Genomic DNA, 69,759 nt, shown 5'->3' with positions numbered 1-69,759 from the left:
TAACACTGAATTACTTGACATGTCTCTAATTAAAACTACCAGAGCAGCATTGTCAGTCAAAAGCAACCACACTGCGTTCAGTGCACAAGCACTCTGGCCAAGTTTCTCTGTATTGTATGGCAACACAAACCCAGCTGGCGCTGGGTCCTTTCCATCTGATCCCCTGAGTTGGGAATGTCACATGTTTCTTTTCAAAAATCACTCATGCCTGACTAGCTATCCACTGCAGCTAGATGGGCAATTTCCTGATTTTTGAAAACTTGTATATTCTGAGCCACCTACCAAAAAATAATTTTTGTAAGAAAGACAATTCCTTTTGATGTGTATAACTGCGTAGTCTCCAAGTCCATTTATCCACAAATCTCATTCTGTTGTTTTCTGTGCAGAATCTCTGATTATTTGTGAGTTCAAGATGCTTTATAATGGAATAGGTAGGCCTACAGTGTGGCTAAGCATACAAACACCGCAGTTCGAGTTGTAATCAGTACACATTAAATAAGGCTTGACTGCTTGATGGAGACGGATATTATTTCACTTCCACTTTCAGTACTTCCTGCTATCTGTTCGTATAATTTATGTCCCTCAGTGATTATTTCTAAAAAGCCCAAGCTTAGGGAATGTTCTGCAGGAATCTCTTGTCAGGTCACTTCTCCTTCCTCCATGCAGACATGAGACAGCTCATCTGATCACTTTACTTACCAGGCACTGTAGCTCCACGTGCAATGCTAACTCTGGAATCCCACAATCCAGCTGGAGTTCCTCCCAGGTGCTCTGTGGCCTCAGATGAATAGAAATCTTATTTGTTCTTCTTTAAACTGAAGATAGCATTAACATACCTCACAAGAGTGTGAGATTTAAATCTAACGATGAAATTTTCAGTGTTTGTAGATGCATTTGACTTTTGTTTTCTTTATTAACTGCTTTTATTTTTCTGATTCCACCTAAACAGTCTACTATTGAGTACTCAGGGTCTTATCCCTTTTAAGTGCAAATAGAGGCATTTCTTAAGTAAAGCTGTTCACAATGCCTCACTCTGATGGCAAGCTGGTCCCACTACTGTCCTGAGGAGCCTCACGGGAGGTGGGCATCCCAGCAGCAGGTTGTAGTGGTAAACCCGCCATTTAAGACACTGACATCACATACTGGAGTGTCAGGGTTCGAATCCTGCTTCTGCTTCCAATCCAGCTTCCTGTTAGTGCACCCTGGAAGTCAGAGATGATGGCTAAGTACTTGGGTCCCATGTTGCAGACCCAGAGGGAGTTCCCAGCTCTTTCTCTCTCTCCATAATTATGCCTTTCATATAAATAAAAATACATAAATAAAATTAATTAGACACATACAATGTCTTTTGAAAACACCACACAACCTTAAAAAATCATACTATATCTTCAAATCACAGTAGGCCAGGGTTTGGTCTTCATATTTCTTTTTTTCTTTCTTTTTTTTTTTTGACAGGCAGAGTGGACAGTGAGAGAGAGACAGACAGAAAGGTCTTCGTTTTGCTGTTGGTTCACCCTCCAATGGCCGCCATGGCCGGCACGCTGCGGCCTGCGCACCGCGGTGTTCCGATGGCAGGAGCCAGGTGCTTCTCCTGGTCTCCCATGGGGTGCAGGGCCCAAGAACTTGGGCCATCCTCCACTGCACTCCCTGGCCACAGCAGAGAGCTGGGCTGGAAGAGGGGCAACCGGGACAGGATCGGTGCCCCGACCGGGACTAGAACCCAGTGTGCCGGCGCCGCAAGGCGGAGGATTAGCCTGTTAAGCCACGGCACCGGCCCTGGTCTTCATATTTCTAACTCAAAATTTTGTTTTTTCTGTCTCAGACCAATCAGACTGGAAGACGTTTATTCACAATAACAAAGCTTACATGGGAGCAATGAATAACATTAGGGCATTGACCTCATTTATCCTGAGAAAACTTAGTCAAGTGGCACGGACACTCTTTCCCTAGACCATCACAGTCTTTCTCTGTAGGACGCTGCCTAGGATGTCAAATTCCGAGCAGAAGACTTTTTGGCCACCCCAGAATCAGAGCAGGGCTGCTGGTGCTTCCACTGCTATCCTCAGCGGCCTCCTGCTTTGACAGGTGCACCTGCTACATGGCCACAGATGGACCTGTCTCCCAAACAGGACGAGCTGTGACAAGTCTGCTAGGCAGCACGATTTTAGCAGACACTGTTCATGTGACAGTCTATGTAAATCAGGCCCATGGGGTTACACAGCATGTCATGGTGGAAACGCTTTTCCCCGAGTGGTAGTTCAGTGTACACGGTCAGCGTATGTGTCCTTGACACCTTTGCTTCTTTGTGTTTTACTTTTAATGATGCCCAATTCTCTTTATGATTGGGCTTTTCCTTTCTCAAGTTTTGCATTACACTATTTTAGTTTATTAATTCTATCTTGTTGCTGTCAGAAACTCTACTTTTGAAAACCCTTATAAATGTCCTTACAGTACAAGCATTCTATTAATATGACATTTGGTTACATTTTAAACTTTTAATAAGATTTGGAATGAAGCTTCCAAAAGAATCTACGTCCAATGCTATACAGGTCTTAAAGTATCCTTGCAGCCCCAAATCCTAAACCTCACTTACCCAAAGCCACTGAAATGAACTGCTTACCTGCAGAAAGGAAGTAGGTACTTTTTGTTTCATGGGAAATAGATGGTGAGTTGCTAAATTCTGCAGAACCAATGTGTTCTCCCTAACTCTGCTACTGATTTTATATTCCACTAAATATGAAAGTGACATGGGCAGACAGGCGTTATTACAGAAAGGAGCTGAGGTTTGACAGCCCAAGCCAACCTGCATGGCAGCCTGGGCCACCATTTGACAGGGCTGGTGTGACTTGCCATGGGACAGCTCTGGCAGCACTACCCGCCATGCGACAGCTGCAGCCAGCCCAGGCCAAAGCCCTGCTGGGTGGCACAGCAGGTGCAGCCAGCCCCTGTGACAGCCTGGTCTGCCCCACTCAAGCCTCCCTTTCTGTTTCCCTCCCCACACCCATGTTCCATGCACCAACAAGCCCTGCCCATGCCCCCTCCTTTCCATGCAGTCAAACTTCAAGTTCCATGATGTTGCATACTTAGAACCCCAGTTGGAAACATCCATTATGGTTACAGGACGTGGCCTCTCTCGGACCTTGGGTTCCTTATCACGCCATTATTCTAAAGATACCGTGGCCAGCTCTCTCTTCCATTCCCATTATGTACCTGACATCGTAACACTCGAACTCTGCCCCAAACTCTGCTCCTTTTTGAACACTCAATTAAGCCCCACCCCAGACATCACCCCTGTGCCTCCTGGTGTTATAAAAGGTGTCCTGGAACAAAGCCCGAGCTTATGTTAACTCCCTGGTGACTCAGCCATCCATCCAGTCCTGTGGGAGGTGTGGCAGTCCCACTAGTACACCACAGCTAGAATTGCCAGAGAGGTCATAGACATTTATAGCACCAAGACCACACAGTTACCTGTCTAGTGGCTGGGACGATAAAATGTATAACTGAGCCTATAAATTATGACAGAATCAGGAGGAAAGGTAACACAGCGCAAGGAAGACAATGCTGCTTTACTGCAGGCCTAAGGAAAAACATTAACACAGACCCTAGTACTCAAGCAGGGCTGATCCTACTTGGTACCTACTTCATCGATGAATCCCAGTTACTCAGAGGAAACTTCATAGAGTCCACATGGGCTCCCAGATTCACAAGAACCAGCTGCTCAACACAGCATCCCAGGTGTTTAATGATGGAGACCAGGCTGAAGAGGCAGTAGTGGAACCAGCAACAGCAACCCGGATGACCAGCTCAGAGTCTACACGGGTGCATCAGCCAGGAGTTATACCTCTATGCCCATAGTCTTCACAGGCACTCCCAGAGGATGATTCTGTCTACTGGGGATCTCAAATTTGTATTATAAAAAGGAGGGAGGAGACTAAAATTTCTGCTTTCCCACACACTTCTCCCTAAAAAGAAAGACTTTAAGTCTATTGTACCTTTCAGCTGACATGGTGTTCCTACCTCTCCTATTTTTCTTGGGGGACAGCTAATGGCCGGAAAAGCCTCCAGTAAGCTTTCATACCTTAACTGGAGGAAATCTTACTACATCCCATGGAGGTTCTTTAAGGGACCTGTCTATTGCCTTGGGCAACTTAGCCCAGACCACTGGCCAGGCTCTACAGTAACCATGCAATTCTACAGATTTCTTGGCTGTAGTGTTTACAGACAACTAACTGTCCCTAGAATACCTACTGGCAGGACAAAGAAGTATACATGAGACCTGTCCCATTTATGTTAACAGTGCACTCAAGCAAAAAGATATCAAAAGGATCTATAAATAAGCCAAGTGGTTCTGTGACTTGGTAAGTGAAGTTCATCAGCTCCCAGCATCTGGGAGGCAAGAAGAAGTCCCTTCCCTTCTCTGACTTGGTTTTTACCCTTGTTTCTTCACCAGATTGTGTTCTTCCTAAATGCTAAATCTTTTTCAGAATTTACAGTTTCATGACAAAATCAGAGTGAAACAGGGACTCTGGTCACTGCCAACAGCTGGTGGCAGACCTGTGGCTCCTCCAACAACATCTCTACATGAGTCAGGTAGGGATTTTCCATGACAGCTTAGGCAGGGACGATGCCCTGACACAGCATGAAGAAGTTACAGAACATGAACTCTTCCTTTGACCTTCCATTAGGGTTGAGGGATGAAAACATCAGAGGTGAGACATGATATGGGCAGGTAGAAGGTGTTGGAGGAAAGAGCTAAACTTGACTGCCACATCCAGTCCACAGAGCAGGGCGTGCCACTATTTGACCTGCTGTGTGAGCACTCTGCTATGGCCCACAGTGCGGTGGCTCCAGTGGCAGGACCTTCCACAGCACAGCTGCAGTCAGCCCAGGAAGCAGCCCTGGCCACCTGGCATAGCAGCTGTGGTCTGCCCATGCCTGACACCCTCATAGGCACCACTCAAGCCTCATTTTAGGTGCATTGCCCAGAACTATATTCCAGGTACCAGTAAGCCCCACTCCCTTTCATGAACCAGAAACTGCAAGTTCCACCGTGCTGCAAACTTAGATCCAGCACTAGGTGGAAATACCCAGCATCTATGATGTCCTCATAATGATCTTGAGGGCATTATCATAAAATTACCATAGCTGGCACTCCCCCTCCCATCACACACCTGATGCCATGGCATTCCCAATATTTCCAAAACAGGGCACAAAAGTGGATGGTGCTCAAGCCTAGCCCAAACTCTGCCCTTGTTTGGATTTCCAATCTTGAACCTTGTTGGGCTTTTCCCTAATTTTCTGTCTCTTTCTTTGTCTCTCAAGCTTGGCTTCATCCTTTGCTTAAAACACATCCTGCTCCCCTGCACACCAGTATGCCTCAATCTTGAATTCTCTCTCACATGGAGGGAAGAGACTTAAACAAGCCTAGCCAGAGACCCGGCTACCCACGGCAAAAGCACTGTTCCCTTTCCTGCCGTCTCACAGTCTGATGATACATATAAATAGTGTAGAAAATTCCTGCACTAGATAAATTTGCCTGGCTTTGTTTCACATAGGAGTTCATGAATTTTTTTATGATCTTCATAATACTGATTAAACGCCTTCACCACACATTTTTAAAATAGGGATCTATTTTTCACTCATTTCTCCAGTGAACATTATTAACATCACATCTGAGGAAGTGCAAAGTAATAGCTTTGGGAGACAAATCATTTTATCTGATGTTTATGTGTGTTGTGAGGTCTCAATTTCTGGGAAGAATGGGCCCAGGGCTTTACGTGGCACTTAGTCCTGACCAGGCTTAACTCGGGTCGCCCTGGGCACTCGATGAAGCCTGAAGAGCCAGAGATACCAGAAGTTGAAAACTCAAGGCTGAATCCCTTATCAGTTCACAGCAACTATCAACCACGAATGAAACAACTCTGGCGGTGGCATCTCCGACTGACCTCCCTCACGGAGGTGCTCTCAGGTTGACACGCATTACCAAGAACTGAGGGATCTCTGCTTGCCCAGCCACCTTTCTGCATGCGCGTGCGCGCACACACACACACACACACTCATATGCACAAGGATGGCAGTTTATTATAAAAAATTGTACTGAAAAGTATTATGGGAAGAAAAGCTGAATATATTCCTGTCATACACGTTCACAGATTTTTTCTATTATGAGAGACTCATCTCCTTAGGAATATTAAATATGTCACTTTAAATAAAAATATCTCCAGAATATTTTAGGACAGGGTTATTCTACTTGAATACATCCTCTCAAATGCTTCATTAAGTTGTTTATCAAGACATATTGTATGACTGTTACATTTCCAGTTTAACAAGCCCAAGTATCTCACATTATTAACTTGTCTAATTAAGCAGCCCAAATACTTTCTTCTTTCTGAAAATGCAGTGCAGTGCCTACCTCCTTCAGTCCGTGCCAGGAAAAAGCTAATTTCTTATACATCAGTCCCTTCTTTTTCAAAATGGGGAAGACTGAGTGCAAAGAAGAAAATCTGAGAGATATATTGCTTCAGAACAGAGGAGTTTTTTTTTTTTTTTTAAAAAAGATTTGTTTATTTGTTTGAGAGGCAGAGTTACAGAGAGAGGGGAAGAGAAAGAGACAGAGAGAGATCTTCCCTTGGTTCACTCCTCAATGGCCATAATGTTCAGGGCCGGGCCAGGCCAAGGGCAGGAGCCTGGAACTCAATGAGGGTCTCTCATAAGGGTGGCAAGGGCCCAAGCATTTGGGCTGTCTTCTGCAGCTTCCCCAGGCAAAGCAATGGGGAGCCTGATCAGAAGTGGGGCATCCACGACTCGAACCAGTGCTCACATGGGATGCCAGCGCTGCTGACAGTGGCCTAACTGCCTGTGCCCCAGCATCGGCCCCCCAAACAGAGTGTCCAGGTGTCACAACCTTCAGAGAAAGAACCACGCTCTCCCATGCTTTACATGACTGTCAGTACCCAGACCCGGAAGAAGTTCGTGGCTCCTGGCTTCGGATTGGCCCAGCTCCAGCTGTTGCAGCCAATTATGGAGTGAACCCCGCCGCCTCCTGCCTCTCTGTAATTCTGCCTTTCAAATAAATAAATCTTTAAAAAAAGGAGAGAGAAGCTTAAGTGAGTAACACTAGCATCCTTGAATTTGAACCAAATTTAATTTCAAATATTTTCCCCCCGATTATGATTTTCATAAGACCAATTAAAAGCCTTTATCACACATTTTGAAAACAGGGATCTATTTCTCATTCATTTCTCCAGTGAACATTATTAACATCACATCAGAGGAAGTGAAAGGTGATAGTTTTGGGAGACAAATCATTGTATCTGATGTTAACGCCTGTTGTGAGGTCCGCTAAATATCCTGTCCAGTATTCTTTGGAAAGAACATCTCATTTAATAGATCAGAGAATTGAGAGACATATGTAATGATATCTAAAGCAAGATGACTGACAAAAGATCATTACTCAACGACTTCCAGATTGACAGTTCAATGGGATCTTCACTGGAAGTAACACAAGAATGAGGTTTTCCAGTGTGTGTGCGTGCTCTCTCATATGCTGGCATGGTGTGTTATAGTCAGGTCTGAAGACTGGAACTACAAAAGTGCTACCTGCTATCTTTATGCTGAAGTAGGTGGTGATGGCTGTGATGAGGGAGCGATGGCAGAAGCAATTGTTCTTGTTCATTCTTCCTACGCGGCCCTGCTTTCTTAGGGTCACACACTTGCTCTGGTCCTCAACTAAGACTACACAGCTCCCAACAGAGCTTTGGCATCGGTGGTCATGTCCAAGACGTACTGCTCAATATGTCTGTGAGTGCATTTACATGTCCCATAGGAATACGTAATGATACAGGAAATGTTAAGGACAGAGTTTTTATAGAAAGAGACATGATATATGTAAGGAAAAAAGAAAAGCTTAAGCATGGGAACCACTATTCTAAGTTCTGTTTGTTCTACAATGCCTTTCAGTACTTTTTTTTTTTTGAAAAAGGTAACTTTTAATAACTGTCTTTTACCACAGATTAAGTCATAAGTTACAAAGCAGTTAGAAATTTCTGAAAGAGTATTATATTGTTTAAGAAAAAAAACCCAGCTCATTCTTACATAAATATCTAGTACTTCAGGGCTGATGCTGTGGCACAGTAGGTTAATCCTCTGCCTGTGGCGCCAGCACCCCATAAGGGCCCAGGTTCGAGTCCCGGCTGCTCCACTTCTGATCCAGCTCTCTGCTATGGCCTGGGAAAGCAGTAGACGACAGCCCAGACCTTGGACCCCTGCAGCCACGTGGGAGACCCAGAAGAAGCTCCTGGCTTTGTATAGGCTCAGGTCCAGCTGTTGCGGGCATTGGGGGAAAAACTAGAGGTTGGAAGACCTTTTCTCTTGTCTCTCCCTCTCACTGTCTGTAACTCTATTTCTCAAATAATAGAAATCCTTAATAATAATAATAATAATAATAATATCTAGTACTTCATTGGGACACAAGTGGCTCTCAAACAAAATACTGAATCCTGGCTGTTTCCAGGCCACCGTTAAGGAGCTGGGTGCAGAAGGCAAAGCCCTTGTAAAGGGAGGGCAGAGGCAGGCTGAGCAGCAGCCACTGGCAACGTTCAGGCTCCGCCAACCTCCAAACGAGGAGTTGAAGTGGTTTATTCCCTGGGACACTCCACTCGAGTTATTGTCCAGTTAATCAATGCAGTCGAGCTCCAAAGGGAAAGACAATCATTTAACGTGATGGGGCACTTACTGCATTCTTTGTCCCTAATGTAATAATTACAGTTAGTAAATTCCAAGAGCCTTAACAGAAATAGCCTCCATCATGTACAGGGATGGAGAGTTCTCCGTTGGACCTTTTGTTTTCTGGACAACAATACAAGACTGTTAAGCTATCAATGGTATTGTTTTATATTATAAAAATACTAGCTTTTTCATTCATTATGTGTATAGGTATTCACTGCTTAAGTTGAAGTTATACTTGTTAAGTGATTAAAGGCAATGTTGTTACAGCAGCATATATTTATTTTATTCTTAGAGAATAAAATGCATCAAGACAAACAGCTGTTATTTTTGTTTGCAGGTTGCAAAATTGAATTATTTTGTTGATGTACACTACCAGTAACTCATTGAGGACCATGACACCTTCTGAAAACGCCACATACCCACGTAATGTGTCCAAGTCACAGCCCATCCCAGATTTGTCCAGAGCAAAAGAAGCAAGCAATGACTGCTCAATGATGTGGTCTTCCCTGGCAAGAGACCGATGGGGTCAGGTGTTGGGAAGAGCCATTGGAGCAAGGCAGCTCACAGCAGATGGAAGAAGCTCTCAGCTTAAAGAAAAATGCCTAAGTGACGCTCTGGCACTGCTGATGGCTACTTCCATGCTCGTCAGCTGGGACATGATCCCCTAACCTTAATTTCTGTCTTCTTAAGGGGCTGATTTGGAGTGACTTGCTGACAAGGGTGTCATTACCAAACGGGTCATGAGAGAAAGGGATTTCTGTGTTTACATGTGACCTCCTGATAGGTCTGCAGAAGTTACAGGTGAGGAGGGTGGTGAGAAGTTAACCATGATCTCTCTCGGAGAAGGCCACACTGGCTTCATGGTACATTTCAAAGACTTTCTCAATGGCATTGACATAGGCAGCTGTTCTGAGGTCCAATCCCAAGTTGTACTTCATGGCTTTGTGTGGAACGCTCCATCGTGTATACCAAACCAGAGTGCACAATGTCTTTCTTGGATGCACCTGCTATACTGGAATTCCATTGCGGGGATGATCGGAATACTTCCACCATGCTTCCTGCATTTCCTTTTTCAACTCTCTTGAACAGACATGAGCAACTGGTAGTTGGAATCTCTTTCATACTTGAAGGTAAAACAGCCATGGGAACATGATTAAGGTTCTTCAGCCACTCAAAGTAAGACACTGTCACTCCACCAGGATTTAAAAAGAGATCTGGAAAGACCATGATGTTCCTCTCCAGGAGGATCTTATCGGCTTCAGGAGTTGTTGGTCCATTGGCACCTTCAACAATGATTCTGGCTTTGATCCCGGGTGTGTTGGATTTGGCCAACTGCTTCTTGGTGGCAGCAGGGAACAGTATGTCACCATCGGCCTCCAGGATGCTTCCTTCATACACCTCTGCCTTAGGGAAGCTCAGAGCTGAGCCATGCTGCAATCCGAAGTCTTCCAGTTCCTTTGGGTCAATACCATCTGGGCTCCATATCCTCCCATAAAGCTCACCAACACCGACACATTAGTGCCACAATGACGTATCTCATGGCGTGCAGGCCCACCTCACCAAACCCCTGAACAATAAGTGTTCTACCCCCCATCGCTGGTGCCATTCCCAGAACGCTCGTGGAAGACGTCTCCTTGATCGAGTTTTCAATTCCATGGCAAACCCCGTGGCCAGTGGCAGAGAGGCGTCTGTGGACGCCTCCTAGCTGCGAGGTTCGCCCCTGGCGCAGGCTTGGGCGTTGGTATCGTAGTGCCCTGAGGTGCTGGCATTGGCTCCAGCCATCCAGGACACTTCCCTCTGGCCCCTGCTCATGTCCGCGCCAGGCACACCCAGGCCGGGACCGAGGAAGCCCTTCTTGGCTAGCCCCACAGTCAACCTCCGTGGGATCTTTACTAACTCATCTGTGTAGTTCTTGGTACCGATCTTAATGCCGCTTTTCCTCCCCGAAGGGCGCATCGACCCCAGCACACCTGGAGGACGTCAGACGGTGCTCCGAGTTCGTCCACGCTCACGCAGTCTGTGTCGGATACACCCCTGCAGGGCCTGCGGTGAGGACGGCAGACGCCACTCCGAGTTCGTCCACGCTCACACAGGCTGTGTCGGATACACCCCTGCAGGGCCTGCGGTGAGGACGTCAGACGCCGCTCCAAGTTCGTGCACGCTCACGCAGGCTGTGTCGGATACACCCCTGCAGGGCCTGCAGTGAGGACGTCAGACGCCGCTCCGAGTTCGTCCACGCTCACAAAGGCTGTGTCGGATACACCCCTGCAGGCCTGGAGGACGTCAGATGGTGCTCCGAGTTCATCCACGCTCACGCAGGCTGTGTCGGATACACCGCTGCAGGCCTGCGGTGAGGACGTCAGACGCTGCTCCGAGTTCGTCCACGCTCACGCAGGCTGTGTCGGATACACCCCTGCAGGCCTGCGGTGAGGATATCAGACGCCGCTCCGAGTTCGTCCACGCTCACACAGGCTGTGTCGGATACACCCCTGCAGGCCTGCGGTGAGGATATCAGACGCCGCTCCGAGTTCGTCCACGCTCACGCAGGCTGTGTCGGATACACCCCTGCAGGCCTGCGGTGAGGATATCAGACGCCGCTCCGAGTTCGGCCACGCTCACGCAGGCTGTGTCGGATACACCCCTGCAGGCCTGGAGGACGTCAGACGCCGCTCCGAGTTTGTCCACGCTCACGCAGGCTGTGTCGGATACACCCCTGCAGGCCTGCAGCGCTGGCTGTGCTGGGCCCGGTGGCCCTCGACGGCCTCCCAGGAGCAGCTCAGCACACGCCTGCAACGCCTGATGCCCCGCAGGACGCCCCGCACCCGGTTCCGGTTCTGCTCCCGGCTCTGGGGGGCGCGCAGCTCCTCCACCAGCCTGCCCTGGGCGTCGGAGAAGCCCTCCACCACGTGGAGAAGTTGGGGCCATCGCCATCGTCGCAGTGGGCACGGTGGGTGGCCGCGTCGCGCTGCGGGGCCCACGGCGAGGCTGACTCCGCGGCCGCAGACCCAGGCGCGGTACCCGGCGGCAGGAGAGTGGCGCACTGGCCCTGCGCACCGTGGGCAGCCGGGCAGAGGGCTGCGGCCGTCGTCCTTGGAAGCAGTGGTGGCTTCCTGCCTGTCTGGCTGTCCCGTCCCCTGTGATGGGCGCCCCTCAACGGGGAGGACACTGGGAGCCGGCCCACGGCTCATCCAGAATCCCATATTTTTAAAATATTTTTATTTTAAAGTATTATTTTAAAGTATTTTTAAAATATTTATTTAGTTACTTACGTACTGATTTACTGATTTATTTATTTACTTAGGTATTTATAACGCAGAGAGAGAGCAACAGAGACAAAGATCTTCCATCTGCGGGTTCACTCCCTAAATGGCTGGACCAGGACTGGGCAGGCCAAAGCCAGGAGCCAGGAGCTCCATCCTGGTCTCCCCCAAGCCCTGGGACCACCACCACCTGCTGTCTTTCCTGGTGCATGAGCAGGGAGCCAGGTGGGAGGCAGAGCAGCCAGGACTCGAACCTGTTCTCCCAAACGGGATGCCAGGCTCACAAGCTGTGGCTTAGCCTTCTGTGCTACACAGCTGACCCGAGGGAGTCAGGTTTTGAAGTTAAATTGAGCCAACTCCAGTGACATAGAGTTTCACCCTTTGCAGGGTTTCAACAAAAATCACCAGATGCAGAGAAGTTTCGCTGAATCTAGTATTTTAAACGCTAACGATTTTAATCTTCACTGTTCAGAAGGGCATCCTTTACCAGTGAAGAGTTAGTTCTATTCCCCGTGTAGTTGGTACAACGCTTGTCTCAGGTCCTCTTAGCACACAAAGATAAACTGAACTCACTGTTTATCTGAGAGGTCTGTCACTTCTTTTTTCTGTCTTCAGTCTCCCAGCTGTAAAACAAAGGGTGAACGATCCTTGTGGCTCAGTTTTGCTTTGCAAGTTTTATAGCTGTAAGTACAATGCTATTAAAGTGTGAGGATACAGTACCAGAGGTTGAGATTATAGCTTTGGATTCAAAGCAACATGGAGTCAAGCTCCACTTTCTAACCTATGTAAAGCTCAAGTTAGGGTGCAATAATAGTAACAGTGCTTAGCTGATTGCTTGGACTAGAAAATTTATTCTTCGTATATTTCCATTAAGCCCAGCTCTCCTTAACCTCCAGTCCAAACCCAGATGCTAGCAATTCCATATTTCAACGACATCTTTAATTCACCCTGTCATAACAGGACCACAGAGTGAGTGGCTTAAACAATGGAAATTTACCCTGAGATGAAGGGACAAGACATGTGGATGTCATGGGCTGAACCGTATTCCTCCAGGATTTGAGCTGCCCATTACAGGTATCTGGGGAGTGAACCAGCAGATGGGAGAATCCGTGTGTGTGTGTGTGTGTGTTTCAGGGCAAAGAACTGAGGAAAGATCACATCCAGTGGGCAAGCCAAGGAGAGAGACCTCAGTGAAACCAGCCATGTGAGACCTTCCTCACAGACACAACCTCCAAAACTGTGCCTACTATTTAAAGGCCCCACCCCAAACACAACCACATTCTGAAGAGCAGGGGTTAGCACTTCCGCACCTGAGCTTGGAAGGATACAACATCCGTCTCTCTGAGGCCATCTCAGACCAGCTGCCATCAGCTGTCCCCTGCTCCGTTACAACACCATTTCACACAGCATCTCCTAGCAATCCCGTGCATTTTCCACATAGCAGACAGAGGAATATGTTTCAAAAATATGTATCACCTAACAGCAATTTCCAGCTTGAAGCCCTCTGATGTTCTGTCCTATGTAAAATAAAATAAAAATGCCGAAGGAGGTACTGAAGGCAGTTTATACAAAGGCCATTCTTAGAATTTTCCGTTCTCAACTTTCCATCTGGAAGGCTTTTCACCTAACTTGCGACTAAATCCTTTCTCAGCAGTCAGTTCCAATTTCACTGAAAACAAGAGCATCACATTGGCAGACTCTGACACACCCAGGATCCTGACTCCACAAATTGATTTCAAATCAAAACAATTTCAGTTTTGCATCAGATACAATCTTTCAAGCCCCCAAAGTTCTGAATTTAGTAATTTTTCTCTGTTATGAAATTATTTGGGATCCTAATAAAACAATTATTTTATTTAAAAGCTCTTAAAAATACTTATTAAAAGGTCTCAATATTTGGGCCAGCGCCGTGGCTCACTAGGCTAATCCTCTGCCTGCAGCGCCGGTACACCAGGTTCTAGCCCTGGTCGGGGTGCCGGATTCTGTCCCGGTTGCTATTCTTCTAGTCCAGCTCTCTGCTGCAGCCCGGGAGGGCAGTGGAGGATGGCCCAAGTGCTTGGGCCCTGCACCCCCATGGGTGACCAGGAGGAAGCACCTGACTCCTGGCTTCAGATTGGTGCAGCGCGCTGGCCATAATGGCCATTTGGGGGGGTGTCTCACTGTCTAACTCTGCCTGTCCAAAAAAAAAAAAAAAAAAAGTCTCAATATTTAAAATAATTTCAGGTGAAAATGTAAAATTAGGGGCTTGAAAAACGAGGGTCCTCACTTTTAGTGTCAATGATCATTTATAAAAAGCCTTTCACGATGAAATAATGACTTCATTTCAAAAAATCTGTAGGAAATTATGCACCTTACTATCATTTGCCTTCTCTTTTTCTATCTATTCTCTTTCTGCTGTCATTGGTGAACTGAGTGACTTTCAAATCTCCCTTGGTCATCCTCCTATCTCTTCAACAGGGTCCCAGATGCATGTACTTGGTCCAAAAAACAAAACAAACAAAAACAGACAAAAATCCCTCAGGTCTAACAACAAACCCACCATCATCTTTGCCTCCAATTGGAATTCTTCCTGCAGGTTGCGCAGTGCTGCCTCCTGGAAGGGGGTTCTGATGCCTTCTTCCCACACGCCCGACAGCTCATTACCAAACCCTGCTGCACACTCATGTTCCTTATTGCTCCTCTCACACCACTGTCTTTCTTCTCATCGTGACCACTGTCACCCGACTTCAAGTCTTTTAACACTCCTTACCCAGTCTTACTCTATCTGGACTTCTCATGTCAATACCTAGGCAACAGTCACGTAAAGCACATTCCACTTCTTTTTTTAGACTTAAATCCTGTGGTGAAACGAAAGTGAAGTGTGAATCATAAATAAATAATAAAAACACACAGGGCGAGCCCACGCTCCTTAACTGCTCTAATGGACAACAGCTCCTGAGTGGTTTCAGAGTTTACTTAGAAGATATTCCTCAGGAATGGGGCCAAGCTTACAATTGATTCTTCTCTTTAATTTCTTCTTCTTTTTTTTTCCAATCTCCCACAATATCTAGATGGTGTTATGCCCATACAAAGGTCTTTCAAAACATTCGTGGCAAACAGAATTAAAGGTAAGTTCATCTCTGAGTGTAAAGAATTTGAAATATATGTGTAGTTTATTTATCAGAAGCATTTCTATAAACTTTGGAAGGCTGCTTATAGTGTTATACCAAAGAAAAAGGAGTTAATCTGTTAGGACTGAGTGATTGGTCCAGCAGCTAAGACACTGGTTAAGATGCTTACATCTTGTATCAGAGGACCTGGGTTTGGTACCCAGCTCTGGCTCCTGACGCCAGCTCCCGGCTAATGCAGACCTTGTGCAGCAGCAGCAATGGCTCAAGTCACTGGGTTTGTGCTACCCATGGGAGCAACCTGGATTGAGTGCCCTGCTCCCAGCTGAGGCTCCAGGCCAGCCCTGGTCATTGTGGGCACTTGGACAGTGAACCAGCACAGGGAAGCTCTGTCTGTTTTTCAAATAAATCAATAAAATATTTGCAAAAATAAATTAATCCATTGATGTCCATCACTCTTTGCTGCTATGTACTCATCGAGAAGAGCCTGCTGTGGCTACTAAGCTGTCCTTTAAGTTCTGAATAAGAGAGAAGTGAGGCACCTGTAGAGTCGACTGGCATTCAGCTGGACAGAAGTCAACAGCTAATCACCAAAGAAAGCGATGAGGACTGATGCGAAAGGGGGAAATAGCACGCACTGTGGAGGATAAAGAACATTGTGGACTGATGCTGAGATGGTTTTCAAAACTTAAAGCTGAGAAAAAGAGTATCTGTCCTTTGTCAACATGTCTATGAGAACCTGAGGATCAACAGTGAGGAGAGGTAAGAGGAGAAATCCACGAAGTTTACTGTGTGCCATGGATGTAACCTCTGGGATCTTTTAGGACAAAACAAGATATGCAAGAGTTTGCTGTCAGTTATTGACGTTAGATTGACATTTTTTGGATGTGACACTGGAACAAGCAAGGACGATAATATTTCACAGAAGTCATGTGGTTTCTGTATCAAGAGTAACTAGTCAGAAGCATGAATCTTAACCTTCTCATTACTTTTACAGATGTTAAATCCACTCCATTTTCAATTCTGTTCCCTAAAAATGCCAATGTCTGAACCATGTAACTTTAATAGTCTACATTATTTGATGTTTGTAGGTTACAGAAATAGTGTACATTCATTCCATTCATCCTGAAAATAACTAGGTAAACTGTGCAGGCAGATTTTGTCCACATCCAAGATAAGCTCATAAAACCAAGATGCTTTACTCAAGTTCAGGAAAATTTGAGGAAGGTACCTGGAAAGTGGAAGAGAACTAAAAATATCTCTGAATTCCTGTTTCAGAAATTAAGGGATGATGGAGTAATTTTTGTACAAATAGAGAGAAATGAATACTTCTGGGAGCTTTTTTTTAGTATTTAGCTCATTTTTTTTTTTCTTTTCCCGTCTCTCTCCCTTTTAAAGTGCTCCAATTTGACAGAGGAGTCATTAATAAAATACAGGATTTGAAAGACAATTCTTATTGGCAATCTCCTGTTGCCCACTGTTTTCCTGAAATGAAACCATTTTTTTTTAAAGATGTATTTATTTACACAGAGAGAGAGAATCTTCCACCTACTGATTTACTCCCCAAATGGCCTTAACAGCAGGACTAGGCCAGGCCAAAGCCAGGAGCCTAGAATTCCACCAGGGTCTCCCACATGGGTGCAGGGGCCCAAGCACTTGGGCCATCTTCCATTGTTTTCGCAGATACATTAGCAGGGAGCTAAATCAGGAGTGGAGCCACTGGGACTTGAACCAGTGCCCATGCAGGATGCTGGCTCTGCAGGCAGTGGCCTCACCCACGGCACCACAAGGCTGACCCCTCAACTGCTTCTTTCTTAAACGTTCTTATCTGAATCACAGCTCGTCAGTCGTAAGCTCTGTGGCCTTGAGCAGGTCATGTGTGGGATAACAGTATCTTGCCAGGTATCTGGAAGGACAGAATGTGACAACGCACACTGCTGGCTGTCAGCACGTCTTCATTTCCTTCTCTTCTGCCTCCAGCCCCCGGCCAAACCTGCCCATCTGAAGCATCCCTACACTTCAACCTCAGAAACACACACTACACTGAAACAGGAACTTTCCCTTTCTCATCTTCCTCTTTGAGTTAAGTGAATTAAATTGGATTCATTTTTCAAGAACAAATTTCACACGGAGAAAATTCATCAAAAATACCAATATGGGGTGGGTGTCTGGCCTAGTGGTTGTCATTGGGGGGGGGGGATGGGTGCTGCTGTGGCATAGTAGGTTAAGCCTCTGCCTGTGGCACCGGCATCCCATATGGGCAGGCACTGGTTCAGGTCCAGGTTGCTCCTCTTTGGATACAGGTCTCTGCTAATGGCCTGGGAAAGCAGTGAAGTCAGGACCCAGTGTCTGGGCCCCTGCCCCCATGTGGGAGACTGGAGGAAGCTCCTGGCTCCTGACTTCAAATTGACCTACTTCCAGCTGTTGCAGCCATTTGAGGAGTGAATCAGCAGATGGAAGACCTCTCTCTCTCCCTCCCTCCGTCTGTAACTCTACTTCTCAAATAAATAAATAAAAATCTTAAAAAAAAAAAAAAGCGTTCCCGGTTGGGATGTTTGTGTGTCTGTACTGCACACCAGAGTGCCTGTATTTAAGTTGGAGCTCCTGACTCCAGCTTCCTACCAAGGCAAACCCAGGAAGCAGCATTTGACAACTGAAGCAGTGGGTGCCAGCCACCCAGGCTGGAGACCTGGATTGAGTTTCTGGCTACTAGCTTTGGCTCCTCCACCACTGCAGGCACTTGAGGGTTTGAGGGCTCACTTGCTCTATTTCTCTCTGCCTCTCCAATTAAAAAAAAAATGCATTAGCTAGATGCCAATTCACTACTCTAAGAAAAACAGCAGTATAATCTAAATACAGCATAATCTGAAAATTAGGTGAGTTAGTATACAAGGATATTCAAAAATTCATGGGCCAGCGCCGCGGCTCCCTAGGCTAATCCTCCGCCTGCAGCGCCGGCACACCAGGTTCTAGTCCCAGTTGCTCCTCTTCCAGTCCAGCTCTCTGCTGTGGCCCGGGAGGGCAGTGGAGGATGGCCCAAGTGCTTGAGCGCCTGCACCTACATGAGAGACCAGGAGGAAGCACCTGGCTCCTGGCTTCAGTGCGGTGCGCCGGCCGTAGTGGCCATTTGGGGGGTAAACCAATGGAAAAGGAAGACCTTTCTCTCTGTCTCTTCTCACTGTCCACTCTGCTTGCCAAAAAAAAATTTCATGGAAAATGCATATCATAAAAACTATGCATGGATTTAGCACATGCTGTAAATTCAGAGTAATATGGAAAATTAAGGAGCTTCAGTGTTGGCATTTTCAGTTTTTGCTGCAAGTTTTCATATGATTTTGGTTAAAAAAAAAAACTATAAATAAAATCATGTCCTTAGACAAACTTTTGTCTCAGTTTTAGTGTTGTTCTCCAACATTATCAGTCATGGACAATAAATTCCTTTGCAATTTCATCTTCTGGAAGAATACAGACAGGAACATGCTTTATATAATGGCACATTGCTGAGCTAAATTCCATCATTTGCTGAAAGATAACATCAAAATTGTGAAACACAAAATAGCAGATATTAGTACAGAACTTAATTTAAAAGTTTAAAGCAGTGAACAGTTTCTAGGCTGTTCTGATTCCACGAACTTAAATGTTTACTGATCTTAAATGTTTACTGACCAACTGTCTACAAAACAAATCAAGTGAGACAGACAGGAAAAAGTCAGATGAAACTTCCATCTCCCAAGGAAGGTTAGACTAAAAAAGCAAGGCTAAGGGAGAAAGTGCTAGTAAGCGCACAGGATACTGCAGTCCCTGGGAGGGAGGCGCGGTCACTGAGCAGCGCGGAAGACCTCCTGACACGGGGTGGGAGTCCGTGGCCAGAACAGCTTGAGGAGCTGGGACAGGAGGAAGGCACAGTCTCACAGAGCAGGGGGTGGGGTAGGCAGACTTCCAGGAACATTGTCTACACGAGCAGGGACGACGCTGTGCAACACGGCGCTCAGATGAATTGTCTTTCATTGGCTCAGTCTAAGGCCAGACGGGGAGAGAGTTCTCTGGAAGTAACGGAGCGGGGTCTAGGAAGTGACTCAGGATGTTAACTTCTTTTCAGGGCCACTAACAAGCTGCTGCGGAAGACGCACCTGGCAGGCACGGTTTGAGCGCCCCAAAAGACACGGGGGACGGAGGAGTAAGAACTGTTTAGATTACGATCATAGGAGCTGGAGATGAGAAGGTGAGTACTTCAATGTCAAGGAGGTAACCAAAGTAAGAGATACTCAAGAAGCAAATTTTACAAAATTTTTAATTGCTCTCAAGCTATAAATATACATGTCCCGAAAATGACCATGTTTTAAGTTTATACTCAAGAATATGAGGGGACTTCAAAAAGTGCATGGGAAATGGAGTTTGGAAAGCTAAGTTCTGATGCAGCAGGTTAAGTCACCACTCTGACCCTGCATCCCAAAATTGAGCCCCCAGTTCAAGTCCCAGCTGCTCTGGTTCCCATCCAGCTCCCTGCTAATGCACCTGGGAGAGTAGCAGAAGATGGCTCAAATACTTGAGTTGCTGCCACTCACCTAGGAGACCAGAATAAAGTTTCTAGTTCCAGGCTTTGGCCTAGGCCAACTCTAGCTGTTGTGGTAAGCTAGGGAGTGAACCAGTGGATGGAAGATTTGTCTGGCTGTCTCTCTGTTCCTTTGCTTGTCAAATAAATACATAAATATTAAAAAAAATAAGTTCATTTTGCTACAAAAAGATTTTGCAGCCCATGTCTAGTTCTTTCTATGATATGTAATTTCCATGAAGCTTTTTAAAGACCTCTTGTATGTAAACTCACCTAATTTTCAAAACCAATACCTAGGTTGAAGAAAAGAATATTAGCGGTAACCTCAATACATTTGTTTCTATCCCGGCCTCCAGATTCCTTTTATCTGCTTTCATTCTCCACATAAACAGAATTATCCTTGAAATTTCTTCATGTCTGCCTTCTGTCTTCAACATTATGCTGGTGAGATTTATCCATAGTTGTGTGTGCTAATACTTGCTGATCCTCACTGCTCATTCTCACTGCTGTGGAGCCTCAGGTTATGGAGGTGAACTACATTTACTCATCCAAATGCGTACGGGCATTTTGATAGTGTCTAGTTGGCAGAAAGAATATACATGTATTAACCCTGTGAACTTGTTCTGTATGTGCCTTTTGGCAAACATGCATGTAACATGTCTGCTGAACATAAACGTGGGGACAAACAGGCAGAACATTTGCACATACAGCTTTAGTAGATATTAACAATCACATCAGCAGTGTTTGAGAATTCCAGGTACTCCATACCCTTGCCAATATTTAGCATTTTCTGTTTTCAAAATTTTGGGGGACTGGCGCTGTGGCCTAGAGGGTAAAGCCACTGTCTACAGTGCCAACATCCCATAATGGGAGCCGGTTTGAGTCCCGGCTGCTCCACTGCTGATCCAGGTCTCTGCTATGGCCTGGGAAAGCAGTAAAAGATGGCCCAACTCCTTGGGCCCTTGCACCCATGTGGGAGACCTGAAACAAACTCCTGGCTTCCGACTGGCAAGCTCGGGTCACTGCAGTCATCTGGGGAGTGAACCAGTGGATGGAAGACCTCTCTCTCTCTCTCTCCCTCTCTCTGCTTCCCTCTGTAACTCTGCCTTTCAAACAAATACATAAATCTTTAAAAAAAAATTTGGTCATTCTGGTATATGTACCATAATTTGTTCTGGTAGACTTTCATTTTCATCCAGAGTAAAATAATCATTTGTATTTCTTTTAGTCTACTTGGATATCTGCAAGTGAGGTGGAGAGAGTTTCATAAATATTCTGGATATAATTTCTTCATCAGATCTTTTTTTATTTGACAGGTAGAGTTAGACAGTGAGAGAGACAGAGAAAAGTCTTCCTTCCGTTGGTTCACTCCCCAAATGGCCACCATGGCCAGCACTGTGCCAATCTGAAGCCAGGAGCCAGGTGCTTCCTCCTGGTCTCCCATGCAGGTGCAGGGCCCAAGCACTTGGGCCATCCTCCACTGCCCTTCCGGGTCACTGCAGAGAGCTGGCCTGGAAGAGGAGCAACCAGGACAGAATCAGGCACCCCGACCGGGACTAGAACCCGGGGTGCTGGCACCGCAGGCGGAGGATTAGCCTAGTGAGCCGTGGCACTGGCCAACTCTCCTCATCTTGTCTTTTGATGAAGTTAACTTTAATTTTAGTGTGCTAATTTAATTTTATCTTCCACAATTAATGAAAAGTCATATTAGCTAGCACAATTTAAGCAGCAATACTTTAACCATCAATCTTGTACGTGAGTGAGTAGATTTTTCTCATTCTTTTAAAGGAGAATGCTAACTTCTTTTATGCAACACAGCTCTCTAGGATTTTATAGAGCAGAAGATATAAATGATTACTCCAAGTTGCCTACTGCACATAAAGTGGAGTTACTAACAGAATCAGATAAACTGGTGAAAGGTCTATGTAGGGGTTAAATGTGGACAAGCCGAGTTGCAGGCAGAATACCTATGACACATGTAAGCAGACATCTGCAGGAGGCCTCACACTTTAGTAGGAGGATAACAGCTTAAAGTATGGAGTTGGCTGAAACGACTGCAGGAGAGACTTGCACAGCAAGAGAACTGAGGCAAGAACTTTAACCCAGGACTCTCGGTACTGGTTAGAGGAGGACATTACAAACTACCCTTACATCTCAGCGTGCCTACACGTGAGATTTGTCTTTTTCTGTTAGGCTTATTTCATAATGTCCTCCAGTTGTATCAGTTTTAATGCAAAGGATAGCATTTAATTTTTTATGGCTGAATAATATTACATTGTATACATATTTACATATGTATGCATATACACACATTTTCCTTATTCATCTGATGATGGAACTTTCAAGAATTCCATATTTTGCCTACCTTGAACACAAGGTGGAACAGGTGTCTCTTTGATAAAGAGTGTTCAAGTCTTTGGGGTACATGCACAGGCGCTGGGTTGCTGGATCACATGGCAGGTGTATTTCTAGTTTTTTTGGAAATCTCCAGATTGTTTTCTACAGTAGCTGCACTAATGTACATTCCTGCCCACAGTGCCTAAGAGTTCTCCTTTGTCCACATCCTTGCCAGATTGGCTGCTGTCTGCCTTTTGGATCATAGCCATTTGGCCAGGGGTGAGGCAGTATTTCATTGTGGTTTTCCAGTAACTAAAATTTTTAAAAATCAGAAAACAAACACAAAAAAGAAAAAAAATCCCTATTTGTGTCAGTTTTTTGCTGCAAATATACTGTTTTGTCAAAGAAATTGTCAAGAATTATACCCTACTATTATCCAATGATCTATGACTATTTTAAAATTTACTGTAAATGAGTAAACATCTTCTCATCTGATTTTTGTTTATAGCCCATCTATATTCCCGAACTGTAGTCTTTTTTTTATTTGTTGAACTCTTTATTTAGTGGAGCCATTATGCCTTTGACTATAATGTAAATTAAAAATGTTATCTCAAAAATAAATATTAACACAAAAAAATAAAATGAAGTCCTTTCGTTGAGGAGAACCGATGTTGAATGCAGTAAGTTAACGTTCAAAGAGGAAGTTTGTTACAGAAATTCAGTGTGCTACGAAGCATAAAGAAGAGAGACAACTGCACAGAGGAAGGCACTGTAAGTGCTCTACTCAAAGTCTCACTTTCATAACGGAATCTGGGACTAGAGGATGGCCTTGACATCTTATTGGCCTCTGTCCTCTCTGTCTACCCACCTTTGACACAGTTTAAGAACAATGATCAAGATGGCCTGGAAGCTTCATTTTAAACCAAATACATTTAGATTATTTAAGTTTCATTTTTACTAAAAAAAGAGAAACATCTGTCTAGATGTCTTGTCATCACCTCATACTTGATGCATTCAAAAAATTCATGCTGTTCTGGGTTCTTCCGCCTTCTCCCCTCACTGAACCTCACCCAAACTACTGACTTTCCTCCCTTTCTCTCCCCTCCCCCTTTTCCTGGCTACAGAGGGAGGGAAGGGGGGGAAGGGGAGAGGAGGGAAGGAGGGAGAGGAGGGAAGGAGGGAGAGAGGGAGAGAGGGAGGGGGATGGAGGGAGGAGGAAGGAAGAGGGGGAGAGGGGAGAGGGAGAGGGGGATGGAGGGAGGAGGAGGTAGGGGGGAGAGAACTCATGAGAATTAGCTCCCATTCTCTGGTCCATTCCCCAAATGCCTGTAACAACCCAGGCTGGGCCAGGGCTAAAGCCCAGGGCACACAATGCAAGTCTCCCAGTAGAGTGGCTAGTACTGAATTACTTGGGCCATCAATGTGGGCTCCCAGGAAGGCATTAAAACACGAGCAGGAAGCTGAAGTCGGGAGGCAGAACAGAAATCCAGCACCGCTGTTGCTGTGTGGGACCTGGGGGTGCTACCAGTGTCTGATTCTCCAGGTTAAAAGCCCGCCTACATTCCTGACAGTCACAGCGGATTCTTCCTGTCACTCAGACACCAAACTTTGGCACAACAGTGACCTCTCATTTTCCTTCATCCCTTTGGTTGGTCACTCATGTCAATTAGTTTCCTCTCATTTCTTCATTTTATTCCAATTGACATTAACTTAAACTATTTTAATGATTTGGTGAATGGTATATAAACTCTGGCCTCTTTGCCAAATGAATTCTTTTTTTTTGCAAAGAACTCTGTTCATTTTTGTTTATTGACCCATACACTGTGCCCAGTGTGTTATAAAAATGCACCTTTAATTTACATAAAATCCTATAAGACAGCAGGTTTAGGCAGTTTAATTTGTTGACTGTTGCACAGCGCCAGGGGCCCGACTTAGAAACTGGTGAGTTTAAAATCATCTGTTAACTACTGCACGGTCACCACAGCTCTACTCCTAAAATTCACCCTTTATCTCTTCCACTCATTTCAACAAATTTGAATTAGTTCTCTGTGGCAAGGCTGGTAAGACAGCTCTCTTTTTAATAGAGCACACACAGGAATCTCCAGGCATCATCTCGCATCATATCTCTGTAACAGTTAATCCTAACTCCATCCCTGGCAGTTTAAAACAACCATGTTCCAATTTCTAGTGAAAACTGTAGTTATTTCAAACACTTTTCGGGCATGGCTCTGCCCCAGCAGTTTCAACAGTTGGGTTGGCCACATCCCATATCCGAGTGGCTCGGTTTGACTCGAGTTCTGGCTCCTGACTCCCATTTCGAGCCAATGTAGACCCTGGGAGGTAGCTCAGGTGCCTGGGTTCCTGCCACCCATTTGTAAGACTGGATTGAGTTTCAGTCTTCAGCCTGGTCCAGTTCCAGCTACTGTGGACATTTGGGAAGTGAACTAAGAGATGGGAACATTTTCTGTGTCTTTCTCTTTTTCTCAAATAAATAAAATGTATGGAAAAATACATTTATATAAGTGTGTGTGTATGTGCATGTGCGCTTTTGACAACCCATCATTCAGATGAATTCAGAACAAAATTATTTTTTCATGGCAAATGTCTTCATCATTTTTGGATACACAAACTTATAAATTCTCAAAGTCCTTCTTGTAAATGTTTATTGTGTAATGATGACCGTATGAAAATCTAACGACACAGTGAAATAATTTTCACAATTTTAAACCATTAAAGACCAAGCTAGGCCATCTTTCTGAGTTGGATACATTTATCATTTTTGATGTAAAATTTTCCAACTGGTATTAAGCCACTTGACAGTAATTGTATTCGTAACTTCAACTTTAATTTTGTTAAAGAATATTTGAAAATATCATATATCTGGTTCCTCTCTTAGCCACTTATTTTCTAATTCGTTGAATACATTTTTCAAAATGTCTTTGGCTGCACTTTGCTTGGTAAAGTCTGCCTGAGTGCTTCGTGATTTTGACAACCTAAACATCTATGGGCCGTATCTCCTAATAGTTCTCCCTGATTTGAATTTCATTATACATCTGAGACACACTGTTTGAAAGGTACATTTTCATTAGCTTATTTTCTCTTTCCATATAATTATTAAGTTTCTTAGAAGCTATGTTTTCTTTTTAAAAATCTTTCAAATCTGTTCTCATACTTTAAAAAATTTATTTATTTATTGCAAAAGCAGAATTACAGAGAGGGAGACAGACACACACAGAGATAGAGGTCTTTCATCCTCTGGTTCACTCCCTAGATGGCCACAATGGCCAGTGCTGAACCAGGCCAAAGCCAGGAACCAGGAGCTTCATCCGGGTCTTCCACATGGCTGTCAGGGGCCCAAACACTTGGACCACCTTCCACTGATTTTCCCAGGCCATTAGCAGGGAGCTGGATCAGAAGCGGAACAGCCAGGATTCAAATCGGTACCCATAGAAGATGCTGAAATTGCAGGAATCAACTTTTAACCACTACACCCCAATGCCAGCTGCTGTTATCATCTCTTCAAAAAGTTAAACTATTTTCCGACTCTCACACAATCTTGGAGGAGAGGTTCCTTAGGAGTCATCTTGTCCAATCTTTCAGTTCAGCAGTGAGCAAATGAAGAGCTAGAGTGGTGCTGTGCTTAAACTTGTACCAGAACTTGAAATTCCTACATTTTAGTCTGGTGCTTTTCCATTAAACACACTCGCTTTTACATTTATAATACACTTTTAAGAAAAATGTAATACTCAGAAGTTCCCGCAAGTCTTATTCTTAGAGTTGACAGTGGCTTTAACAGTCTCGAGTCTCAGAATAATTGCTTTAACTAAGGTAGCTGTCTCCTGTGTGCTCTAGTTCCAAATGAATGTACTGCTTTTTATTTTTCAGTGTAGCTGCATTTTATATAGAATTTTCCCATTTTACACAAACATTCTAAGAGTCTATCAATCCAATGTTTTATGTGACAACTTTTGGAAATATTTTTTGTCTACTCATAATGACTAAATATTTTTAAAGCTGGAATTTTAACTGCTTGTTTTACTAAGACAATTTGGTACATACCTATCACCTGTTCTTCCCCTGAATCACTTTTTATGCTCAAATATAGCAGTTGTATTCTCATTAAGGCCTACAAATGGGTTTGCACATTAGTGTACAGTTTTAAATTTTTTTTTAATTTTTTTTATTGACAGGCAGAGTGGACAGTGAGAGAGAGAGAGACAGAGAGAAAGGTCTTCCTTTTGCCGTTGGTTCACACTCCAATGGCAGCCGCGGTAGCGCGCTGCGGCCAGCGCACCGCGCTGTTCCGATGGCAGGAGCCAGGTGCTTATCCTGGTATCCCATGGGGTGCAGAGCCCAAACACTTGGGCTATCCTCCACTGTACTCCCTGGCCACAGCAGAGAGCTGGCCTGGAAGAGGGGCAACCGGGACAGGATCGGTGCCCCGACCGGGACTAGAACCCGGTGTGCCAGCGCCGCAAGGCAGAGGATTAGCCTGTTGAGCCATGGCGCCGGCCTAGTGTACAGTTTTAAACACAATCTTTATACTTCAGAATAGTTTTATATAGAAAATCCATGAAAATAGGAGAGTTCCCATTTACCCTATATCCACCCTCCCATTATTGCACGGCACATTTCTCATAATCAATGACTCACTACTGATTAATTTATTTATTAAGTCTACAGTTCACTCAAACTTCATTTTTTACCCAGCATCCTTTGTGTTTTCCATCACACGGCACACTCATGACTCCTCCAACGCCTCTTGGGTGTGACGTGTGTCAGTGCCGCTCGTTTTGAGGACCACCTTGACAACTTTCAGAGGTGTGAGGCAGGAAGGTGCTGGGCAGCTCCTGCAATGGCCTGAGTGCCCCTGCCCCCACTGAAGTCGCACGTTGCAATCGATGCAGTGATATTAAGTAAGGACTTCAGGATGCAATTGGGCCACGTGCGCTTCAGCCTCACGAGTGGCATCAGCAACTCCATAGCAAAGAGGCCTGAGGGGGCTCGCCTGTCCTTCCACTGCCTGAGCCCTCACCAGACACCAGGCTTCCTGCTCCCTTGACCTCGCACTGTGAGTACAAACCCCTGTTGCTGACAAGCCACCCACTCCCAGGTGTTTGCTAACAACATCCTGGGCAGACTAGGACAGCCTCTCAGCTGGGCTTGTCTGACAGCTTCCTCAGGATCAGAGTGGGGCACGGAATTCTCAGGAGGAAGACACAGAAGCGCCCTCCCCAGGAGAGTGCCTGGGGCTGCGTGCTGCCAACATGGTGAGTGTTCACGCTCACCTGATCTCCTAGCTCGGCTATGGTCTGTGCTTCCCACTGCCCCTTCCCCTGCTGTGCGCTTCTGAAGGGGCCAGCACTGTGACCTGGGAGCCCTCACTGAACAGGTCAGAGTTTGCCACAAAGACTATTTGCAAGGTTTGTGCCGAGGTGTAGCTACTCTAGAATCACTTACGTTAAGCACGGATTTATGGGCATTTACCTTCCACTTCGGTTTATACTTCCACGTTGTTTATCTATTTTGCTCTAATTGTTCCAACTTTGGTCATTGGGATCTCTTTCTGCTGACTTCTGTCTCTCATTCACACAGAGACGCAACGTCCGTGTCAGTGAGATTTTGGGTTTTGTGGGGTTTTATTTGACCATTTCCAGGGACGCCTTGCACATTTCAGCCACTTCTCCAAGAACTCTTGTTCCCTTCAGCTGGAGAATGATATTAGAACCAAGACCTGGGGGCTGGCGCTTAGCACAGCAGGTAAAGCCATCGTCTGCAGTGCTGGCATTCCAAGTGGTCAGCAATTCCAGTCCTGACTGCTCCACTTCTGATCCAGCTCCCTGCTAAAGGGCCTGGGAAAGCCAAAGATGGTGAAGCACCCACGTGGGAGTCCCAGAAGAAGCTGCCGATCTGTTTCTCTGCCCCTCCCTCTCTCACCTCTGCCTCTCTGTAACTACCTTTCAAATACATAAACCCTTTAAAAAAATAAAGAAAAAGAAGATCTGAGCACTAGGCAAGCCTGTTACTGGCCTGTCAGTGTTCCTAGGCTTTCCTGAGTGACAGATACTGGAAATACATGTACCAACCTGCTATGCAATTCCATCTCACATGCAACCACCTGTTCTTCTATTAGGCTAACTACAACTTCCTACAGATAGCTCCACTGTATTTGCAACTTGGATCTCTTAGGACACAGATCACTGTAGCATCACCTCCCTTAACAAGAGAGAAACTTGCTGCTACTATGCTCTTTGAAAATATTCTCAAGTCCAATGTACATTTTCACGGATTTCAGAACTGATTTTTTAAAAACAGATATGTATTCGAAAGGCAGAGGTGGGGAAACAGAGAGACCATCCACCTCTTCACTCTCCAAATGGCCTCAACAACTGAGACTGGGCCAGGGTGAAGCCGGGAGCTGAGAACTCCATTCAGGCTGTCCATGTGGGTGGCAGGGCCCCATGCACTTGAGCCCTGCAGGAGCGTTAGCAGGGAGCTGGGTGGGAAGCAGAGCCGCTGGGATGGCGGTGTTGCTACGGCAGCTCGACCTGCTGGGTCCCAGCAGCGTCCTGAGCCTGACCGAGGTCTTCGTTCCGAGTTTAAGACTACTTCCCCCTGTCCTTCAGGGAAGCCCTTTCATACACTTGCAATCCCTCCAGCTTCTCCTCTCACATTCTGCCTCTCATTCGGACGCCCACTGCCTAAATGTTTCAAGCCTGCCTGCCACAGGGTTTCCTCTTTGTGCTGTGAAGTCCATGTGCTTTGAGAAACACAGTGTCAAGTGGTCACCGTCACAGTATCGCACAGAACAGCTGTCCTCACCCAAGAGGAGCCCCCATGTTGCATCTTCCTCCTCCTCAGGAAAACAACTATTTTCCTTATCAGTAAGTTAGAGTTTTTCAGAATTCATATCAGTCAGATTTGCACAGTACAAGCCTTTCACATTTTTTTTTTTTAATTTGGTGAGACGTATTTAAGATGCACCCATGTTTGCTCATGCCTTGGTAGCTCACTCCTTTCTAAATGCTGCGGAGGATTTATGTTAACTTCTCCATTCACCCACAGAAGGACATCTCCATTGCTTTAAGTTTGGGGCAACTGTGAATAAATTTGCTATATTCATTTGTATGTAGCTTTCTGTACAGTTATATTTTTTCTTTTTTATCTGACAGGTAGAGTTATAGACAATGAGACAGAGACAGAGAGAAAGGTCTTCCTTCCGTTGTTTTACCTCCCAAATGGCCGCTATGGCCTGCACTGGGCCAATCCAAAGCCAGGAGCCAGGTGCTTCCTCCTGGTCTCCCATGCAGGTGCAGGGCCCAAGCACTTGGGCCATCCTCCACTGCCCTTCCGGGTCACTGCAGAGAGCTGGGCTGGAAGAGGAGCAACCGGGACTAGAACCCAGCACCCATATGCGATGCCGGTGCCACAGGCGGAGGATTAACCAAGTGAGCCATGCCACCAGCCCCACAGATCTATGTTTTCAAACCAGCTGGGTAAATATCTATGAAGGTAACTGCCATCTTACACAGCAAGACTATGTTTAATGGTAAAAATATTTTATTTCATTTTTTTAAAAAAAGCATTTCCCGTGTCCGTTAACTTATAGAAATTTTAAATTGAAAAAAAAAAAAAACTGAAGAAAGTAGTTGGAAGTTGGAGTCCATAATTTTCACTGATTTTCAGAAAGAAAAAAAAAGAAAATAACTGAATAATATAGTTGGAAGTTAAGCCATGATTTTCTCATTTTAGGAAAAAGAAACAGAATTATTAGGAATACACTCAAGGTTAAGCCAAGACAAACAACTCAGACTCTAGCTCCTTCCTTAGCATCTTCAAGTAAGAAGTCTCAAGAAAATTTACTTCAAACTGGAAGCAGGGGATGAGATGATGAGCAAAGGAAGGAAACAGTGTATCTTTTATCAACCAAGAAGAAACTGATTAACACTCTTTGTCACTCTGCTTTTAGTAGCTGGAGGATGTGCCTTGTGGTGCTGTGGTACCAATGTAGCCCTTTGCTCACTGTGCAGCCAGAGGGTGCGGACTGATCCCAACAGTCAAGACAGCACCCTGTGACTTGATGGCTACTGCGGCCTGGAATTCCTGAATCCACACAGCAGTGCCCGGGGTCCAGTCCTGGCTCCACTTCCTCAATCTACCTTCCTGCCAAGTGTGTGTTTCCTGGGGGACCAGCAGGTGATGCCTCAAGTACTTGGGTCCCTGCCACCCACGTGGGAGATGTGGATACAGCTCCTGGTTCCCGGCTCTGGCCTAGCCCAGTCCCAGCAATGTGGGCTTTTGAAGTGTGAACCAGTAGATGGGAAGACCTGTCTCTCTCTTTAAACCAGAATCAGAATTCTCAGAATGCTCACCTTTGCAAAATGATACCATTCCAACTCTGCCCAGTGCTGTTTCAACTTTGCAGCTGTGTCTGAAAGCTAAGTATGCCAAGCACTGAATTCCAGGACATAATCAGCTCATTCGCATCTCACTGGGCTTGAATGTGACCCAGATATGATTCTTCTAGTAAAATTTAATTTAGACACAAATGCTCCCCCATTCCACCTCCATGGAATAAAAACCAACTGGACATTGTTAGTGTCTGGCATCAACTATGACGTCAAGAGACGTTTTCTTGCCAGGCATCCGACAGATCCTTTAGTAGTGTCTGCCCACAGGTGAAGCAAACACTTATGAAGGTACTTACTTAGAACTTTCTGGTGAGGCCGGCGCTGTGTGCTGTGGCCCGGGAAAGCAGTAGAAAGTGGTCCAAGGACTTGGGCCCTGCAACCGGAATAAGGAGACCAGGAGTAAGCTCCTGGCTCCTCACTTTAGATGGGCCCAACTTTAGCCATTGCAGCCATTTGGGGAGTGAACCAGAGGGTGGAAGATGTACTCTCTCTCTGTCTGCTTCTGCCTCTCTGTCACTCTGCCTTTCAAATAAATAAATGAATCTTTAGAAGATTCTGGTTTGGGGAAAGTCGGACAGGAAACGAGTATAAATCATAGAACTGGCGAGAGAAATAACTCTAATTAGCATTTCTATTCATGATTAATATCTCAGTTTGTACCCTGAAGAGCACTGTAACTGCCTGGTAGCCCCCTAACCATCAAAGTATCAATTTTCTGGAAATTTTTAAGCCATCAACCGAAAGAAGAAATCATTCAACTTCAGTGTAGGCTGTATTATAGCAAGCTTAAATGATCTAAGTATCCAGTTTCAATTAAAGTTACCTATATTGCACAAAAATATGACCATGGGTAGGTCAAAAAGAACAAAACAAGGATAAAAAGATGGAGGGCAGTGAGGGAAACAGCTGAGTCTGCTCTGGGACACCAGGAGGCAATCACCTGGTTAAGCGTCAGGAGAACTGAATATTGGTTTCAGCTCTGCGGCTAAACAGCTATCGAATTTTAGGCAAAGCAGCGACTTTAACTTTTGGATTCAATTTCCCCATCCATTACAGGGGGATCAAAGTATCTCAGCCCTCATCCACCTTTCAGCTTCTTTGAATCCTTAGATAAAATCGTCTAAGTGAAAACATTTTGAAAATACAAAACTCCACAGCAGAGCTGTCGTTTCGACTGCTGAAGTTTCTTACCTAAGGAGAACGGTGGCAGATTTCACAGCTGTCACGGAGCCGTGGGATGAAGCTGGGTGCAGGTGCAGGGTGTTGAAAACTGCTGCAGGGCGAGCCAGGTGGAGGGAGGCCCTTCTCAAACCACTGCTAGCAGGCATGGTGCCACCTGTGGCCTCGCTGCCTCGGCGTCTTTTCGGCAATGAAAAGGCTAGCAGAGGAATGCTGCAAAATTTCTCCATCTCGTGAGCTCTTGTGGAAAGAGGAAAATGCCAGGACAACTCCCATCGCAGCATTTTACTGCAAGGATTGAGACCAATGTCTTCACCGACCTGCTGCCTTCAACTGGTCTTCCTCACCCTTCCAAGGTAGCAGTTCCTTGGGCAAAGAGTTCTTTATACTTTAAGGAAAAAAAAAAAAATCACTGTTTACTAAAATGATAAGTTGAGACCAATTTACTATAGCAAAGTTCCTTGAGTAAGGATAACAAATTCGAACATTAGGCGGCAGCCTCCCAGACCTGACATACGCCAGAATGCGCCACTACCACCCGCACAGGTTTCCTTTATAGGCAGAGAAACAATCTGATTGGCTGCACTGAGCGTCTACCTTGGCTGGTCCTGTCTAGGCAACGTTCAGCCTCTGATTGGCTGACGGTTCAGCTGCTATACTTGGCTGAGACTTGGTTCCTAGATTACAAGGGCCCTATGTTTAGATTACAATTTGTTTACACACCAAGCTAAGGCAAGGTTCACTATGTACAGCAGATGCTATGGACCAAACTTTCTCACCCAAGCATAGACACAGGTTTAAGCCAACGTTATTTGATACTTCATCTGACAATTCTCAGCTCAAAATACGGTCTGTGAGGGCCAGAAGTTGTGGCACAGCAGCTCCCTGCTAATGCACCTGGGAAGGCAGCTGACGCTGGCCTAAGTTCTTGGGCCCCTGCACTCACATGGGAAACCCTGATGAAGTTCCAGACTTCTGGCTTCAGCCTGGCCAAACCCCTGGCATTTGTGACCATTTGGGGAGTGAGCCAGTTGATGGATAATCTCTTTATCTCTCCTCCTGCCCTTGGTGACTCTGCTTTTCAAATAAATTTTATTTATTTTTATTTGAGAGGCAGAGTCACAGAGAGAGGGAGAGACAGAGAGAGAGAGGTCCTCCATCTGCTGGTTCACTCCCCAAATGGCCACAACAGCCAGGGCTGGGCCCATCCAAAGCCAGGAGCCAGGAGCTTCTTCCAGGTCTCCATGTCGGTGTGAGGGGCCAAGAACCAAGGCCATCTCCCACTGCTTTCCCAGGCCATCAGCAGAGAGCTGGATCAGAAGAGGAGCAGCTAAGACATGAACTGAGGATGCCGGCACGGCACGAAGCAGCTCCTCAAATGAATTGCCTGTGAGGGTAGGGAAAGGAGCACTGGAAACACTTGAGGTTCTCCAACCTGCTCCAAGCTCATTTTCCCTCCCCCTCCCCCACAGCTTTTAAAAACATGTTTTGTTTCCTCACTCAATCACTCCTGAAGTAGCCAGTAGTTCACATGCTTCATCATCAAAATGGCACATAACATCTGTTACATTTGTGCTTCCTGACAACCCACTTTATCTCCCGCTCCTCAGAGATAACTGGTGTGTCATCACTTGATCTTCACACAGCCCAGAGATCCTGTGGAGGGGTCCTATTTCTCTGCTTTCTCATGCAAAGAAATAAATAAAATTGCATAGGCAATACACTCCTGTGCGACTCCTCCCTAAAGTTTTCTTACTATCGCCTGCAATTCAGGCGCTTGGGAATGTTACAGTCACGTGGCTCCATTTCTAGTAAGGCAGAAGAGGCCACGTCTGATGCACTCGAGGGGTGGCTGCCCTTCTGAGGAGGAAATTAAATCCTATGTAGCAATTTTAATTTCGAAGTGAATTGTGTACTGTGGCACAGCCCTGACCCTAAGCAATAATCTCATTTCGCTGCCTGGGAACACGCTGTTGGTATTTGATGTCCTTAATATCCCAAAGAAGCCATCCCATAGAAGTGCTTTTAAAAGAACTTGTTGAGTTCAATTAAATGTAGGCAGAAAAGTGGCTGCTTTGCTTTTCCCTTTCATTTTAGGTTCTAAAGCTAAGTAATAAACAGATGGGGAGGAAAAGCGAAGCATGCAGGACTGATGTCCACCTAGCCCTCCGTTCAGTCATGCAGCAAGCGTTACTGAGCTTATGCCGTACTCCAGAAACGATTTCATGCCCTGAGGATACATCAGTTTAAGCCAAGTTCACGGCAGCTTGGTTCCTATATTCAGTCTGTGCGTGTCCTCTCAGGTGCTGTTTCCGACCTCACCTCCCTACTTCAGTGCATCCACCCATCAGGCCGCATTCGAACAGCCAGGCTTGCTCGGCCGTGAGCACAGGTCAGACCATGGCACTCCTTGCAAAAGCCCCTGCTTCCTTCTCCTCCCCGCCGAGTGCAGCCGAAGTCCTTAGAGTACCATAATGCCTACATGATCTAGCTCCCTTACCTCTCAGCGAAACTACGGAAGCATAAATTCCACCAGTATAAAGACTATGAACAATGAGGCAGTAACGTGTGGCAGCATTACCCATCCATCAGCAACATTAAGCACTTTGTAAGTCAATACAGATCACTGTTGCTGCTTCTCACTCCTGGTATGAAATACGATTAAACACCAAGTCCAGGCACTGCCTTTCCAAGCAGTCCTCACTTATTTCATGGAAATGGATACATAGACACAATTTCATTATTTTGGCTGCTCCAGTGTCCTGTATGTCCAATAGGAAACCACAGCAGTAGATCCAGGCAAGGCTGTATTTGAGATCAGCGATTCTGTCCTTTGGAATTCCTCAGAGATCAGAGGCAGCCACAGCCATCAAACAACCCAGTGCTTTACAAATCATATAATAAACATCCATGCCTAGTAAGAGTTCTGTCTTGCAAAAAACTGAGCAATAAATTTGACAATCAAGGAAGATTTCAACTATTCATTTCCCATCACACTCAAAGAAGAATAAAAAGGGACTTGGCTTCATCTAACACAAAGTCGGAGAGTAAATTCCTGAGATAATTTTCTGCCAGCAACCGGGGGGATTCTGAAATTGTGTTCTGCTTTATGCTCTTCCACATCACGTTTTAGGAGAACAAGTTACAGTGCTAGAATTCCCAACATTACACAAAACAAGACAAAACACCACTCAGTTCTGAAAATAATTCACAGCATTTATTTACCACCACTGTACTCCAAAGCCTCAACAGAAGCAGTGTAGCTGCACAGTGGACACGCACCCTGCCTACTGAATGAGCTACAAGTAGACGGCCAGACACGGTCTCTGCTGTGCTTTTTAGTAGAAGGAAACGAAGAACGGGGCTCCTCCAGGAGACGCGCCAACGTTAGGACCTGCAGCTCCGGTTCTTCCGAGGCTGCTCCTGTCATCTGTGCTTCATTCTTCACGGGGGTCCATGAAGCTGCATGGCTGGCAAAAAGAGGAGGGGTCTGTGCTCAGATGATCCTGACCACCTATCGTGATGTCCCCCTTACTGGCTCAGTCAGCAGCCTTACGTGCGTCCCTTCTGTGCTCAGTTTTCCTTCTGGACAACTGGCCTAATGCCATGACAAAAACTTCATGAGGGTTGAGGACACAACGTGCACACAGATCTCAGGGCCTCTGCACGTGCTGCTCTCTAGCTGCTACACTCTTCCCCCAACACTTCCCCTAGCTTTGTCTTTCTTAACATTCAGGATGTGACACAAAGATCTCCTTCTAACAGATGCCCTTAGCCTACTTCCCAGGGTCTCCCGCCTAACCCATTCCATCACATCACATTTTTAAAATAATCTTCATAGCATTTTTATTATCTGAAATGATTCTGTTTCCTTGATAACCGCCTGCCTTTTTAAATAAAATGGAACCTCTGGGAAACTAGGCGTCTTGCTTACCTTCCTCACTACTCTGCCCCAGCTTCTGGAAGAAAATGCATTGAACGTCTGCATGACCATTTCAAGCCCAAAGATGTTCCCCAATAAAGGTTGGTTTTTCTCTGCTGTTGCTGATGTCAGGGACAACATGTAATATGGCTCAGAGTATATGGAGAGTGAACAACAGGTAATACGGGAAAATGTGCATACGGGAAGGGACTCTATACTTGGTCCTACGAACACACTCTGTGATACGCTGCAGAGGCCTGCATCTAAACCAACCGCTGTTTTAGTTCGCTGTCTTCTGAGTGTGGCCTCACCTGGCCTTGCAGCCAGCACCTCTGCCCAGAGGTTGCAGACAAAGTCACGTCCTCAGGACACAGCTCACCGCAGAGGGCTCAGGGCTTGCTGCTTCTCTCTGCGTGGTGGCCGTAAGAGAGCTGACAGGTTCCAAAAGGGCTTTTCTTGCAGCTTTTGCTAAGGGCAGTGGCTGGGAGACGAGGTGCTGTTCCTGGAGGAGCTGCAGCAGCCCGAGGGGTGAGGCACACGGGTGAACCCGCGGCACCTCTCTCAGTGCCTGCAACCGATGACAGGGCTCTGCAGAAGGAGCTGGGATGCTCTGTGCGGCTCAGAGAGAACAAAGAGGCTGAACAGCAGTCGACAAAGAATTCAGGGGAGTTTAGCTGGCCCCACAGCACCGCATTTCAAAGACACGGAATCCTGTTGCTCCACACGTTGTGTCTCACGGCAGCAACGTTAATGTACAAATTACTGAAATCACACGGCTCAGCTCGCTGGCAGGTCTCTTTTGTTTATAATAAGCCTGTGGTATTTCTTTAAAAACTATAGTAGAAAAAAAGTTGTTTCTTTTTTTTTTTTTAAAGTTAGTAGCTAATGAACCGCACAAGCACTGACCTGAAAAGAGCTAATCATAACCTAGTGAATGGAATGCAGTGCAAGACGCCTTGGACAGCTCCTGGCTTTGCAGGATCAGTGGCTCTCTGACCAATACTTTTAATTTTTTTTTTCCTCCAGCTCCCCAGATAAACCTGAGATTGAAGGTTTTGTTACTCTAAGACTCCTGGTGTGCACTGGAAGGAAGGAAGGAAGGAAAGGAAAGGAAAGGAAAGGAAAGGAAAGGAAAGGAAAGGAAAGGAAAGGAAAGGAAAATGATTTCAAATGCACAGACTTTCTAGCAAGGGTCGCTGGTTGCTTCGGTGGAGCTGCTTTGTAGCACAGATTGCCATTTCCTGGGTGCAGGTTCTACACAGAAATTCGGGACACACTGGACCAGAACTTTCCCCAAAGCGCCACACTGGGCTGGGCGAAGCTGCGGCAGCTGTGTGACTTCATCCTGTCAAACCCCTACATGGAGCTGGGCCCCCTGATGGGAGGGCCACCAGAGCGCACGGAGCGATGGTGAGCGTCCTGGGCTACTGGACAGAGAGGCCTCGTGGTTCCCCTGGCCTCTGCGCCGCTGACGGGAGGGGCGCACAGCTCCTACCCTCGCTTCCTAACCCAGCGGAGACCCCTGGCTGCAGGAAGAGGCGAGGGCTGACAGGCTGAGAGACACAGACAGCAACAGGGAAGAGAAACTGAGCGTCTAGGAAAGGCTACTTCCTGTCTTCCAGCACTTTGTTTCTGACTGATCTTGTCTGTGCTTAGGGCGTGGGCTTTTCTGCTGTTAACAGCTCACAGGTCGACGTCCACAACACCCGGGTGAGCCCGCAGAAAGAGAGACACTACAGAAATCGCTTCCAGCCGGAGGTCACACGGAGACCTGGAGCACAGACACTCGGCTCACTGCAGTAAAGGGAGGCCCACGTGAAGAATGTTCTGGACGCTTCCTTCGTGTTTATACATGACACGTCAAGCTGTTTCCAAGAAGGTCAGTGGGGTGAGTCATTTAACACGCCCCAACGGAAAACCCGGAATGCTGTGAATTCACTTCAGTCCACTCTTCCGGAACAAAGCTCGAGACTGATGGCTGGGAGTGTTGTTCTTTTTTTTTTTGACAGGCAGAGTTAGACAGTGAGAGAGAGAGAGGGACAGAGAGAAAGGTCTTCCCTCCGTTGGTTCACCACCCAAAGGCTGCTATGGCCGGCGCTGCGCTGATCCGAAGCCAGGAGCCAGGTGCTTCCTCCTGGTCTCCCATGTGGGTGCAGGGCCCAAGCACCTGGGCCATCCTCCATGGCCTTCCCAGGCCACAGCAGAGAGCTGGACTGGAAGAGGAGCAACCGGGACTAGAACCTGGGGTGCCGGCGCCGCAGGCGGAGGATTAGCCTAGTGAGCCGCGGCGCCAGCCTGTAGTTCTTTTCTAACTGTGGGCTTCAGACCCACAGAACTCAGTGATACACAGCACCCTCTAAGGCAAGGTCTGAAAATGCCTCAGTCCTCAAGGAAACAAAAAACGATACACGACCCAGTAATGAAAAGCTGAGGATGAGTTCTTGTGCTGGAAAAATAATTTAACGTTTAAAACATCGGCATGAACACCATGCCTGTCATCATGGAAGTGAGCTAAGCCACCAACGTAAGATGTGGCCAACATAAGACTTGTTTTACACACAAGTCACTAACCATTGCAATGATGACAAATGAATCAATACCTTTAGCCAGATGTCAGAGCAGGAATCTGTGAGTCAGTTTCTCTCCAAACCCATCTGTGACTGACTGAGAAGACACCACGGATCCGCTTCTTTCCCCACCGCAGCCCTCGGCGCCTGCTGTCTGTAGGGACTCTGGGCTCGGACGTGTGACAGACACGGCCCAGTGAAACAAGTTCATGGGGCTAACCCTCTCCTGCTGCCCTGGAGGCCCCGACCACGCCACCAAGGGAAGGATCCCAGTCTCCCCTGACAGCGGCGCAAGGCCAGGAATCCGAGGTCCAGCCAACTGCCTCGCTTGTTCGCATGTGGGATAGCTCGGCCAAATGTGTGGGTGTAGCTGAGACCAGGGGAGAAGCACTGGGGGTGCCCAGGCCCATCTGCTGAGCTGTGGTTTTAACTCTGGGGACTGCTGATATGCACTTTGCAATAATGACTTCACTGATATTCCACTTTCTGCTGAGATCTCTAACAGCGAAAACAAGGCGCTGATGACAAATGTAGAATTCTACAGACTTGCTCCACAAAGATCTGATGGCTTCCTGGTATCTTTCTCATCGTGTATGGGGTACCTTGGGCATGTCAGTCACCTTCTGCAGAAAGCAGATCTTTTACATCAAGTCCAATGTTCCCTAACCTTACAGGCACAGTGGAGGAGGGGAAGGAAAACTGCACCCCCACAGCTGCGGGAGTGGCTGTATCTTTTTCAGAGTTTGAACCCTGTTGTGGGAAGACAGCTCTGCTTATTTATGTGCACAAAAATCACCTCTCCCTCAACAGCAGTACAAATAACAGCAAAGAAAAAAAATCTAACTTAAGCCACATAAGACCACTACAGAAAGAAATGAGAGGGCCGGCGCCACGGCTCAATAGGCTAATCCTCCGCCTGCGGCACCAGCACACTCCCGGTCAGGGCACCGGATTCTGTCCTGGTTGTCCCTCTTCCAGGCCAGCTCTCTGCTATGGCCCGGGAAGGCAGTGGAGGATGGCCCGAGTGCTTGGGCCCTGCACCTGCATGGGAGACCAGGAGAAGCACCTGGCTCCTGGCTTCGGATCGGCGTAGCACGCCGGCTGCGGCGGCCATTGGAGGGTAAACCAACGACAAAGGAAGACCTTTCTCTCCGTTTCTCTCACTCTCTCTCTCTCATTGTCCACTCTGCATGTCAAAAAAAAAAAAAAAGAGAGAGAACAAAATAAATACATTTTATCATTATTTGATATACCCTGATGTAGAAAGAGAAAAACTAAGTATGAGGATAAAACATTTAAAAGGTCTCAGTGGAAACTGAACTGGGTGACTCAGCTCAGCACGTCTTCAGAGCCGCGCAGACGTGGCTCCCTGGAGGATGTCGGTGGTCAGCCACATCGTAAGATAAAGCATACTGCTGTGTACAGGGATCAATGCCAACAAAGAAATGAGCGGCCACTGCTGATGATGCAAAGAGAAACACCTTTTTTCCCCATAGCAACATAAATTTATATTAAGTGAATCATACTAATAACATAAATTTTGAGGGATAAGCAAGGAACATCCATTACCGGACAGAATCCATACGGCTACATGGTGAGATAGACACGGAGGTTCCTGAACTGCAGTGACTCGAAGGACAGTCCCTGCCAGGGAGGCTGGGAGTATACATGCTGTGACAGTGTTAACACACTGTGGCAAGACTATCGTGCAACCACCGGTGATAAACAAGATGCCATCAAATGATTCTTCGCAACACTGATGACCGGCGACAACGTCGCTGATGTCTTCTTTGACAGAGGATAAGTCCAATCCAACTTTAATCCACACAGCCACGATCAACAATCCTGGAAAAAACGGAATCGTCTGAGCCTTGGTCCAAATGGTTTAATTGTGGACCATTGCATCATCTGCCAAGAAGGTCTCTGTGCATAGTCACTGCAGCTCAACAAACTGATGTCACAGGAGAATCACGGCTCGTGTGCACAGTGGGCAAAGCTGCCATCTGCACTGCCAGCATCCCATATGGGCACCAGTTCAAGTCCCAGTTGCTCTACTTCCTACACAAGCTATGGCCTAGGAAGGCAGTAGAAGATGGCCCAAGTGCTTGGGCCCCTGTACCCATGTGGGAGACTTGGAAGTTCCTGGCTCCTGATTTAAGATCGGCGCAGCTATGGCCATTGTGGCCATCTGGGCAGTGAACCAGTGGATGGAAGACCTCCCTCCCTCTCCCTCTCCCTCTCCCTCTCCCTCTCCCTCTCCCTCTCTCTCTCTCTGCCCTGCAACTCCACCTCTCAAATAAACAAATCATTGCCAAGAGTCAACTGTGCTGCAGACTGATTGACACAAACCTCATCCTGGCAGCCACTGTAGGGACGCAGCTTGACAGGACTGCTGCCACCTGGGTCTAACTGCCACCTTGCCCACCAGTGGGCCTGACAGTCATCCCCCAACGGCCTGACCCGCCCGCGTGGCTGAGCCCGGACTTGGGCGGCTCTGGCAGCCATCAGCTACCGGGGCCCGCACGGGGGCTCTGTACCTCTTCGCAGCCATGGGCCAGGGAGCAGTGGTGAGCCCAGGGAAATGCATTTTCATTTCCAGCCTCAATCTCTTTTATTAATTTTATTTTTATATAGTTTTATTTTCCATATGTTTTATTACTCTTTGTGTGAGAAGCAAAGAGAGAGACAGACAAAGGGAGAGAGCTCCTATCCACTAGTTTACTTCCTAAATGCCTGCAACAGCCAGGGCTGGGCTTGGGCCAAAGCAGGAGCAGGAACCCAATCCAGGCCTGTGACATGGATGGAGGGAAGCGGATCGCTTGAGCTGTCACCGTGCCTCCCATGATCTGCATTAGTGGGAAGCTGGAGTCTAGAGCCAGAGCTGGGAATGGAACCAGGCACATGCATGTAGGAGCTGTGCACCCTTAACCACGAAGCCAATGCCTATTCCCACTGTTTCCTTCCTATAAAGTGCTGATTTTAAATAGTATAGGACATTCAATTGTGATGGCTATCAAATATTCTTTTGTGCCACGAGTTACTAAATTGCTACATAACTAACTCTAATTATGGACAACACAAAATGAAGAATTTTCTTTTCATAGCTCCTATACTACATACACACACATGTATGCATGTATGTATACATATATGTCTCAGAAAATGTTATTTGGGATAGTACTGAAGATTAAATATTTCAAATTATATATATATATATATACACACACACACACACACACACATATATATATATATATATACACTTATAGATTTTTAAATGCATACCTCAGGATAGTTTTTAAATATTTATTATTTGAAAAGTGGAGTGATAGAGAGAGGGAGCGAGAGGCAGAGATCTTGTATCTGCTGGCTCACCTCCCAAATACCCACAACAGCCAGGGCTAAGCCAAGAGAAACCTGGAGCTTTGTACTCACACCGTGTCTGCACGTGGGGAGCAGGGACCCAACTACATGAACCATCACCTGCTGCCTCCCAGTGTGCATGTTGGCAGGCTGGACTGAGAGTGGCTCTGGGACTTGAACCCAGGCACTGATATGAGATAGGAATGTCCCAAGTGGCACCTTAACCACTGCAAACAATGCTTGCCCCTGAATAAATATCCTAACACACAGAAAAGAACATTAATAATACAAGTACACCCACTGCTGCAACCTGAACTCTGTTAGAGGCTATTTTATGTTTTCTTCATTTTAAAGTAGGTAGACAGGGCCAGTTTTGTGGTGCAGCAGGTTGTCACTGCCTGCAATGCCAGTATCACATACGAGCCCCAGTTCGAGTCCTAGCTGCTCCACTTCTGATGCAGCTCCCTGCTAATATGCCTGGGAAAGCAACAGAGTGCTTGATCCATACCAGCCATGTGGGAGACCTGGATGGGGATCCGGGGTCCTGGCTGCAGCCTGGCCCAGCCTTTTGGACATTGACAGTGGGTAGAAGATCTTGATACCTCTCTCTCTCCCTTCCTCTGAAGCTTTGCAATTTAAATAAACAAAATAAGTATTTTTTTACTGATAAGAACAGATACTAAACTTGATCTTAGCCAAAAGGCTGTGAAGTGATAAAATAAATATTTTTAAAAAAATATAAACCAGGAAGGCATTCTTTTTTTAGAACAGTTAAGAATATATTTCTGAAAGAACTGTTTTTGAAAAATTAATGGAAACAGTATGCCTAAGAGTAATAAGCCTTTAATATCATCAACTATTCAGTGTTTAAATTTCCCAAAATGACTCAATTTTTTTTTTAAGTAGGGCTGCTCATATGAATTATCCAAAGAAGGTTAACTTGTTGGTTGATGTGAGTTTTGCCTGTTTCAATCTACAGCTTCCCCTGGGGTTTTTTTGGAAGGTATTTTTTCCTAGAAAAATACATTGGCCTTAGAGCATTAAGGTAATCTCAGACAAAAGAACAGGCAATGAGAAGTTTATAGAATGTTTGCCAGACTTGAATTTAACTCGAATTCTCTATTTGAAGAACGTAAACATTGGTCTAGTTTGCCCTCCTTAGGCATCTACTTATTCATTTACACAGTCACAAAATATTTTTTGAACATTTCCTATGCTTATACACTTGGCCTGTGTGAATAAGACAGACACTGCAGAAGATTAGGGTCTAGTAAGGAATGCACGGGGGCTGGTGCTGTGGTGTAGCGGGTAAAGCCGCCGCCTGCGGCACCGGCATCCCATATGGGCACCGGTTCGAGTCCTGACTGCTCCACTTCCAATCCAGCTCTCTGCTATGGCATGGGAAAGCAGTGGAGGATGGCCCAAGTCCTCGCGTCCCCACCCACGTGGGAGACCCAGAGGGAGCTCTTGGCTCCTGGCTTCGGATCGACGCAGCTCCAGCTGTTGTAGCCAATTGGAGAGTGAACCAGCGGATGGAAGACCTCTCTCTCTCCCTCTGTGCCTTTCCTTCTCTCTGTTTAACTCTGACTTTCAAATAAATAAATCTTTAAAAAAAAAAAAAGAAGAAGAAGAATGCCGGCGATGTGCACGGTGTGAGAAAGACTCAGTTCTGAGGAGCCCATGTTGTGGATGACTTCCTGCCTATGTGCTCTTACCTCCCACCTTCTTACCACACACTGGTTATGTAGTTACAGCAAACGAACACCACTGAGGACTCGGCAAGCAACTACTGATGGGTTATTATTTTCCACAGGAGTTTTAGAAAGAAAACTGAGGAAATAAAACCACTCCTGTACACTTACATATTCATTACATTAGAAATGGCTCTGGGGGTGCATTGTGGCTCAGCAAGTTTAGCCACTGCCTGTGATGCCCACATCCCATATTGGGTGCTGGTTCTGGCTAATGCACCCCCGGGGGGAGGGGAGAGGATAATGGCTCAAAAGCCTGGGCCTCTGCCAGTTCTGCTGGATACATGGAGTGAGCTCCAGGCTCTACTTTCAGCCTGGCCCAGCCAGGGCTGTTGGGTGAACATTTTGGATGTGAACCAGCAGATGGAAGCTCGCTCGCTCGCTCTCGCTCTCTCTCTGTCTCTGTCTCTGTCTCTGTCTCTGTCTCTCTCTCTCTCTCTTATGTTGCCTCTCAAGTAGATGAAAAGAAGCATTAAAAAGTTTCTGGTTATTACTGAAAAACGCTAACATCCAGCACTGCCTGTATCCACGTATGTTGTACTTGTTTATGCCTCTTTCTTTTATTTACTTATTTCTCATCTTTTATTTTTCATGCCACCTTCTTATGAGAGCAGCAGTAAGAGGACTGCGAGGTAACCTACTCTGCTGTGGTGGCCATGACACTGCACCGGCTGTCGGCATTGACCTAGGAGGAAAATCTCTGTGTGTTACATTGAGAGAGGCCTCGCCTGGCTCAGGAACTGACAGTGCAGGCCGGGGACATCCACTTCCAACCTCTGTGGCTTTGGTGTGCTGAATTGAGGTTTTCTCACCACTCTCGGTTCCCCATGAGGCTCTGCTGTGTATTCCGACCCATCAGCACTGGGCCCTCAGTGCGAGACCACAGGTGTGCAGGCCATGCTCTCTGGACTTGGATTTTGCTGTCTATGCACAGTGACTGCCGTCTCTCTTCCTTGCATCATTAAAAAGCCCAACCAACATGAGTCTACAAAATGAACCATATGGATTTCTTCTTCTTCTCCTTTTTTTAGAATATCAAATTGAGGCATCACTGTTTTTGGAAGACAAGCTCATTATCTGCTGTAAAAAAGTTAGCAGAATCCCTGTCTTTTCAAGTTAAAAAGGAAAACCCATCTGAAATATGTAAAAAAAATTCATAATACTTCTGCAGATTGCAAACAACGATTCAGTGATCTAACACTATCGATTTATTCTCATACAACAACTGTGTTACAAGTGAACAAAATCGGTGCATACCCAGAGTGACATTTAATAATAAGTGTGCACCCCTCATACTGTGGGCCATTAAACTACCAAATGATTTTCACGTGCATTTTTTTTCTCACTTGCTCTTGACGGGTTCACTTACCTAGGCTCCCACAGCACACTACTGGCAGAGCTGGGATCTGAAGGCAAGCCTCCGGATTCGTTCAGTGCTCTATTGCTGCCTTATGACTGCGGACAAGAGATAGTCATCAGAATTTGGTGCTAATCAGGAAGTGAATTCACTTTCATTTTGTTCAATCTATTTCTCTTTTATTTACTCCAGGAAGTTATTTCAATATTTATAAAACAGAATTCTAATTTAGAAGATTTTAAAGTTGCATTTTGATCATGGTTAATTTACCATTTTTAAATATTAAGCATAAATTACTAAGCCCTGAAGAAATATGAGGGCCAATGCTGAATTTTCCTTTAGTTGCATGCTAATTATTTTTTATAATGGGTTAGTTTTCTTTCCAAAACTCTATCATTATTTCAGTTTGCCAAGAATTTGCTCCTGACAGGGGGAAACTGAATTAGGAAGAAATTAAACATTGTAATGATAAATGATAAATGTTTAGCTGAGAGTTTATTAAGAAATTAAGGGTCCAGCTAGAGATTCATAGATTGCATGATAACAAATTTATGAGCCTCCAAACTGAATTTTTTAACTTTTGAGGCTGAGAAAAATCTCAGGATCATCAGTAGATCACGACATTTTCCATGTCTAGAAGACAAAGAAAGAGGTAGCCCAGGAAAAGTCTGCTATTACGTTAAACGTTACAGAACAGAAGAGAGGGCCTACTCACTTTCCCGCAGCGTAGAATCCGCACATGTCAACAGCTAGGCTGCAAGTCATATAGTGCCTCACTCAAACCGACTTGGAGATGTGCAGAAACTCCAGATTGCATTTATTTCCATGAAAATGCACGCCTGTTTTACAAGCCACCTTCTACGCAATGCTATGTGGCTTCCACGGCATTACAAACACAGACCCTGTGCTTCCTTGCTTTCCCAGGGACGTGCTCTGTAGCCAGCCGCCAAAGGGCTGGGTGCTGCTGGAACAGCCAGACAGAGGCAACAAGAATGCCCCTCAACAGAAGCTTTGGGGAACCATTTTGTTGGTAAATACACAGAACAAATCCCACATGATTTAGAACTGCCAAGTGCAAGGTGTGACCCATGTTCAAGTGCAAGGAAACTGAAGTGTGCAGAGTGATCCCATTCCAGCTTCCACCCTCCCGTCTCTCCTCAACACAAATGCACCTGCTCAAAGCTAACCAAGTTCAAAGACCCTGAGCGTGTGTGCTACACAGGGGTATATAAAATGGCCTGCAGTGTGTTGGACAAACAACTGGAAAACATGTCCAAGACTGCCATCTGCTGTGGAAGTTGGGGTCAGGCATTTGTAAGTAAAATGAGCAAAAAGAGGTTTGAAGGTTGTCTCCTGGCAATTTAGCTCTCTCCAACTTGTGCAAAGTGGGGGATCAGCAGGATCACTTGTGGGCTCCCTGAGTGTTTCTTCGGGCCCTGAGTCAGTGGTGTCTGAATCGATGCCCCCTCCCCAGGTTCCCGGCTTTGCCCCGGCCTCTGTCTCTCTGTCTTCCGCCTTCCTGTGCACGTTCTTCCCTCTTTTCCTGCAACAGTCTGAAAGTTCTGAAGCCAGCATCCCCCAGCTCCTCTGCCTCTGGGTGGCCAGGCTGTGTGTGTGTGCCAGGAAGGAACACACGTGGATAGCCTCATGTGAGACTGTTGCTGAACCATTAGCTATCACATGTTACATTCCCCCACACTGCAAAGAAGGAGAGAAGCCCAGCCATGGATTTCCAGGTGGGGCTGAGTAAAACCCACCGCTTGGTTCTTGAATGTCTTCTCTCCCTGCTCTCCCTGGCCCAAGGATGAGGACATTTGGTACCTAGATCCATTAGACAGAGAGGCATCATTGCAGTTAAGATTCCATGTTAGCCTAAGTTTTTTCATTTAAATTTGATCATTGTACCACAGCTTTCAACACTGATAAGCTGGGGTGGACGCTGTGGCGCAGCGGGTTAAACCCTAGCCTGCAGCACCAGTATTGGATACGGGGGCCAGTTTGAGTCCTGGCTGTTCCACTTCTGATCCAGCTCTCTGCTATGGCCTGAGAAAGCAGTAGAAGATGGTCTGAGACCTTGGGCCCCTGCACCCACGTGGGAGACCAGGAGGAAGCTCCTGACTCCTGGCTTTAGATAGGCTCAGCTCTGGACATCTGGACATTGTAGCCATTTGAGACGTGAACCAATAGATGGAGGACGTCTCTGTCTCTCTCTCTGTCTCTCTCTCTCTCTTTCTCTCTCTCTCTCTCTCTCTCAGTCTCTACCTCTCTCTGTAACTCTTTCAAATGAATCTTTACCAAAAAACATTGCTGGGCTGGGAAAGAAACTATAAAGACAACATCTGTCCTCAAGCCTTCGGACCTTACAGTCTGAGCATCTGGGGAAAGCTCCTGAAACTCTTCATATCCTTCATTCACTTCTGGGAGCATGCGTTTAGCCTGGCATGTCCCACATGACAGTCCCTGGGTTCAATACCCGGCTCCGGCTCCTGACGCCCATGTGGGAGACCTGGACTGAGTTCCTGGTCCTGGCTCCAGCCCCAGCCTCAAATAAACGCAAGTGCCCTCCTCTCTGGTCTCTGCATCCCATACAACAGGACTTAAGGGGGCTTGAGAGAGGGCAAGGGGCACGGGTGGTCGTAGCTGTTCCCCTCATCTTCTCATTGTAACTGAAACCTGGCAATCCTCTCTCAGAGTAGCCATTTGTCCTGGGATCTGTGTGTGGAATCGCTCCTTTCCCCTCACTGTGCGGGACACACCACTGCTCTGACTTCCTGCCTGAAACAGCTTGGCAGCCAGGGCCCAGGCCACCAGCCCGTGCCGGGGAGTGGCGGTCAGGGCAGCAGGTGCTCCTGGAGCCACGAGTCCCAGGTTCACAGCTCCAGCTCCCTGTGCCTTACTTTCCTCACCAACACAACGGCGATCCTAACAATTCTACTCACGGCACCATTATGAGGCTTAAAAACTCACCCACCACTCTCTTCTCAGGCGAACGGCAGTTTTACCGTGGGTCCCCATGCACAGCCCCTACCCTGCCCGGGTGCCTCTGCAGTGTGTCCCCAGATCTCCGCCAGCATCCCAAATGCTGATTTTCCAGGAAAAGCGCCCTCATGCCTTCTCCTGATGTGACTACTGTTTCCGTAGAAACACCCCAGCCACAGGCTCCTTACAGGTCACTTCTGTGTTTCTCTTTTTCCAAATGAAATACTACTCAGCCATAAAAAGGAAATCCTGTCTTTTGCAACAAAATGATTGCAATTGGAGACCACTATACTTAGTGAAGCAAGCCAGTCCTGGGGCCAGCACTGTGGCGTAGTGGGTAAAAGCTGCAGCCTGTACTGCAGGCATCCCATATGGGCAATGGTTCAAGTCTCGGCTGCTCCATTTCCAATCCAGCTCTCGGCTATGGCCTGGAAAAGAAGTAGAAGATGGCCCAAGTCCTTGGGTCCCTGCACCCACGTGGGGAGACCCATAAGAAGCTCCTGGCTTCAGACTGGCACAGCTCTGGCCATTACAGCCAATTGGGCAGAGAACCAGCAGATGGAAGACCTCTCTCTCTCTATCTCCTTCCCTCTCTGTGTATAACTCTTTCAAATAAATAAATAAATAAATCTTAAAAAAAAAAAAAGAAACCAATCCTAAAAATGACAAATACACTTTCTCTGATATTTGATATGGAATACAAAACAATCAATGGATAAGAATGAAGCTGATGTTTTATGCTTTTATTACTGTCTATAGCCCTTGTCTTTACTGCTATGGAACAGGGGTCTTTCTACTTTTTACTTGGACATTATGGTTAATAAAACATTAAGCCTATGATTATAAAGTAAAGTACATTATTGAAAAAATTAAAGGAAAAAGTAAAGGGGGGGAAAGAAGGAGGGAGGAAGGGAAGTATAGTTGTCTTAGAACTGTATCCGTGAAATACACAAAATCCGTTCTCCTTGTTAACAGAAATTTTTAAAAATTAAAGACTTATTTAGGTTAGTCAGAGTGGGGGGGGGGGCAATCTGCCCCCTCAGTTCAGCCCCCAAATGGCTGCAACAGCCAGAGCTGGTTCAGGCTGAAGCCAGGAGCCAGGAGCACCATCTGCATCTCCCCCATGGCAGGGAGGGAGGCGTCCACGCACTCGGGCCACCTCCTGTTGCAGCCTGGCAGGAAGCTGGATTGGAAGGGGAACAGCTGGGATTCCAATGGGCACTGACAGGGCATGTCAGCAACCCCCTGCGCAACACCAGGTCCAATCCCGGGTTTCCTGCTACCATTTTTTCACCCAAGGTACCATCAGATGGCCACTGGCTACAACTACAGACGACGACGCATGCAGGGGACCACAATAGACGTCCTTATTCCCAAAGGCTACTATTCCAACCTCAACTATTTTTAGGGACTTTTCCTCCTCGTTTCTCAGGGCGAAGTAACCCCAGCAACTTGCCTAGGCAGAAACCCCACACATGATGCAAGTCAGCTATAATCCAGACGTGGCTCCTGGGCAGAGTGACCAGCTTTTATCACGGTCACTCTCGCCCAGACTAACCAGAAGAAAGTCCATGTGGGGCCAGCGCCATGGCTCAATAGGCTAACCCTTCCGCCTGCGGCGCCGGCACACCGGGTTCTAGTCCCGGTCGGGTGCCAGATTCTGTCCCAGTTGCCCCTCTTCCAGTCCAGCTTTCTGCTGTGGCCCGGGAGTGCAGTGGAGGACGGCCCAAGTGCTTGGGCCCTGCACCTGCACGCGAGACCAGGAAGAAGCACCTGGTTCCTGGCTTTGGATCGGTGCAGCACGCTGGCAGTAGCAGCCATTTGGGGGGTGAACCAACGGAAGGAAGACCTTTCTCTCTGTCTCTCTTTCTCCCACTGTCCACTCTGCCTGTAAAAAAAAAAAAAAGAGAGAGAGAGAGAGAGAGAGAGAGAGAAAGTCCATTTGGAGGCACCGAGAGCAAACAAAGGCAACGAAGGAATGGACAGGACTCGGTACTTGCCAGAGCACACCGGTGTTGGCACAGCTGTTCTGGAAGGCAGAGTCAGAGTGTGCAGCCTGAGGTGCAGCAGGGGCCTGAAGACAGCGGGGGCCCTCAAAGTCAAAGTGGGGAGTCACGAGGAGCAAAGCCTTGGCTGAGCACCGAGCTGGGACACTCCAAGAGGCCCGGTGGATGTCTGGGGACACAGATCGCCGATCTTCTCCTCCAGGCCCGAGTCCTGCCACGCAGAAGCTGCCTGGTAAAGACTCCGGGCTTTCCACAGCCACACCCCAGCAAACCACACCCCAGCAAACCACACCCCTACCGGTTCAAGGTGAGCAGCCGGTGATTTACTGCCTTCTGTTAGTCTGAAAATCGAGGGAGACGATGAGGACACAGACTAATGGCTGGCACCCACGACAGACACAATCATTAGTCCCAGTATTTCAAGAACACAGACGAAGCTTAGCACTGGGTGGGAGGCAGTGTGGAGGAGACAACTAAGTGTGAGGACACCAAAAACCACAAATTCACTGACAAACAAAATGAAAACACCCAAACTGTAAAAAGGCAAATGAATCTTTTATTTTTATCAAGAATACATTGAGTCAAAAACCACATTTTTAAATGACACAAATTCTCAATATAATTTTAGAAGTCATATAAGCAAGTCGATTTAAGAGAACAGTATTTAACAAAACATGAAACTCAAAAGCTTCTGGAATGTATATCCATAATCCCTTAAAATAAACAGTTCTTCAGGAAGAAAATACTCCACAGACGGAAACCAGGGCTGAACTAACCCAGCCTTACACGCCAGTGACCTACCATACAGCCCAACACCATCTTACACACCGGGGGCCTACCATACAGCCCAACACCACCTTACACGCCAGGGGCCTATCACACAGCCCAACACCACCTTACACGCCGGGGGCCTACCATACAGCCCAACCCCACCTTACGCGCCGGGGGCCTACCATACAGCCCAAGTTCCTGTGGGCCTGTTTTCTGACCTACAACAGGTCATTGTTCACTACAACTTTCCTCTGTCAAATGTCACACATTTCAGAGTGGACCCCTGGCCTCCTGCCCCACAGCAAGGGCAGAGGAGCGCACAGCTGGGCTGCCTGGGCCGGGATTATTGTGATCTTGGGCACTGGTGCTAATCTGCCTTGCCTGTAGAGCACAGTTAACAACAGTGCTGCTCGGAGAGTTACATGAGATAACACAGGCAGAGCACTCAGCACAGCGGCTGGGAAGTGAACGCCGGCACAGGGGGAGACACCTCAGAGTGAGTCATTGACTACAGTTACAGGACACAACACTGTCTTCACTTTCCCCTTAGCTTTAAATACTTCAGGAAGCATTCTGAATAACACAATAATAAATAGGACTGGAAAACTGTAAAGCTGGAGACTGGAAAAAAAAAAAAAAAAAAAACAAACCTACAACTCTGAAACGCAGCACAATACCACCCCCAAGTGGCCATGACATTAAAATGTTTATAGTTTGTGCTTAGTCCTCTTAGGAGGAAAAATGATTTCAGATAAAAGTATAACATTTCAAGAATTCAAGAAACATAAAAAATCAATTACTGTGTGAGGAGTACTCCAGCAGCCGGACACATCAGGATCGTGACAGCTACTGGTACTGGTATTCTTCCTCCCTTTCTTCCTCATCTTGTTTGTAACACACACACACACACACACACACACGGATTCATCTGAACTGAGCGGATCGGCTCCCATGTGAAAAATCAACACAGGATTGTCTATTTTTCTTGTTGGAAACACTCCCTAGCTTCTTTTGATCTAATAGTGGACTGACCTAAAATTAAATTAATTAAAAGTTTCAATTAAAAAAATATAAAGATATTATTAGATTACTTCACTGTGAGTTTCTTATCCTAGACGTAAAAACTGTAATTTTAGTGAACTCATGGATCCATACATATATCAAAAACAAAAACAAAAACAAAAAACAAAAAACAAAACAAAAAAAACCCTTCAGCCCCTCGCCCCTCCCTTTTCACTTTAATATCCCCAGCAACACAAAGCTGAGTATGTTGGAAACATCTGCCGCCAACATCAGGTGCTAAAAAACACGCTGCATGAAAGACCCAGAGAGGTTATTAGAGGGCAGGAAAACGCAGCCTCGCAGAAAGAACCCAACTATGTCTCATTAAATCCACCAGTTCTACTGTTATGAAAAGTTAATGACTGAAGGTTATTTATTTTCATTATTTTAAGTAAACAGCAACAATTTTGAAATCCTATCACACTATAAACACAACATATATTTATATGTAAATACATGTACAGCCATTAAACACTACAGTGAATAAAAATTTCTCACACTGGGTCCTAAAAAGGGTTGGGATGCTTCTCATTAAAAAGCACGGTGTACTTCCTAAAACTTGCCACGGGGATTAGCGTATTTGCCTAGGATACTTGCCACACTCTGTTCCGACAACTCCATTCAGAAGATATTTACAATACGTGTGATATTTCTGAATGTTATAAATAAATGACAGTGGGTGATTGCTCTATAAAATAAGCTGAGTCCATGACAGATACCAACTAGAGTCAGAACAAACACTATTCTCATTCGCAAAGAGGACAAAACACCAAAGTGATTACCTTACTGATTCGACCCAGGAACTGCTCGTTCCCATGCCAAATGATTTTCTGCAAGCCCATGGCTCCTAAGTTCTAGTTAAGCCCTCCATAGAGGAAACACGTTTGTATTTACACCCCATGTCTTGTTTCACGTTCTTATGAAATACTCATTGCTCCAAAGGTAATAAACACTTTCTAACTTAAACATGAGTTTCTTTGTATGAACATGGGTTTGCTTTTTAAAAGTGGGTCCACAATAATAGTCCACCATTTAGGGGATGTAAAAACAAAACAAAACAAAAACACCATGATGGACCCCTTTCTCCCCGTTCTTTAGACAATTATAAAGAGACTGTCAAGCCAAGTCGAGGTTAAGTTCAAACTAGAAAAACATTGAGCTATTTGTTTATTAGAAACAAATTACGTTAAGCTATTTCTCTTAAGGTATTTTATGACAAGTACATTCCAGAAATAACTCTAAGAGGAAACGAAGGCCAGAATGCTAAAATAACTTCTCAAAATGACATGCTGCATTTGAACTCAGGATATTGAAATCATTTAGTGCATCATTAGACACAGTTTTTACGGTGGGTGAGCACTGAGGGAAGAGACAAATATGAAGAAACACACAGTGCAAGGGAAACAAACGCTACCTACAGATAATGCTGTATAACTTTACACACATCAGAACAGTTCAAGGTGACCGAATACAGAATCTGAACAGCTCACCCATTTGATCTTTTCATGGCATTCTTTGCAATAATCCAACCCACAGAATCCAGAGAACCAGAACTCACTGAGCAGACTCTCCAGCAGGGAAATCCATGTATCTCTTTCATAATCACCTTTTAGTCAACAAATCCAATCAAGTCTAATTTTTAAAAAATTCACGACAAAAATATCCACTTGACAACTCTTGAAAAGTTCCAGACCCCACAGTAACTCAGAATGTTTCTAAAAGCCAGAACCGAAAGGACCACCTGGCTGCTGCCTGGAGTGCGCTGATGTTACAAGGGTGAGCGTGTGCTCTGTGTGCAACCAACGAAGACAAAATGACTGGTGTGTCGCATATATGTGGCTCTTACACCACCACTATCTGTAACACATCTTGGAAAAATCACCAGCACACGGCTATTCCCAACTGCCTAAGAAAATAGAATGAAAATATTTATTATACACTTGCAAGTATTGAGAAGCATCCCTGATTTAAAACAATAGTGAAGAAATAAATAGCACCTTTTAAATTCATGGACTAGTTTTATGAAGGATTGAGCTTGCTTGCCTGCGAATATGGATTTCCTATAAAATCTCATAGAACAGCAGGACTCAAGACTTGAACATGAACTGGAACAGTCATCCCCTGGAACAGCAGTGTTTTCAACACACGCACTGGAATGGTTCATTCATTTTGCCAGACAAGATCACAGCAAAAGCTTTTTCCTCTGAGAAATTTTACCAAACACAAAAAAATTCCTTGCATGAATTGTATCAGACAAGAAAATTATTTTATCTGAAATTTTTTCCAAGTTTGACTTTCTAAATTTAGATCTCCATTATAATAAATTCATGATGAAAGCCCAATTTCTCCAAGTACGTATTCTCATCAAATTAAAAAGCGTACGTCGGGGTGAGACACATTTGTCCCACAATCACTGCTAGAACTAGTGACTCTACCTGCTTTCTCACGACTGAGAAGAATGCTCTGCATTTACTATTCAAGACTACACTTGCAGTTTTCACCGGCACAGGACTTTATATTTACAAATGCAAAATACGGCCATACCCACTCATCACTCAACAGCCAGAGAAAGCATAATCCAGTGTTGAGGGGAGAGTAGTTTGTTCAGTTGTTATGCTTTTAAAAGCTGTGAACTGGAGCTGGCACTGCCCATATGAGCGCTGGTTTGAGTCCCGGCTGCCCTACTTCTGATCCAGCTCTCTGCTGCGGCCTGGGAAAGCAGTGGAAGATGGCCCAAGTGCATGGGCCCCTGCACCTGCGATGGAGACCCAGCAGAAGCTCCTGGCTCCTGGCTTTGGATTTACACAGCTCCAGCCATTGCAGCCATCTGGGGAGTGAACCAGTGGATGAAAGACCTCTCTCTCTCTGCCTCTAACTCTGCCTTTCAAATAAATAAACACATCTTAAAAAAAAAAAAAAAAGCTGTGAACATAAAACTAGGTTAAAAGATGAGTTTTACAATTCCAAGTTTATGTATCAGGGTGACATGCTAAAAATAATGTTTTACTGAAATTGAATGACTACTCAATGAATGCACTAGGAACAGTAGACACAGAAGCCAAAAACTAACAAAAAGTAGTCCTACTGTAGAACTTGGTCCCTCATTTACAAAGCATGAGCAAATGATTTCTCAACTCCCCTTCAATTCCAACACTTTTTAAGATAATGGTATAAAATACCAGTCACCTTTAACTTTAAAACACACGACCTCAGAAGCCACTTTTCTGAAGTTCTCACAAAGTTGTATTTAACAATGTCACTAAGACTATTATCTCCTCAAATCTCCCGAGGTCTATCCTAACATGTCCTTTGGTAACTGCAGCAGACTCTGAAGTGTTCCATGGAAAGGCTGTCTACCCAGACCTTGCGATTGCGACCTCATCTGGAAGGTCTTTGTAGGTAAAGTTATCATTTCACATTAGGTCACCCCGGAGCAGGGAGAGCCCCACATCCAAGGACACTGCCCCCGCAAAGGAGACAGAGAGGAAGGCTGTGAGAAAGGACAGCGGAAGAGATGGCAGGGACGCGTCAATCAGCCAAGACCACCACAGGAAGCAAGGAGACAGGGAAAGGACCCTCATCGGGAACTTCCAGGAGGATCCGACCGTGACAACATTCCGAGGTCACACTTCTGGCCTTCAGAACTGTGAAGTACTCTCAAGTACTGGGTCGTTCCAGCCACCCCAGGAAACTAATACTGCACCCTTCCCAAAGGGGTGGCAGTCAACGCTAACTATCTTTGGCCACCACATTTCATAGCAGGAGTCAGCGAAGGGGTTCCACCACTTTCAAATTTTAAGCACAAACCAACAATTTGATTCCTAATACATATAAAGGTACTTCAAACAAAAAACAACAAAAAATAAAATTTATTTTGGGGCAAAAAAATTAAAAGCCATGCAGAGCTTTTTCCTATAAGCATTTTCCACAAACTTCTTAAAAAACTCTCCGATGAGCCTCTAACTCACCCTTTCCTACCTCCACAATTTATTCTGACTTATGATCAAGAATATATTTATTGAGATGCTAAATAACTTTCAATCAAGAATATAACCTGATCATACATAATATTTTTCACTCTGCTAAATCTTTCAGAAGAAATAAATTAGTTATTTGCAGCCTATCAAGTCCTCTATTTTCTTAAACTTATATATAAACTTTCCAAGCACTTTGAGCGGCCTGCAATATGAGAGAGAGATCATGAGAGAACTGTAAACAATTTTATTTTTCCATTATTCAGGCTTCACTTTGAGGCGGGCTTGCATTTTCTTATTACTGAACTCCCATGGGTTCACTGTGCGTTTTTTAAGCCGCATGTGAAAGACCCTTTGTCTCTTGACCAGATTTAGACAGCACGGCTGTAATTCTGACACAAACTGAACTCATCACATCCGAGAGAGCGAGGGCTCCTCCGAGTCGGGCCACCCACACAACACAGGATTCCAGTTCACACTTGGACGAAACGTAAATGTGCTTCTTCATGATAAGCTTGTTCAAGATAAAGTTAAAAACTAAAGCTGGCCCTCTGAACTGGGCACTGCTGGGTACCAAAAATACTACAAACATGATCTGACTTAAGTTTCAAAGCAGCATGAGCGATCTCAGCTCGGCCTGCTCCTAAGTCAGACAAAAAATCCGGATGTGACCCCAATACTGCGCCTTAAAGAAGTCTCCTAACTTGCACGTGTTCAGCTGTGCGCCGTGGAAACAGCCAGAGTTCAGGTCTGCTTGGATCTCAAGACACCCCGGCATCACCACATGAATCTCTGCACGTCCGGACTGTTGGGCCACTGGAAAGTCTTGTTCAGAAAGAGGTAGAAGGTGAGGAAGTTCACCAGGACGTAGCCGCCCAGCTCGCAGGCCAGCCTGGACGTGGGCGGCAGCGGGATGTGCAGCCGGTACATGATGTAGGGCAGAATGAAGTAACGGAACTCCAGCAGCTTCTGCGGCACGGTGACGGCCGCCACGCACGCGAAGAACGCGCAGTTCCAGAACACGGACCTGGACTTGAGCGAGTCGGCCACGCTCCAGGCGGCGAACAGGTAGACGGGCACCAGCAGGTACTTGACGGCGGCGTGCCTCTGGAAGACCCGCTTCCACACGTAGAACGTGTAGTGCCTGTTGTCGGCCAGCAGGTACTTGTGCGCGTAGGTGAACCTCCACACCAGGAACGCGGAGAGCAGGGCGAGCGCGCAGAACGGCAGCCGGCGCCTCCACGCCAGGCCCAGGAAGGCCCGCGCCCGCCCGGGCGACAGCAGGTGCGGCCAGGCGAAGGCGAGCGTGAAGCAGAAGAAGTAGAAGAGCTGCGGCACGTGCAGGCAGGCCTCGTGGCTGCTGCGGTCGCCGACCACCACGCCGCCGTTCACGGCCACGAACACGCAGAAGGCGCCGCCGAGCAGCGCGTAGGGCCAGGTGAGCTGCAGCAGCGCGCCCAGCGCCTTGGCGGCCAGCACCTGCGTGCACACGAAGCGCAGCAGCCGGCGCAGCTCCGGGCAGGGCCCGCGCGCCGCCGGCCGCTCCTCGCGCTTCTTCTGCAGCTCGGCCTTCCAGGCCTCGGCCAGCCTCCGCGCCAGCACGCTGCCCGCGCAGAAGGCGGCCCAGGCGATGTTGGTCTGGCGGACCATGAAGCCGCAGAAGCCCAGCAGCGCCGAGGTCTTGTGGTGGCCGTACAGACACATCAGGTAGGCGAAAAGCGTGAAGAACAGGGAGCCCGCCTCCGTGTAGTACAGGAAGTTAAAGAAGTAGAGCGTGGGGAACACGGCCAGCGTCACGGTGGACAGGATCCTCTGCACGCTTGAGGCGGCCTTGGGGGAGAGGGAAACACGGTTAGAACCACCGCCGAGCCCGGCAGGGCTGAGCAAAACCAGACTCCGCCGGCACTTACGCAAACCGCGGCCTGCTGATTTTATGCCTGGCCTTGCCGAGGGCACACCGTATATTCGGGAAGAAACGCTGCCCGGCGCTTTTCAGTGACACCCAGCGGGTTCGAAGCCGCTAGAAGATGCACGTGCGCACCACGATGTCCTGAACCATCCAGTAAAGCGCGCAGGCATCACTGAGACCGCGGGCTGACTCCGGGGGACGCGGAGCTCAGCACCCGCAGGGGCTCCACCAACTCCTGGGAAGGCGGCGCTGCGCCGTGCTGCACACCGCGGACCCCTGTCTGATGAGCCTGCAGGCCCTGCCTTCCCGCAGCCAGCGGGCTGGGAAACGCCTCCTTTAGGCCTTCCTGACAGGCGGCTCCAGCTCCGAAGGGGTGCTGTTTTCTACGTTTTTATTTAATGAATGCATTTTTTCATAGATGCAACTTTAGGAATACAGTGGTTCTTTCCCCCGTACTCCCCCCCCCCACTGCCATCCTACCTCCCTCCCCCTCTCCCATCTCCTTCTTCATTCTGCTTCATTTTTAGTTTGACTTTATATACAGAGGACCAACTACGTGTTAAGCACAGAATTCAACAGTTTGCTCACTCACACACACACACAACATACAAAATACAGTTTGAGAACAAGATTTGCAGTCGATTATCTTAGTATTAGGACACAAGTCCTACATGGGGAGTAAGTGCACAATGACTCCTGTTGTTCATTTAACAATTAACACTTTGATTTATGACATCCATGATCACCCAAGGTTCTTTCCATGGGCTGCCAACTCTATGGAAGCCTTTCGTGACCATAGACTCCATCAGTATTTGGACACAGCCATAAGCAAAGTGGGTGTTCTCTCCTCCCTTCAGAGAGGAGTACGTCCTTCTTTGATGGCCCTCTGAAAGTGTTCTCATCTCCTTAAATTGTAACCTCCACTTAATCTGAACCAGCCAATCACAGCACGTCATTCCCGTGAGCAAAGTCAGGGTGTCTCCATCACCCACTGAAGTTCAGTCCTCTCCACCACACGGGAACACATCCAGAACGTCCGCCCTTGCTCCCCGGCCACACATCGCTGTCCTCTGAGGTCCTGGAGTTCCAAGGAGCAGCCCCCCGAAGCCTGCTGCTCAGGGCCCTTCTGCTTCTGCTCACGCCCACCCTACAGCCCGATCCGATCAGCCAGAGACAGCTCTGGTGCCACCTTCCCTGGGACCCCTCGGCTGCCCTAACACTCAGGCTGCTCCAACGCCCCTGCGCTCCTGGTCTTTCAGGCCTACCTCCCTCTCATGGCTACCACAGCTGAAGCCATCTCACCACTTGATAATAACTGTAGTGAATAGTACATCAGGTACTTTTCTAAACGCCTTCCATTTAGTAAGCAGCTTTCCTCTTCCTAGCTATTCCAGGAGGTGGATTCTATTCCTATCTCTATTTAATACTTGAAGACAGACAGTCACCAAGAGTTTAAACCTGTCCACAACTAGGAGGCAGCAGGGCAGAATTTAAAGCCAGGCCATGCACTTCTAGCACCTCCACTTCAAACAAACAAACAAACAGAATGATTCGTTTCAAAGAGTTGTAGAGAGAGAGGGAGAGACAGAGATAGCAAGATCATCCATCTGCTGGTTCACTCCCCACATGGCTGCAAGAGCTGGGGCTGTGCCAGGCCGCAGCCAGGAGCCTGGAACCTCACCTAGGTCTCCCACATGGGGGAGGAGGGAGCAGGGCTCCAAACACTCTGGCCATCTTCAGCTACTTTCCCAGGCACATTAGCAGGGAGCTGGATCAGAAATGGGACTCAAAACAGCACCCTTATGGGATGCCAGATTAGCAGGTGGTAGCTCAATGTGCTGTGCCACAATGCTGGCCCCGGGCTTGCACCCTTAAATCCCAGCAAAATTCCTCAGATTATATTTCTCTCTCTCTAACATTTATTTATTTATTTGAAAGGCAGAGTTACAGAGAAGGTAGAGAGAGAGAGACAGAGAGAGAGAGAGGTCTTCCATCCACTGGTTCACTCCCTAGGTGGCCACAGCGGCCAGAGCTAAGCCGATCTAAAGTGAGTAGCCAGGAGATTCCTCCAGGTCTCCCACTTGGGTACAGGGGCCCAAGGACTTGGGCCATCTTCTACTGCTTTCCCGGGCCATAGCAGAGAGCTGGATCAAAAGTGGAGCAGCTGGGACTGGAACTGGCACCCATATGGGATGCCGGCACTTCAGGCAGTGGCTTTACCTGCTACGCCATAGTGCCAGCCCCAGTTCTCTCTCTCTTAATGAAGACATGAGTTTCACCAGGAAAAGAGGCAGTCTCACATGGAAGACACTGAGTACACAGGTGAAATAAGATAATGGTAAAGACATTTTTCAACCGGTCTCATACAGCTTACTCACCGTAACTGTGGGCCTGAATGAACATAAAGCCATAATGAGTTGTCTCGAAACATACCTTGTGTCTGGGCTGCAACTTGCGGAAGAGCAAATACAGTAAATAGAAGTTGCCGACGCTGAAGAGAAGGTTGACAAATCTGAGCATCCCAATGGAGCACACGACGTGTTCCGACCACCCGAAGATCCAAGTGGCGGGCTTGACCACCCCGACCGACACCAGGTATAAGCCGGGCAGCGTGGTAATCATGGGATCCCACTGGAAAATGAAAAGGCAGACACTGAACCGAAGCAGGAGGGGGCCTCACAGCACAGACACCAACAAACCAAGTTTCCCCTGACCCAGGTCAGGAGTAGGAAGAAGTTACTCGACCTCAGGGTTAGTAAGCCCTCAGCACACCACACGTCTTGGGTTTCTTTTCCTTATTCTGGCCCAACCTGGACCCTGTTTCTTAGGGTGTCAGTAATCAACAGGCAACGACTTAACTCTGTTCCTGTTTTTCAATATCTGCTCTTGGGACAAGGGTCCGAGTTCTGAAAGGCACGGAAACACGGTTTGGCACCCTGATGGGCTTAGGGAGTTTGGTTCACAAGCTCCTGAGCGGCAGCCAACACGCACTGAGCCAGGAACCGGGCCGAAGCCGCCGTACTTTCTCTGGCGGCGTCCCCTGGAGGGGCTCCTCGTCCGACGGAGAAACTCGAAACTGGGAAAAATGCCAAGGTCACGAAACCAGCAACCGACAGCGCCCAGATTTAGACCCAGGTCTTTCTGCATTTCTAACCAGCACCCTGCACTGGGTCACCAACAGACGAGGAACGAAATGTTTATTTCTGTGCCCGACTACAGGGCTGTGTGGTCAGATACACAGATGAGGCGCGCTCTGGCCGGCTGCGGGTTCACTCAGCCACCAGGGTTTCCCCCAACACCTGGGGACCGGCCAGTGCGCTGTCGCTCCACGATGCTCAAAACACCCCCGCCCGGTTCCCCACACGGACCGCGGCGGCTGACAGATGAACAGAAAAACGCAATTTCCTTAGGCCCCGCTCCGGGCTGGGGGCGGGCAGGGCAGGGACCCTGGGCCGCCGGGAGGCCAGGCGCTCGGGCCTGCGGGCATGGGCGCCCCGGCACTGTCGCTGCTCCCTGGGAACGCATCTGCCGATCCCCTGGGCCCAGGTCGCACACAGGGTCGCGGCGCGGGCCCAGGCTGGGGACCCACCTGCGCCAGGGAGAAGCGGCCCTCGCAGTAGCGCTGCGCCTGCGGCAGGTGGAAGATCTCGTCCATGTAGGGCTCCCGCAGAGCCCGGCTGAAGGCGGAGAAGAGCAGGCAGGACACCAGAAAGGTACAGCTCAAAGCAGCCGAGAAGTAGTAGCCCTCCAGCTGCGCCATCCCTGCGCCCATAGCCCCTGCGCAGGAACCCACTGCCGGAGGAAACCAAACCTCAGCCTCCAAACTCGGGCTCGAAATGGGCGCGCAAGGCGGGACTGGCCGGACGGGGCTAAGCGCCGCCGGAAGGCAGGGGATGCCGGGAGCGCGCGGACCCGGAAGGGCCGGGTCACTGTTTCCGGGGGTGAAGACTTTCAGTAACGGACCGGACTGTCGCCCTGTCAATCGCATTACGCGCGCGGCGCACGGAGTGGTCGGAGCCCCTGGGAGGGGCGGGTCTCGGGAAATCCGCCCGCGCGGGATTCGCGCGGCTTCCGTTCGCTTTCTGCTGCCGGCTCCCGTCGCTCACCGGAAGGTGGCGGACGTGCGCCGCGTTTCTAGTCCCCCAGTTCCGGTCTCCTCCTGCAGGGAGCCGAGTAACTTGAAGCCTTCCATCCCTCCGGGACAGTAGCTTGCTGGCTTCTGGAGCGTTGGTTGAGGGAGCCGAACGAGCCTGGACCTTGATTAAAACTTAAGGAGGGAGAGGATTCTGAGGCTCAGAGATATCTTTGGAAAGGTGGCTTTTCTCCCAAAGGCGTTCTCAGCGCGCGCAGACGGGGACCTCAGTGTCTGGGAGTTGGGGAACCCTTTGGTTTAGGATTTGGGGTGTTTCAGGCAAATCCGGCTGTTCGCAGTGCACAGTGTGTTGTGTGCACAGGCCGTGGAGACAGCACACGACTCCTGTACTCCGAGGTTGGGACGCGGGGGCAGGAGGTGAGGGTCGTCCTTCGAAGCCTGCAGAGGATAAATCACGTCTTGTAGCTGTGCCTGGAGCGCGGCTGGCGATCATTTGTCTCAGAACGGACTGAGGTCCGCTCACGCAGGCAGCCTTCGGTGGACTACACCAAGGAGTGGGGATTTGTCCCTCCCTTAAAGCCCAGTCTGCCTTTCTCGACGAGGGACCTTGCTCAAACTAAACTGAGTGCCCCCTAGTCTTCTCTGTCCGTTCCTGGGTGGATGAGGGGCTGATGAGAACGCTGAAATCACCCCTGGATCCTAATGGGACTCAGTAGGGAGCGCTGTTTTCGTCATCGTCTCCCATTTGATCATTAGGATCCACTCCGGGTGATTCCGGTGCCAAGAGACTGACATGATCATTAAGCAGTTGGCCCAGACCCAGACACCTGCTCGGCATGACTTACATGACCCGCAGCTCACTCACTCTCCCTCAAAGGAGTGCGCGTTTTGGAGGGAGCTGGACAGGGCTAGATATGTGTGTTATAAGCTGCTTTCCCTAATAATTGCCACCAACAGCTCTGTTAAACATCGCACCCCATACGCACTCCAGTCACCCCTCTAAGTTAGCCTCCTGTGAAAAGTACTTCCAGAGATTTAAGGAAGTTACACTGTATTAATTTTATCTTTAAAAACCAGACCAGCATCAACATTCTGCTGATACTCTCCTTTTAGGATTCCAACCCTACTTTCCACAGGTGTTTGTTTTGTGTGAGAGCGTGATCACTAGGTTGGGCAATCCCATTATCACTGACCATCAACTGAATTCTTCATTTCGTGCTGTCTTGTGGAGGAAAGTGGGTTGGAGCGATGTTTGGACAAGAAGTCAAGTCGCCAGTGGGGATACTTGCATCCCATGCTGGAGTGCCTGAGCTGGAGTCCTGGCTCTGTTCTCAGTTCTGCCTTCCCGCCAATGCACTCCCAGGGAGGCAGCAAAAATGGAGTCCTTGCCATCCATTTGGGAGAGCTGGATTGAATTCTGGCTATTGGATTTAGCCAGGCTCAGCCCTAGCCTTTGTGGACATTTGTTGTGAGAACCAGCCATTGGAAGTACACTTATTCCCCACTCCTGCCCCGTGTGTGTGTGTGTGCATTCTCTTTAAAAAACAACAACAACAACAACAAAAACTGAAGTACACATTCTTTAAATGGGAACTTTCTATGGTGGTTCTGAGGATGGGTGTGTGAGCATGAAATAAAACTTAGATGGTTGAAGTCATTAAGCTTGTACATTCCTTACAGCCACAGAACCTAGTATATGGTGATCAATTCAGATTTTCCTAGGATGTTGAGCTCACTTGACACTGCATACTCTTTAACTGTGTGGAACCCACTCCTGAATGCTGGATCTCTGTGAAGGTCTTTGCTATGTTAACAGAGGAATCTGGATTTCTGTGGTCTTTGCTGTGATAACGGAGGAATCTGTGCAAGGACTTGTCGCTCTGCACTGTCAGTCGAAGCAGCAATCTGCTTCTGACTGGCCCCTTTGACCTGTGGCTGTGCCTTCACTCTGGTCATTGTGAGAATTTCCTTGTTTCTAGGTGACAATTAGTTCCAGCTACAGCAGAAGTACCAGGCAACCTCCAAAATGCAAAGTCCAGACTTGAGGTAATCTTACTGTATCAATAAGAAAGATTAAAATTAATTGACAAATCAATTTAAAAGAAAGCACACAAAGTTTTGGTGTAGAAGCATTAGCGAGTGTTTAAGCTTTTTTCTGAAAATGTCTTGAATCTGCAGTATGGGGACAAATAGTTCTGTCTTTCTGGAGACTCCAGTTTGAGCCCTGAAAATCACAGGCCAGGGAAATCATTTGTCTCAGACAAACAGGGATGTTTGATTATCTAGAAACTCATGGCAAACAACCCAAAGCAGAACTTCCTCATTTTCTCTTATAACAATGCTTCTCGAAGATGGGTCCCCGGACAAGCCATATTAGTGTCATTTGGGAACCTGGTAAACATGCAAATTATCCAGCCGAGGCTAAGACCTAAAACAGAAGCTCTGGGGCTCGAGCCAAGAAATGCGAGTTTTACTATTAATTCCATAGAGAATTATGGGTCTTGTGGAAGCCCAGGTGAACCACACACACACTCCAGACAGGAGGAGACCACAGCTGTCCTCATTGTCCTTGAATTTCTGAAGGCTCAGCATGCTTTGGCAGTTCTCTGGGGTCTTACCTCCATTCTTTCTCTAAGGCAGGGGAAATCTGCTTCTCTGATCCTTCATCTCCAGACTTTATCCCACTGAGAAACAAAGACTGTGGCAAAGCAACATCCAGACTTTCCTTCTCGGCAGATGAATCCTCGGCAGGAGGATTTAATCCTTACGGCTTAATATGCTCCTACTGTATACATTCAGATACAGACCCATCTGTTTTTTTCTTCTGTGTCAAGAGGAACTGTGCTTTTTTGGAAGATATGGAGCTGAAACACAGTGTTTCTCCAGAGGTTGTGGCCAGTTCAGTGAGAACTCTTCCAGGGAAAAGAACTCCATGGTCTTTCACCCTTGAAGTACATGAAATTTAAGAGAATTGTAAACTAAGTTGAATGAACGGGTCTCCTTCACTGAAAAATTTCAGTATCTTTATGTCAACCACAGTGAAAACTTAGAAGGGAAAACACTGACTTAATTTTAATTTATAAGTATATTTTAGTAGACATGGTGATATCTTACTAATTGTAAAATTTCAGAGTTTGAGATTTGTGATACCACTGCTACCACTGTAAAGGAAATCTCCATGCTAACGTGAAATGTGGAACGGGTTTCTGGTTTGTTTCCCACTTGGCATTAGAGGCAGACCAGGCACGTGAGCATCCTTGGGCTGACTGCTGGGTGCCCTGCACTGGCTAAACCAGCCTGGCGCAGATTCACAACATCCTTGTGTAGTACTAATTCATTGTGAACAGAGGTAACCCGAGTTTTCCTTAAGAAAATTTAAAGACAGCCACCGTCACATCAGTATCGTCGTCCCCAGGCAAAGCAGAAACACTGGAAGGGGAGTTTTTGCTCCTGTAGACCCAGTTCTCCGATGAGCTTTTCTTTTACTCCTGTATGTTGGACTCCTTTTCTGAATGAGACAACAAACTGTGTTACAGAGGATTTACATTTATTTAATGTAATCCGATACTGCACTATTCATTACTGCCTCAAAAGGTTAGTTTATTTATCATCAAGTTTCAGTCGCTGATAATGCAACCATACACACATATTTGAGAAAGGTCTGGGCTATCGGTGTTGTTCTCCCCACCCCCCTCAAACTTACTTCCACTAGAGGGCGCAGACAACTCCAGCAGAATTGGGATGAAGCAGTTACCTTTTCCTAAACCGACCACAGGAAGGTTTTAATGCCGTGAGTGGTTCAGGCCGGCAGTATCTGGCTAACCAGACTGTCCTCGGGCCAGCGCTGTGTCAATTTTTAACGTGCATCACTGACAATATTAATAATTCATTACTATTATATTTGCATTGCAGGTGTTACCACTATCCTTACAATAGTGCTGTCATCTGCTAGAAGCACTGGGAAGTGAGAGACAACAGAGACGCAGGGGTGCAGGCAGTGACCAGATGCTGCTGGGGAACCAGCAGAAAGCACTGTGCACTGTCTTGGTCCTTCTGCGGTACAGAGTGAAAGTCCCCATCTTCTGGACAGGGTGAGAGGCTTCACCCCAAGACTTAGGCCATGGTGTTCATTCAGAGAAGTCTTACTGTGGTCACCGTATTTCTTGTGTAGGTGTTTCCGCCCCTGTGTGCTCATTCTCAGATGGCAAGCCCTGATCGAATTCCCCAGAAAATGGCCACTGACGAACTCTAATGAAGCAGAAGCAGCCCAGTCCTTGGTCCTTCTCTGTGTCCCCTGGTGTCCTGGCCAGCACTTTTATGCATGTCTCCTCCCGAAGCGGCGGAGATGATATTCTCCGAATGTAACTGGCAGGTGCTGTTATCAGCTCTTGAGGTAGGATGGTCTTGCTTGAAGCAGACAGAAACAGAATCGAAACTTCTGGACCTCTAATGCCATTACTCATATTATAGGACTTCCAACTATTCACTTAGCTTAACACAGGAATTCTGGTAACCAAAAACCATTTCATAACAATTGCTGCAAATCAAGATGTCTGTTCAGATACAAGTTACTCTTTTGAAAATTAATTTTATTGAGATGTAATTTAAGCATGATAAATTTATTCCTTTTAAGTGTGTGCAGTTCTAGGCAGGATCCTTTGTGGGCATTAGTACAAATCTCCTAGAGTTTCTTCATGGGCTAATTAGCCAAATCCAAATAGATCAATCAGTACCTAACTGGTTGATCAAAATATTTTGATTCCATTTATCTACTCAGGAACCTCTTACTTCTCAATCTGATATAAAACATAACAGCTTAACTGAGACTACTATACACTCTCCTTAATATAGAATATTCAATTATTACTAATGTGTTTGGGTCGATTTCTTGTGTGCTTTGTATTCAGCTTATAGTCAATGCCACTGAGCCAAGCACAAAGTTCTGGAAATACAAGTGTTTCTGTGGCAGGATATTAGGTTTTTTTCAACTCGGTTGTTCATAGCCTTACTATGAATTATCTTTCACTGCATACAGCTAAAGGTCTTTGATATGGGAGATATATCCCATAACTCTACAGACATTTTAAGCTGTAGTAATTAACACAGGTTTTGCAAACATAGAAACAGTGAAAGGCAGTATTTATTATATTCTTTATAGAATATTACTATCACAAATATTGAGAATTGGTTGTTTATCACATGCATGCAGAAATACTGAAAAATCACTGCAGAGTTAGCTTTTGCTCTTTTTCCCTGCAGGGACAATGTCAAGCCCTAAACAGACATAGCCTGGGCTCTGGGATAGGAACCCAGATTCTGCCCATATAATGCTGAGTCACAACAGTGAAGCCATGGCTGCCTGCCTACAAATAATGTAGATGAGAAATAAGTGCGTGAGGTTGGTAAAAGCTACCTAATACAGCACATTTATATGTCACTAAAGTTACTTATCATTGAAAAAGTAATTGCAGGTCAACAATGGATACCAGCTGAAATGTTCTATGTGTTACACAGTACCAAACACACAGAAGTATTCAATAGTTATTGAATGATGTCTAAATGGACGAATGAATAAAAGAAAACTGACAAGTGTCATAGGGTATGTTGACAAAGTTTGGGAATGACAAAAGTGATGACAGCCATGGGGAACTGCTGGAAGGGACAGAAGTAAACTGGGTGCTAGGAACTAGGAACATTGTACAGCCCGTGGTCCACCTCTGACAATGGTTATTAGCCCAGGAATCTGTAGCTAACACAGTCTAGAAAACATAGTGTAGTGGAGCTTGTATAATAAGCCTTGTGCTTGCAGGCCCTTTGTGAAAAATTGAGTCCGTACTTATCAATGATAATCACACTTTGAACAACACTTCACACACAAAAAAAAGTCTTATTAAAATTAGGAAATAAACTAGAACCCAGGGATACCCCATCAAAGATTATAATATTCTTTTGATTAGTAAACAAAGAGAAAAATTACACGTTATTGAAGCAAGGTCATAGCAACACGAATTAATTTATTTTGAAGAACGAATTTTAGCTTTAATTATTTATAGCAGTTGTTTTAAGTATATGCACAATTTACTGTCCTGTTGGGGAAGTAAAATTAACTTTCTATTTTGTGAGAGCTTAATATTATTAATGAGTGAGAATCAACTTGAAGGCACGTCTGTGCAAATGGGAGCACCAAGAGCATAGCCCAGAAAGCTGCTTTTCTCTTTCTGCAACTACAGACGCCACCCATGTGTGCATGAATCATTTACATCCTGAAGGGTTAAAGTAAAGCCAGTCTCCTTGGGGCTGCTGCCATGTCTTTTTCTCTAGTGCAGTGAGACACTATTTTAATTATTTCACATATGAGATTCTGAAAGACTAGCCACAAGGGTACTTCCAAAGATTTATGAAAAATGGAGTTAAAAGATAAGGTTATTTTGGTACAATGAATTCTGAATTCTCTGCATAGTGTTCATGGTATTCATTTTCCATGAACATTCTAAAGTCCTTTTTTGTCAAATGCACCATGGCCTCTTTCAATTCATGTCTTAGAAAGTTTTCCAAAGCCTGAAAGAACTTGTCAATCCAAACTGGACTGACTACTATCAGTATCAGGATACTATTACCATTACTACAAAACACATGACTGTTTCAGTTCTTTTAAAAATCTTTTTTCCATGCCGGCGCCGTGGCTTAACAGGCTAATCCTCCGCCTTGCGGCGCCGGCACACCGGGTTCTAGTCCCGGTTGGGGCGCCGGATTCTGTCCCGGTTGCCCCTCTTCCAGGCCAGCTCTCTGCTATGGCCCAGGAAGGCAGTGGAGGATGGCCCAAGTCCTTGGGCCCTGCACCCGCATGGGAGACCAGAAGAAGCACCTGGCTCCTGCCTTCGGATCAGCGAGACGCGCCGGCCGCAGCGGCCGTTGGAGGGTGAACCAACGGCAAAAAGGAAGACCTTTCTCTCTCTCTCTCTCTCTCTCTCTCTCTCTCTCTCATTGTCCACTCTGCCTGTCCAAAAAAAAAAAAAAAAAAAAAAAAAGAACTGTTGTGTTCTTAAAAAAAAAAAAATCTTCTCCCAGGGCTGGTGTTGTGGCACAGTTGCTGTTGCCACTGTTGGTAAGACCAGCATCCCATGCAAGTGCCAGTTGGAGTCCCTCCTGCTCCACTTCCTATGTCTGGGAAAGCAGTGTAAGTTGGCTGAATTCTTGAGCCTGCCACCCGTGCTGAGAGACCTGGATGCATTTCCAGGCTCTGGTTTCATCCTGACCCAGCCCTGGCCATCGCAGTCAGTTGTGGAGTAAAACAGCAGATGAAGATCAATCTCTCTCACTTTCTCTGCCTCCCGCCCTTCTCCCTCCTCCCCCAACAACTCCACCTTTGAAATACAATAAAAGGTCAATCTTTAATTTTTTTTTCTTCTTCTTGGCTTTAGATCAACCTGTTCATAAAGAAAATTCTAAAACATTGCAACACTGGCTTATGTAATCAACGAACAACTATAAATATAAAACGTAAAGTCCAAACTTTCATCATTTACCATTACCACAGTAAGTCAATTTAAAACATTTCATTATTAGATAAAAAAGCTTCACGTGAAACTTAGACACTTTGGTGCATAGTCATTCAGTTAAATAGGTGACTGATGCATTAACTATGGGAGAAAAAAATCATTTGTCTGGAAAAATGACCATTTCACCTACCACAGATTTTTTGGGTCATCTTTCCATTCAATCATAATTTATAGCCATTTTCTGTATTCCTGACAAACTTTTTTTTCCCTTTTATTTGTTAAATTTCTTATTTGGTGAAATATTAATCCTTTTTACTGTAATGTAAATTTAAAATGTGTTATTTCATAAAACTAATAAAGAAAAAAAGGGGCCGGCACTGTGGCATAGTGGGTAAAGCCACTGCCTGCAGTGTAAGCATCCCATATGGGCGACGGTTCGAGTCCTGGCTGCTCCACTTCCAATACAGCTCTCTGGTATGGCCTAGGAAAGCAGCAGAAGATGGCCCAAGTCCTTGGGCCCCTGCACCTGCATGCCAGAAGAAGCTCCTGGCTCCTGGCTTTGGATCAGCTCAGCACTGGCCATTGCAGCCATCTGGGGTGTGAACCAGTGGATGGAAGACCTCTTTCTCTCTGCCTCTGCCTATCTGTAACTCTGCCTTTAAAATAAAAATAATAAATCTTAAAGAAAAAGAAAAAAAAAACAAAACAAAGGTAGAAGGAAAGACTTTAGGTTGGAGGGAGGGAAGGAGGGAATATCATTATGTTCTTAGACTTGTATCTACAAATCACAATCAATCAGTTAAAATTAATTAAAATTAAAACAAAAATAAAAACAAAGTAAAATGTATAAATCAGTGAAAAAACAAAAAAGTCAAAAATATTTGCCTGACAAAATTTTGAGAAAGCTGATGTACTTGAACAACATCACCCTCA

General features: G+C 46.5%; 1 protein-coding gene and 2 pseudogenes across 4 annotated transcripts; all 3 read right to left on the bottom strand.

Annotated features, from left to right (window-relative positions):
• Window positions 1-9,494: 9,494 nt before the first annotated feature.
• Window positions 9,495-11,915, bottom strand: LOC133762220 (glutamate dehydrogenase 1, mitochondrial-like; annotated as a pseudogene).
• Window positions 11,916-12,528: 613 nt separating this feature from the next.
• LOC133761992 (putative Dol-P-Glc:Glc(2)Man(9)GlcNAc(2)-PP-Dol alpha-1,2-glucosyltransferase) lies at window positions 12,529-61,104 on the bottom strand. Of its 4 annotated transcripts, XR_009866255.1 has the most exons (5): window positions 60,824-61,104; window positions 59,668-59,865; window positions 39,632-39,907; window positions 31,586-31,961; window positions 12,529-12,610 (listed from the first exon to the last, which is right to left on the bottom strand). XR_009866255.1 is itself a non-coding variant. In XM_062195062.1 (3 exons), the coding sequence occupies exons 1-3, from the start codon at window positions 61,004-61,006 to the stop codon at window positions 39,899-39,901; spliced, it is 390 nt and encodes a 129-aa protein (XP_062051046.1). In that variant the 5' UTR covers window positions 61,007-61,104; the 3' UTR covers window positions 39,557-39,898. The 4 variants fall into 4 exon arrangements, 2 of the variants coding, with proteins under 2 accessions (XP_062051046.1, XP_062051045.1); XR_009866256.1 differs by lacking the exons at window positions 12,529-12,610; window positions 31,586-31,961 and adding an exon at window positions 44,546-44,631 and having other exon boundaries at window positions 39,557-39,907; XM_062195062.1 differs by lacking the exons at window positions 12,529-12,610; window positions 31,586-31,961 and having other exon boundaries at window positions 39,557-39,907.
• On the bottom strand, window positions 42,048-42,140 carry LOC133762697 (U2 spliceosomal RNA; annotated as a pseudogene).
• Window positions 61,105-69,759: the final 8,655 nt, after the last annotated feature.

The sequence above is a fragment of the Lepus europaeus genome, chromosome 6 (genome assembly GCF_033115175.1).
Source record: "Lepus europaeus isolate LE1 chromosome 6, mLepTim1.pri, whole genome shotgun sequence".
Classification (NCBI taxonomy): domain Eukaryota; kingdom Metazoa; phylum Chordata; class Mammalia; order Lagomorpha; family Leporidae; genus Lepus; species Lepus europaeus.
This window is presented reverse-complemented; position numbering and strand designations above follow the sequence as displayed.

Bases quoted from the DNA above. Each gene is read 5' to 3' on its own strand.
- LOC133761992 (XM_062195061.1), bottom strand. From the start codon at position 61,006: ATGGGCGCAGGGATGGCGCAGCTGGAGGGCTACTACTTCTCGGCTGCT. The intron at 59,866-60,823 runs GTGGGTCCCCAG...TTCATTTTCCAG, and splicing joins GCCGCTTCTCCCTGGCGCAG to TGGGATCCCATGATTACCAC. The intron at 57,156-59,667 runs GTATGTTTCGAG...CTCTCCCCCAAG, and splicing joins AGTTGCAGCCCAGACACAAG to GCCGCCTCAAGCGTGCAGAG.